The sequence below is a fragment of the Microcaecilia unicolor genome, chromosome 5 (genome assembly GCF_901765095.1).
Source record: "Microcaecilia unicolor chromosome 5, aMicUni1.1, whole genome shotgun sequence".
NCBI lineage: Eukaryota > Metazoa > Chordata > Amphibia > Gymnophiona > Siphonopidae > Microcaecilia > Microcaecilia unicolor.
Window position 1 is genome coordinate 245,749,375 of NC_044035.1, and position 72,089 is coordinate 245,821,463.

At 44.2% G+C, this 72,089-nt stretch overlaps 1 long non-coding RNA gene across 1 annotated transcript; it reads right to left on the minus strand.

The window, feature by feature from the left end:
* Positions 1-15,685: 15,685 nt before the first annotated feature.
* LOC115471394 lies at positions 15,686-38,182 on the minus strand. Its single transcript, XR_003942316.1, has 3 exons — positions 38,169-38,182; positions 24,079-24,083; positions 15,686-15,778 (listed from the first exon to the last, which is right to left on the minus strand). It is a non-coding gene; the product is annotated as an uncharacterized LOC115471394 (long non-coding RNA).
* Positions 38,183-72,089: the final 33,907 nt, after the last annotated feature.

Consider the following 72,089-nt stretch of genomic DNA (forward strand, 5'->3'; position numbering starts at 1 on the left):
TTGAGATTTGATTATTGAAGGAAAAATTGTGGTCAATGGTGACCCCTAGGAATTTTAGGTTGTCCAATATTGGAATGGATGTGCCCATGGCATTGATGTTTGGGAAGTGTTCTGTATTGTGTGATAATGTATCAAGCAGTGTGTTTTTTCCGTGTTTAGTTTGAGCTTGAAAGATGATGTCCGTGATGCCTTTATGTTTATGCCGTCGGCAATCATGATAGCAATTTTGTATAAACCCTTTTTAAAGGGGATGTGAATTGACACATCGTCAACATATATTAGGGGGTTGAAGTCTTGTCTAGATAGTATTCAGGCCGGGGGGGGGGGGGGGGGTTATCATCAAGTTGAATAGTATTGGTGAGAATGGTGAGTCTGGGAGATCCTATATTCCACTTTCCATGGAGGCGATAGAGAGGAAGGTGTCTTTACTTGATAGGATCTTGTAGTCAGGAATCCTAGGAGCCAGTCAAGCACCTTCCCTCCAATGCCAATCTTATCGAGTTTTCTTTTGAGGATTTGATAGTCGACCATGTCAAATGTGCTTAACATGTCAAATTGTAGTAGAAGAATGTTATTTCTTTCTGAAGTTAGCCAGTAGTGTAATCAGCATTGTTTCGGTGCTGTGGTCAGGTCTGAAGCCTCACTGGGATTATGTAGTATTGAGAATTTGTTAATGTAGTCAGTTAGCTGTTTGACCACTATGCCTTCCATTATTTTAGTCATTAAAGGTATGGATGCTACTGTCCTGTAGTTCAAAATGTCATTGATGTGAGTAGCATGTTGCCTTTTTCCTATGGGAAACAGCCTTCCTGAAACATTCTTTGGATGGGATGGGACTTGGTCTATGAATCAGTTTGGGGCAACTGTACGTGATTGGGGCATGTGTCAAGCATGCAATAGGCAGAGAAGAATTTTTTTTATGCTTGTGCTACTGTCTCATATGAGGGCTGTGTGAAGGTAGTCCATGTCCTGTCTGCTGGGGCTTTTTCTGGAGGGTGATTGAGTTCATCTATGAGAGTTTTAAAGTTTGTGTCATATTGTATTAGGTTCTGCCTTAAGTTGAGCATCTTCTCTTTGAAGAAACTGGTGAGATGGTTTGCTGACGGTGGATCTTCAATCGATGTCATCAAAGGTTTGGTGTTTATTAAATTATTTAAGAGTCTATATAATTTCCTTGTATCTTTGTAGTCTGAGCCTACTTGTTCTTTATGAAATTTTATTTTAGCCTATCTGATTTTGATCTTGTACCTATTTCGTGCTTCACTCCATGCGGTTTGTTTGTTTTTTTTTCTTCATTTTTGTTTTTTCCCCGTGCTAGTTTTCTGCAGAGGGTTGTTCCACTTTTAGTTCTTTGTCGAACCAAGAAACTGCTTTGTGCATCTGTCTGGTTTTTGTTTTCATAGGGGCTAATTGATCCAATATGTAAGTACTTCTTTCATCCCATTCTGATAGGAATTTTTCTGTTTAAGTCATTAATGACTATTGATCTTCGTATATGGCTGTCTAAAATTTGGTTGCATCAATCTTTCCTCGTGTTTTATATGGTGTTTGTATTGATTGGGTGTCACGTCTGTGGCCGTGACCACCCTCATACTTACCCTGTTTCTGGGAGTCAGTGGCTGTGCTGGCTTCTGCTTGTCTCTGTGTCTGTCTCTGTCTTAGTTTCTCTCTGGCTCTGTGTGCTGATTGCCCTACTGAATCTCACCTGTGTGGGCTTTGCCTCTTCCAAGATGGCTGCCGCTTCCTCCTCCTTGCCAGTATCCAAGATGGCTCCCGCTGTTCCTTCCTATGGGATGACTGCTTTGTGTGTCAAGCCTCTGTTTGGTTGCAAGGTGATTGCTGCAGCTGTGGCTCTGGTGTTGATGAGCTTTATTAGTGACTTGGAGACTACAGTCCTGGCCTTTGCATTGCCATTTCCTCGGCAGTGCCTTAGGTCCCGAGGTTAGTGTGCTGTTAGCACTGTTTGCTTTCCTTGTCTTGTGCTCTGTGGGTTTTCAGCCCTTCTGTGTTTATTGTTCTGTGGGCTTCCTACCCTTCTGTGTTATTTGCTTTGTGGGTTTCCAGCCCTTCTGTGTTTATTGCTCTGTGGGCTTCCTACTCTTCTGTGTTATTTGCTCTGTGGGTTTTCTGCCCTTCTGTGTTTATTGCTTTGTGGGTTTCCAGCCCTTCTGTGTTTATTGCTCTGTGGGGTTCCAGCCCTTCTGTGTTTATTGCTCTGTGGGTTTTCTGCCCTTCTGTGTTATTTGCTCTGTGGGTTTTCTGCCCTTCTGTGTTTATTGCTTTGTGGGTTTCCAGCCCTTCTGTGTTTATTGCTCTGTGGGGTTCCAGCCCTTCTGTGTTTATTGCTCTGTGGGTTTCCAGCCCTTCTGTATTTATTGCTTTGCGGGTTTCCAGCCCTTCTGTGTTATTGCTCTGTGGGTTTCCAGCCCTTCTGTGACCATTGCTTTGAACCTGCCTACTGGCAGAACCCGGACATTCCCTGCCTGTCTGCCTTGCCATCGCCTAGGGACCAGGGGGCACTCCTGGACCTTCATTCCTGCGGTTCCTGTAAGTCCTACCGGCTGCCAGAACCTGAGGGCTCAACCCGAGGGGGAAGGCAGTCAAGTGTAGGTGAAGCCTAGGTCCAGTGGGTTCCAGTCCAGCGGGTTTCACTCCTGTATGTTCCAGTCCTGTGAGGCCACTCCAGTGTGTCCAGTCCAGCGGGCCCCACTCCAGTGCGCACCCGTCCGGTGCGTTCCAGTTCTGAGTATTCCTGTGTAGAACTCCAGTCCGGGGTTCCAGTCCAGTCTTGTCTCATCTCTACCTTGTAGGTGATCTTGCCTGCCACTGCCGCTCCACGGTAGTGGTCCAAGGACTCACGAAACCAGTGCTCCCGGGGAAGAAGCCTGACAGTGTGCCAAGGTCCTCGGGCACGCGTCAGAATGCAAAGGCCATGAGTCCGGCAAGATCATCCGCCCAGCGGGGACTACCGTCCATGTCCGAGTTCCTCACGAACCATCCGGAGGTAGTCCTTAATTTGTGGTCCGATCCCTATATCAACCCAATTTTTTCTGTGAATCGTTTTTTGACCCTCCGCGACTACCGGAAGAAACTTTTGTCTGATCCAACCCTGAGAGATACTTTGGAAGCGGCAGCTGAGCGAAAGCGTCTCCAGAGGTTTAGGGTCCGCCATAGCCCAGTTTCGGATATTGATCCTTTGACTCAGCTTTATGAATACCGCTACAGACTTCTCGAGGAGCCAGCCCTGCGGGATACTCCAGAAGCGGAGGCTGAACGAATACGCTGTGGAAGGCCCACGCTCGGGGCTTCCCAGCGGGTGGTACAGAACAATCGGGGTGCCCCTCGCAGTTCAGCTCCTGTTCGGGATGTCAAGTCCAGCCAAGCTCCTAAGCCGGTCCGAGGGGTACTTCCTACCAAGCCCCTGACCCCAGTTCAAGTAGCGCTGCCTCCTAAGTCACTGAGTCCAGTCCAGGGGATGCTTCATACTGAACCTCCAATTCAAGTCCAAGTAACGATGCCTCGTAAGGCTCCGAGTTCAGTCCGAGGGAGGCTTTCGATGGAGCCTCGGATTCCTGTTCGAGTGGTGCTCCAGATCGAGCCTCCAGTCCTCGTTCAACTGGCACGCCCTCTGAAACCTCTGAGTCCAGTCCGTGGGGTGCTTCTGACGGAGCCTCAGATTCCTATGCAAGTGGCGCTCCAGGTCGAGCCGCCAGTCCTCGTTCAAGTGGCACGCCCTTTGAAGTCTCCGAGTCCAGTCCGAGGGAAGCCTTCGATGGAGCCTCAGATTCCTGTGCCAGTGGCGCTTCGGGTCAAGTCTCCGGTTCTTGTTCAAGTGACCCGTCCAGTCAAGCCACTGAGTCCAGTTCGAGGGGGGCTTCTAACCAAGCCTCCGATGCCAGTCCACAGGGTGGTTCAGGTGGCACCTCCGTTTCCAGTCCAGAGGGCACCTCCTATCAAGCTCCTAAGGCCAGTTCGAGTGGTGCTTCAGACCGAGCCTCAGTTAAAGTCCAGTTCGCGGGGCGCTCCCAGCCAAGCTCCTGAGTCCAGTTTGAGGGGCCCTGCCAGTCAAGCTTCTGATTCCAGTCCGGGTTCCAGTCCCGGTTCAACTTCTGTTCCAAGTTCCAGTTCCAGCCAAGATGCTGACCCTGCTCCGAGCTCCAGTTCCAGCCAAGATGCTGAGTCCGTTCCTAGTTCCACTTCCAGCCAAGATGCTGAGCCTGCTCTGAGTTCCAGTTCCAGTCAAGCTCCTGACGCACGCCTGGGTTCCAGTCCCGGTTTGCTTCTTGACTCTAGTCCGGGTCCCAGTCCCGGTTTGCTTCCTGAGTTCAGTCTGGGTTCCCTCAGAGAAGGGTTCCTTTTGAACATGGTTCCTCTTGATGCATCCAAGTTCCTGAGTTGGCCCAGCGGGGATTGGAAGGAGCCTCCTGTTGACAAGTTCCGCTCCTGTCTGCCAGTTTTGAACTTCTTTGTGACTTCCAGTCCAGTGATCCATGTCTGGGGGTTGACACCGATCAGAAGGTTTCACCACAGTTACCCCTGGACACCTGACCTCCTCAGGGAGACCGAGAGGGGGGTCTTGAGGAGGGGGTACTGTCACGTCTGTGGCCGTGACCACCCTCATACTTACCCTGTTTCTGGGAGTCAGTGGCTGTGCTGGCTTCTGCTTGTCTCTGTGTCTGTCTCTGTCTTAGTTTCTCTCTGGCTCTGTGTGCTGATTGTCCTACTGAATCTCACCTGTGTGGGCTTTGCCTCTTCCAAGATGGCTGCCGCTTCCTCCTCCTTGCCAGTATCCAAGATGGCTCCCGCTGTTCCTTCCTATGGGATGACTGCTTTGTGTGTCAAGCCTCTGTTTGGTTGCAAGGTGATTGCTGCAGCTGTGGCTCTGGTGTTGATGAGCTTTATTAGTGACTTGGAGACTACAGTCCTGGCCTTTGCATTGCCATTTCCTCGGCAGTGCCTTAGGTCCCGAGGTTAGTGTGCTGTTAGCACTGTTTGCTTTCCTTGTCTTGTGCTCTGTGGGTTTTCAGCCCTTCTGTGTTTATTGTTCTGTGGGCTTCCTACCCTTCTGTGTTATTTGCTTTGTGGGTTTCCAGCCCTTCTGTGTTTATTGCTCTGTGGGCTTCCTACCCTTCTGTGTTATTTGCTCTGTGGGTTTTCTGCCCTTCTGTGTTTATTGCTTTGTGGGTTTCCAGCCCTTCTGTGTTTATTGCTCTGTGGGGTTCCAGCCCTTCTGTGTTTATTGCTCTGTGGGTTTTCTGCCCTTCTGTGTTATTTGCTCTGTAGGTTTTCTGCCCTTCTGTGTTTATTGCTTTGTGGGTTTCCAGCCCTTCTGTGTTTATTGCTCTGTGGGGTTCCAGCCCTTCTGTGTTTATTGCTCTGTGGGTTTTCTGCCCTTCTGTATTTATTGCTTTGCGGGTTTCCAGCCCTTCTGTGTTATTGCTCTGTGGGTTTCCAGCCCTTCTGTGACCATTGCTTTGAACCTGCCTACTGGCAGAACCCGGACATTCCCTGCCTGTCTGCCTTGCCATCGCCTAGGGACCAGGGGGCACTCCTGGACCTTCATTCCTGCGGTTCCTGTAAGTCCTACCGGCTGCCAGAACCTGAGGGCTCAACCCGAGGGGGAAGGCAGTCAAGTGTAGGTGAAGCCTAGGTCCAGTGGGTTCCAGTCCAGCGGGTTTCACTCCTGTATGTTCCAGTCCTGTGAGGCCACTCCAGTGTGTCCAGTCCAGCGGGCCCCACTCCAGTGCGCACCCGTCCGGTGCGTTCCAGTTCTGAGTATTCCTGTGTAGAACTCCAGTCCGGGGTTCCAGTCCAGTCTTGTCTCATCTCTACCTTGTAGGTGATCTTGCCTGCCACTGCCGCTCCACGGTAGTGGTCCAAGGACTCACGAAACCAGTGCTCCCGGGGAAGAAGCCTGACAGTGTGCCAAGGTCCTCGGGCACGCGACATTGGGTTCTGAGTTCTTTCCAGTAGAGGGTCATGTTTAGCTTAAAGTGGTCAGACCAGGGGGGTTCTGTAATTTGAAGTTGTTGTCCTGGGTGAATTTAAAGGCTAGTAGGCCTATGGCATGATCTTTATCTTGGGTTGTGGTCGTTGGAAGTACCATAGTTAAAGGAATTAATCACATTCTTGGAGCTTTCTATTTTCTGGTCATCAAGATGTAGATTAATATCTCCTATTAACATTGTATTGGAGTTGGCAGTACATGTGTTTGAGATAAATTCCATGAAGTTAGCTGGGGGTCTGTAGAATAGGATGCAGCACAAGTGGTTGTAGAGAGTCTGGTCCTTGATTTTGAATAAGGCCATTTTGAGTTGTGTTGTTGTTTTTTTGTTGTTGTTGTTGTTGTTGTTTTCTATAAGGGAGAATGTGTGTGTGTGTATGTGTGTAAATGAGGTTGATAGATCTGTGGTTATTTCTGTACGTTGGTGGATCATCACTTAAGCAGATCGATTGGAGAAGGAGTAGTTGAAGGGGAAGGATCTCACCGATCTGTCGAGATCGCAGTCCTGTGGATCTTGCTGAGTTGCGGGGAGGTACGCAGACTTGTGGTGCTATCCTATGGTGGGCGCACCTGCTTGTTCTCTGTGGCATAGGTGAGGTTTGGTGGAGTGTGGGGCACTGCTGGGACACTGGCTGTGCTCCAGCTTCAGCTCCTCACCATCCCTGTTTGCAGAGTCTGCAATATCTCCTGTGGGTCCAGTGCTCAAACACCACAAGGTCTTTTTGGCACTGGATGCATTCCGTTACATGGAGCCAGTCTCTGTGGAAAGTTCCTTCAGGGGGTGTTGGTGACTGAACGGGATCATTTCATTATAGGCACTGAGCATAACATCTTACTAAAATCTCCTGCTGGTCCTGAACTTGTCCTCCACACGGTCTAGACAATCTAGGGTGGTGTTCTGTCCTCTGACAGCCTTTCCCTGATTGTAATGTGGCTCTGGGGTAGGTGTGACACTTTTTCTGTCATTCTCACTGCAGAGTCACATGAGTGTTGCATTGTGGGGGATGTAGTTATCATGCAACGTGACTTCACTAGCCTGTCTGCATAGAACTGTTATATGATTGGTTATGCTGTTGCTAGTTGGCAGGCTCTGTTCCCATTGGTGGTTTCCCCCCTGCTCACTGGGTCAGAGTTTGCCCTTTTTCTGTTCCCTTTAGTCTAAGATAGACTCCATTTGTTAGACAGTACAGAACCCTTTCCTGTGTTACCCTCTGTTAGAGTACTTAGTTTTTATCTTGAATATATCTTACTAAAAAATATATTGTATTCCATTCAACCAGCTCTGAGCTAATGGTGTTTTCAGAATCATTGAGACTCTTTGTCATTGGGGCAGAACCTCTGATCTACAGTTGACTGTGAGTAAACATTGTGTTATTCAAATAAAGGACTTTCAGAGAGACAGAGTCTTCAGGTGTGAACTGGTGTACCGAGGTTATACGTCAGGATATAAGACTTAGAAGCTACAAGTCTTAGAGGTCTGAACAGGTGGTTGTGAGGAAACCTAAATCTCTAGCGGTATTAAAAGCCCTCATGGAAGAAGTAGGTCTCCTAGATCCTTGGTGTAATTTGAATCCCACTGCCAAAGAATACACTTTTTATACTTTGCCACATAACACATACATTAGAATCATTATTTCTTAATGTCTTCCATGTCCTGACCATGCTCTGGTATCCTTGCAATTAACATGCTATATGACAGTCACCAGTCTGGTTCCTCAACCCTGAATTACTGACTGACCAAAGATTCTGTGATCATGTTAGTCTCTCAATTCAGTAATATTTTGCCACCAACAATACAAAAGATATTCCCCTCATAACAAGATGGGATGCTTTTAATATATAGCAGATAAAGACCTGCATAATCCATCTGGTCTGCTCAACAAGATGAACAAAATACGCATATTTGAACATGATCTGTCTTTGCCATTTTCAGGATACAGACCTAGAAGTCTGCCCGGCACTGACCTTACTTCCCAACTACTGGAGTTGCCATTGAAGCCTTCTCTAGCCCATCTTAATCTATCTTTACCATTTTCAGGACATAGACTGTAGAGGTTTACCTAGAAATGTCCTTACCTCCTCACTGTTAAGTTGTTTTCTAAGCACCACTCCTGCCTATCATAACACATCAGTTGCATGAGATCATTTAAGCTTTGTTTTGTATCCATCCTCCTTCTAATATATGCCTTTAAGGCATACATTAGAGGTGTAACTATAAATTATTCTGCAAGAATGAACAAATAAAAAATTAAAACTGCAGAAATGGAAGATCAGCATGTAGATTGTATTCTCTATTTGAAATTGCAAAAATGTAAATACCAATATAATACTATATTTAGCTCTCTAGTTAACTCATAAGTATTTATGTATAAAGATCAATATTACACAGAATCTGACAAAAGTGGGGACACTTTGGTGTAATATTTCCAGAACCGAGTAGCAAGAACATGAATCCCTATTGTGAGGAATGACACAGGGTAATTTGTATGGAGGTTAACAATTTTAGCAATATTACTCATACCTGTATTTCTCACAAAATCCACTGGAGAGAGAGATATAAAATATTTTTTAGGATCTATTAAGTCAGAAGCTACAAGACCAAAACAGGTAAGCTCTAGACCAGAGATCAGCCTCTTACGTTGAAAGAGATTAAAGAGGCTATATTAAGCCTGTTGTTAAGAGCCATCAAGACTCATGGTGACCCTCTGGATAGTTGTTCTGATCTCTGTTCTGTCTCCAATAAGCAGCTAATTGTTTATAGAGTGGCATACATAGCAGTTATTATTGTATCAGTCCTATGGAGCCCAGCAACTTGTAAATCTTCAGGTTCAGATGAAATAACCACACTCAGGATATGTAAATGGTTTCACTCCTGTGTGTATTCTCTGGTGCATTGTGAGGTTTACCTTCTGACCAAAGCTTTTACCAGACTCTATACATGCAAATGGTTTCTCTCCCGTGTGGACTTTCTGATGTGCTTTGAGATTTACATTACAACCAAAGCTTTTACCACACTTAGAACATGTGAATGGTTTCAACTCTATTGTAGATTTTCTTGTGTATTTTGTATGTTTTACATTTGGATGTTTTTTGTTTGAAAATGGACCAAACAATAAAACATCCAAATCACAAAATGTTTTTCCAAACAGCATTTTCAAAAGGAAAAGAGAGACTTTTTTTTGTAGAAAATGACCTTTCCTGTTCTTATTTTGGACGTTTTACAAACAATGTCCAAATTCAGACTTAGATGTCATATCCAAAAATGCCCCTTGTGCATTTGACTTGCCCAAAGTCACAAGGAGCAGCAGTGGGAACTGATCCCAAGTTGCCAGGATCAAAACTCACTGCACTAACCTTTAAGCCACTCCTCCTCTGTTTTGGACATTTTGCATTTGGACGTTTTTTGTTCGAAAATAGACCAAAAAAAAAAACCCCTTTCAAATCACAAGACATCCAAATCACAAGACGTCCATAGTATTTTCGAACAGAAAAGATAGACATCTATCTTTTTCGAAAATGACCTTCTTTCCTGTTCAGAATTTGGACATTTTTGTAAAACGTCCAAATTCTGATTTAGACGTTCTATCGAAAATGCCCCACTTCGTGTAGTACTTGCACAGTTAACTAAGCAAACTAAAACATAATAGTTTTCCCTGGCTATGTAGTCCTAAGCTCACTAAAAAAAAAAAAAATTCTAGAAGGGCACTGTTCAGCTTCCCCAGCTACTTTCATCAGACACTTATTCACATGGCCCCACTTACTTCACAGCCCAAGCCCCCTTTTCCCCTTCAGTGAATTTACTTGACATTAAAAAATCCCAAATTTGGCAATTTAAACAGTCATTATACTATTTACTTTACATTTTTTCCCACGTCAATAGATATTAAAGTAATTAAGGTTGCATGTTAATCATGGTTAACACCACGATTAATACACTACTTATTAATTGCAATTAAACATTTTAATCACAGTTAATAAAATTAATCAACCCCCGGTGCCTTATCTTTTCCTCTTCTCACATAGGGTTGCAATTACCTTCTTCTTCTCCTTCCTTTCAATCCCTTCCCTTGATTGGTGTTTGGCGGAATCTCCAGATTGGCTGTCTCTCAGGGAGCCAATGAGGAGTGCCACTGTTGGGTGCTGGGTGAATTTCAGCGTCCTCCCTTTGAGACATACCTTCTGCTGCTGCATGCCCACCCGGCCTGTCATCGTTGAAGCTGCCCACCCATTGCTGCTATTGCTGCCTGACTGCCCACACCACAAGCTCCTTATCCCTTTCTCATCTCCCTCACCGGAGGTCCAGCTGTCGGTCTTGAGCCCCTTCCCCTCCTGCCTTCCACATGGTCCAGCCATCTATTGGTCCCGGTCCCAGTCCCAGTCCCCTTCTCCTTCCTCCGTCTCCCAAGGTCCAGCCATCCAACTGTCCTGATCCTGGTCCCTTTCTCCTTACCCCCTCTCCAATGGTCCAGCCATCCAGCAATCTTGGTTCCCCCTCCCAAGTGGTCCTTCCCAGTCCCCTCCCCCCCTGCATGGAGAAAGGGGGAGGCCCTGGCTGGAAAGATGGAGAGAGAAAGAGGAGAGATGATGGATGGAAGGAGGGAAAGAGAAAGAGGGAAGATGCTGGAAGGATGGGGACAAAAAGAAGGGAGAAGCTGGATGGGAGATTGCAGATGGAAGACACTGGAAGGATGGAGAGAGAAAGAGGGGAGACGCTGGATAGAAGAGTAGGGAGAGAAAGAGGAGAGAGAAGGAAGGGTAGGGGAGAAAGAAGAGATGCTGGAGGGAATGATGCAGAAAGAAAGAGAGGGAGACACTGGAAGGATGGGGAGAGAAAGAGGGAAGGCACTGGATAAAAGGGTAGGGAGAGAGGGAAAACACTTGATGGAAGAGTACTGAGAGAAAAAGAGGAGACAATGGATAGAAGGATGCAGAGAGAAAAAGAGGGAGACACTGGAAGGATGGGGAGAAAGAGGGAAAATGCTGGATGGAAGTGTAGGGAAAGAGAGGAGAGGGGGAGAGGATAGAGTAGTGAAAGACTGGAGAATAAGAGGAAGGGCATAGGGGAGAACAACGGTGAGGGAAAGATGAAAAGCCATAGGTAGATGAAGTAAAAAGAAGGAAATTAAAGACTAGATAGTAAAAATGAATTAAACCTGGACAGAGAGGAAGAGAAATAAATTGAAGAAAACTGAAAGAAAATGGAGAGAAAAAATGAAAATGGATAGGAAACCCTGACAAGAGAGTTAAGAGAAGATGAAAGAAAGCAGAAACAAGAGACTGGGACTAACACAATTAGAAAATGTAAACAGCCAGACAACAAACATAAAGAAAATACGTTTATTTTTAATTTAGAATAAAGTAATGTGGTAGCTGTGTTAATAAAGGTTTATAAATATAAATAAAACATATAATAGAAAATAAGATGACATCTTTATATTGGACTAATTTTGATACATTTTTGACTAGCCTTCAGAGACCAACACTTCCTTCCTCAGGTCAGGAGAAGATACCATAACACTCTTCAGCTAGCAGGGCTTGGGAATCTCCACCAGCAATTCAACCAGTGCCATAATTTTGGAGTGGGCTTAAGATAAAAGTTGGAGGGGGTTAGTCCCCCTCGCGGTTATGCTCCTGTGGGAAATATATGCTGGATAGGGCTGTAATAGAGTGAACTGAAGCACTCCCTCTTACCAATCCCTGCTCTCACTGGTGTAAATAAAATATGTTCTGGAATGGCTGTGGGATTGAGGTGTGCCAGGGGGTGGAGCCATGAGGTAGAGTGGGCGGGGCCAAGGCAGAGTGGGAAGTGGCTGGGGGTGTGTACTAAAATCTCCCTCTGAAAAATCAGGACCCCTTGGTAGCTCTGTTGAATAGCTACCTACTTACATAAACTTGAATCTTGGAAAGCACTTTGAATTACTTAAGTATTTTCCCTATTGAACTGTCTCTGTTTTGTTATTTGGGGGATTTTACCAAGTAAAAGTAATCTTGTAAACTGATTTTTCCTTAATATTAGCGAAAGCAGGAAGCTCGGTTGGCCTATGCTCTGTTGGGCATCAGCCTCCTCGTCTTTATGAGGAACTGTGTTCCCATTTCATATGTTTCTTTGTGGGATGGGTATGCCACTTGTTTCTTGTTTTGTTTCTTTTGTCTGATTGGCTGTGCCCTGCTTCAATGGCAGACCAGCACTGGGTCATTATCTGTGTTTCCGATGCATTCTCATCCATGTGACAGAATTCCAACTGGCTGTATTCCCTCCTACATATGGTTATGATTTCATGTTCCTGGTCCGTATGCAGCAGGGTTTTAGCAAGCAGTCCATTTTAGGGGGTGGGACCAGAGATGGACTGGAGGCACCATGCATATCCTCTCTGCTTTCCAACCCCTCTCCCCCTGCCACCACAAAGTTAAAAATCATACCTTTGCTGGTGGGGATGCACAAGGCCCACCAACCAAAGAGATCTGCTGCTGCTCTTCACCACATACAGGTCCAGCATCTTTCTGCTGCTTCTCCCCCCTACTCCCCTGTGTGGGGTCCACCGTCTATCTCTACCCATCATGGTCCTTCAGAATCCTGGTGGGTGGTCAGGAGCAGTGAAACAGATTTCCTACAACCAGTCCTACCAAGGCCTTTCCTCTGTTGTGTCCCATCTCCAGTGATGTAACTTCCTGTGGACGGATGCGACAGAGGAAATGTCTCTGCAGGACCAGCCACAGGAAGTCTGTGTCACTGCCTCTGCTGGTCACCCACTGGGATTTTGGAGGACCACGGGGGGGGGGGGGGGGAGGGCAGAGACAGACATCAAATTCACGTTGGGGGTGGGAGGAAGGAAGGAAGGAAGTGACACCAGACACTGGAGACCAGATAGCAGCGGTGGTCTCTGCAACGGGTGCTGCAATTGTGGAGCGGGCCTTAGGCCAAAGTGGGCTACGAAGAAAAACAAAAGAAGGATATATCTCCAGAGGTAGGAAACAGATGCAAAACACAGTAGAGATAACCGAGGACCAGTGCGGCGCCAAAGGACTCTTGTCAAACTTTAATTGATAAAAATAAGTGATGTCCTGATTCCAGCTAGCTATTTGTTTCTATGAATCCTGGATTCTTTGTCTGAGCTTTTGTTATCTCTAGATTCCTTGTCTAGTGCTCAAGTTAATACTCTACCAAAGGGTGAGTGAAACAAACTTGCCCAGTATGTCAAAGATCCACATATAATAACCAGAGTGCTGTTGAGGCTTAAGTATGACCCCCCCCCCCCCCCCACACACACACACACCACCTCCAAGACCACCTGTCCTACTGTTACTTTTATACATCACAATGGCAAATGTACCTCAATCAGGTTTTCTGTCTAGAGAGGAGGTGGATGTTCAATGAAATAAACTAACCTCATCCTAAATCCTCAAAAGATATTGAATTCTAAGTTAAATACTGGTTTCAAAGAGCAGATGTTACTACAAAAATGATAAAGACGATAAAAGTATCTTTAAAAAATACATATTTTTATTTTAACAGATGGAATTCAAGTTTTTAACTTTAAATTGAACATGTGTTAATTAAATTATGGATTAGGGAAAATTCAACTGAATTTTTACAAAAACAAAATGGGATCTCAAATAGTTTTCAACATAAACCACTACTACTACTACTACTTAACATTTCTAAAGCGCTACTAGGGTTACGCAGCGCTGTACAATTTTAACATGGAAGGACAGTCCCTGCTCAAGGAGCTTAAAATCTAAAAGACAGGTGTACAATTTAAAGACAAGTGTACAATCTAAAAGACAGGTGTAAATCTAGAGACAAGTATACAATCTAAAAGCCAAGTGTAGAGTCGATCTGATAGGGCATACTATATTTCTCGAAAGGTTAGGTGCTGAAAGCAGCATTGAAGAGGTGAGTTTTAAGCAGAGATTTGAAGATGGGTAAGGAGGGGGCTTGGCGTAGGGGTTGAGGAAGATTGTTCCAGGCATAGGGTGAGGCAAGGCAGAATGAGCGGAGCCTGGAGTTGGCAGTGGTGGAGAAGGGTACTGAAAGGAGGGATTTGTCCTGTGAGTGGAGGTTACGGGCGGGAACATAGGGGGAGATGAGGGTAGAGAGGTAGTGAGGAGCCGCAGACCGGGTGCATTTGTAGGTAAGGAGGAGAAGCTTGAATTGTATGTGGTAACTGATCGGAAGCCAGTGAAGTGACTTGAGGAGAGGGGTGATATGAGTATATCGGTTCTGGCGGAATATAAGACGTGCGGCAGCGTTCTGAATGGATTGAAGGGGGGATAGGTGGCTAAGTGGGAGGCCGGTGAGGAGTAAGTTGCAGTAGTCAAGGCGAGAGGTAATGAGAGCGTGGACGAGAGTTCGTGTGGTGTGCTCAGAAAGGAAAGGGCAAAGTTTGCTGATGTTGAAGAGGAAGAAGCGACAGGTTTTGGCAGTCTGTTGGATATGCGCAGAGAAGGAGAGGGAGGAGTCGAAGATGACTCCGAGGTTGCGGGCAGATGGGATGGGGAGGATGAGGGTGTTATCAACTGAGATAGAGACTGGAGGAAGAGGAGAAGTGGGTTTAGGTGGAAAGACGAGGAGCTCGGTTTTGGACATGTTCAGCTTCAGGTGGCGGTTGGACATCCAGGCAGCAGTGTCGGATAACCAGGCTGATACCTTGGCCTGGGTCTCCGTGGTGATGTCTGGTGTGGAGAGATATAGCTGGGTGTAAACCAAGTTACATAAGAATAGCCATACTGGGTCAGATCAATGGTCCATCTAGCCCAGTATCCTATGGCCAATCCAGGTCACAAGTACCTGGCAGAAACCCAAATAGTAGCAACATTCAACTCTCTCTTTCCACAGGAATATATTATAAGGAGTAAACTATAAACTCCTTCAGATCAGCAATATAGTAACTAAAACATCATGTAAGTATCTTATGGGTCATTTTACTAACTTTACAGAACACAGTGGCCTGATTTTTATGTAATGCAAACCGATTTGATCATGTCACTTCATTATTATTTTGCCTTAGTTGGCTACCTGTTGAAGTTAGGAATCATTTTAAAATTCTTTGCTTGGCTCATAATGTTTACTATCATGGAACCTCTTCCTATCTATCATCAAGCAGTGACCTGCAAGACTTCTGTGGAAGTCTCGCGAGGCCGCCGCTTGAATTCTCAGCAGCCATTTCCTGCCCCAAAGAGGTCACTAGACCACCAGGGCACCACACTATGTTAGAGGAGAGTGAGGAGAGGAGAGGACACCCTGAGGCCTGACTGCCTGCCCGCCCATGCTTGTCCATTCGTCTGCAAATACAGACAAATGGGCAGGATGGCAAAACCCGCCTGGATGCCCGGCCATGTCCTCAAAACCAGACATATGGTGTGGTCCAGCACTGAGTACCCAGGGTTAATTCTGCTCACAGCAGTCAGTGTTTAAAAGCACACTGACCACCACAGGCTGAATATTAATCAGTATTTGCTTAATCACGTTAATACAGCAACCATGCAGTTGAGAAGTTTTTTGCCTCAAGTAAAGAATTATGCATTACAAGAGCAGACCTGCCAAGTCTGCAAGAGACTCCCGTTTTTGCAAGTCATCTCCCACATTCCTGCTGAGCAGTCTCCTCCTCCTTTGGCAGCAGGAGATTGCTTAATAAAATGTCATCTCCTGCTGTCATGGAACCACTCTCGCAATAACAGCTACAAAATCTCACAGCTCTTATTGCGAGACTGGTCCCACGGCAGCAGGAGATAATGTTTTACTAAGCCATCCCCTGCTGCCCGAGATGGAAGCTGCTCGTTGCTGCCAACTGCGGTCTATCGGGGAAGGAGCTGAGGTAAAGTGGGTGCGCATTAGGGATGTGACTGGGTAGAGTTAGAGGCATGGCCAGGAGGAGTGGGGTGGAGCTAGGGGCGTGACTAGGAGGAGTGTGGTAGAGCTATGGGCGTGGCTAAAATGCTTTCGATGATCCAATCCCCTTGGCAGCTCTGCAAGGAACTACCTAGGAAGCTAACATCTTCAACCAATCCCAGTGGGCCCTGAAGAATGTTTTACTTGTTTTCTGGGGTTTTTTTTTCTTCTTTCAGTCCCTTTCGGTTACGAGCTCTTCCAGCTGGTTCTTTGGTCTAGGACCGCAGTACAGCTGTTTTTCAGTGATGCAAGGCTAAGGTTCATTAATGTTTGAAACTAATTTGAATGCTTTATATTAATGTCTTCTTAATGATCAACCTGATTTCTTATATTCTTGTAAATACCTTTGTATGCTACAGTGTACAGTACAGTTCAGTATATGCAAGTAAAATTGTTTGTCGTTAAATATTATCCATTCTCTGGTAAATTCTGAGATACAAAGGTGTCTGTCACAGAGCTCATGCCAACAATCCACACTTCAGCAGTCACAAGCCCCAGAGCTATGATTCCAGGTACTGGAATGCTCAGCCCAACAAAACAAATTCCAGAAGCCTGAAGGTGTACTAGGATCCGCATCTTGCATTACAAGGCCATTAACCAATAAGAAGCTACAGGGCCAATAGGGTGAGCTCTGGGGTTAGAGTTGAAATCCTCAGCGTAGTATGTAGCAACACCAGCCAGAAAAGCAAATACAATATGAGGAATTATTCAGTAAAAAAGAATGCCAAAGTGACTGCATAAATACATGGTCTGATCACACCTTGAGTGTCCATGAGCCATTCTAGTGATCCAATCTCAAACATAATATTGCAGAATTTCAAGAGGTACAGATATAGTGATATTAAAGGAGCTGGACCAGCTCCCTTATAAAGAAAAGCTTGAAGATGAGGTTCTTCACCTTGGAGAAGAGACAAGGAGAGGGTAATTTTCAAACTTTTTTACACAGGTAAACAGGTGTTTGCCTATGGAAAAAGCTTGTCTGAAAACCACCATCTCTTTTTCCCCCTCCTGAGCATGTGTACTTTTACTTGCAAGGAAAAAGAGGTGGAGTTAAGGTCGTGGAAGGAAAGTATGTGCAGGACTTTCATTTTGAAATCCTCAGGTCTACTTTCACATGCCTGCTTTCCTTTGTTCACTGCCCATGCACAGATCCCACGTTCTTCTATTGGCCAAACTTTTCAATAGGAATCTCCAAAAGTGAGTTTCATTTGGAGAATTAGTTTGCAGGGCTATAGGTAGTCTATAACTGCTTCATTATAGGAGATATTGTAGAGATTTATGCAATCATGAGTGCTATGGAACAAGTCAATAAGGAACAGTTTGTTCACCTAGGACTAGGGGATACTCTATGAAATGTAACTGGTAGCAGATTTATAACAGCAATTAGTGCAGGCATTTGTAGTATTTTTATATTCTTGTCACATGTAAATGTTCCCATTAGTGTTCTGCACCTGCTCACAGTTAACACAGGAGCACTTGGCGTCTCCTATTTAACCACGTGTTAGTCAGCATGCGATAGGTATAACTTGGCGTGTCCTATTTAACTATGTGTTAGTCAGTTAGCATGTGATAAGTATAATGCACTCACTGGATAGCATTTCCACAGCAGACTTGAGTCTGCTGAAACCTGGTGTACATTTTGGCATGCAAGATAGCCACACAACCCTTGTATTCTATAATACTGAGCCCAAATGTTTGGAATGCCCCTGACTTACCCATGTCTCTTCTATGGTCGCATGACTTTCAGGGTTGTACACGAGACACTTCGGTCATCCAGCGTTATAGAATATCACTTAGGCAGATGTGCAAATAAATACAAATTAGTACCAATTAACACTGATAATTAATTATTAACAGCTTGTTAGCTACTTACTATACACCTCCTTTAGTAAATTCTTTCAAAAAGGTGGAAAATAAATCATATTAAATAAATAAATAATTTATGGGCATATCTGCCCTGCACACCCACATTTGGGTGACCAATATAGAATCCAGAGGTAATTTTCTAACACTGTTAGGTAAAGGGGCCCGTTAGCTATTTGAGGAATTTGAAACAAACCCCCAAAACAAAACAAATGTAAATCCCCTAGTGGTTGAGTAGAGAATTACTATACATAAATAGTTTGATAGAGATGTCACGGTTTCTGGTAGGGTTCCCAAATAAACTCCACGCAATCAATGGATTTGACAAGAAAAGGTTTAGATATTTTATTAAGTGGTAATAAATGGAAACACTTGGATATGTTTCTGAAAGTTGGTACTAATTGTTAAAGTTTGACGGTATTAAGGAAAATGGTGGGCAATCTCAAGCATGAGTAAGAAGTCATCAAAAGGCGCATGTGCTCCTAAGATAAAAGGGAAAACTTAGTAAAGCTGACAGGTTAAGACTAAAAAAAGAACAGGAACAAAGACTGAGAGAAAAAGATATTTTTTTGGATATCCTCAATCAAGTAATTTGGAAGTCAAATTCTTTACTTGTTTCTTGAAATCCGTGTTATGTGTACATATTCGGTGATACCAAAGGTACTGGGAAAAAGAGGAAGCTCATTTAAAAGCTGAACAAATACTCTTGAAAAGGAATGACTTGAAAAAGAGGAATGACTTGAGGCAAAAGAACTAGAACATAGAGAAGAAAAACTCGAAGAGCTTGGTTTACTGTTGAAAGATACATTTGCAGTTGCTGAGAAATGGATAAATGAGGTGAGAGCACTGTGAATGTTATATGAAATGCGATGGGAGTCCTGATCCAACTGTACTTCATGAAATAAAGTGGAAAATGAGCAAGCAGATCAGTATATTATCCAAAATATTTTATTGAAGATACCGTATTTAAGACAGTTGCCCGCAAATGTCTTAAATACGGTATCTTCAATAAAATATTTTGGATAATATACTGATCTGCTTGCTCATTTTCCACGTTGGATTTCGCAGATCGTTTGCCTTGCTGTTTTCTGGGACCTTCATGAAATAAATACTTTTATCAATTTGTGGAGAGAAGCTCAGAATGAAGACATTCAATCTGTGCTGTGCAAAAGTAACTTAGTAGTAAATGTCAAGGTGTTAAATGCTATGGGCCCCTTTTACAACGCTGTGACAAAAGGGGGCCTGCGCTGGCATTGGCGTGTGTTTTTGACGTGCGCTGAGACCCCGTTTTACCACAGCAGGTGAAAGGTTGATCAATACTAAAGCACTTGCCGCGCCGCCATTTTAGGGGGGAGCACTTACCACCATCCATTGGCGCGGCACTGCCTGATTACCACCAGGTACACACCAGTGCTACAAAAATGAAAATATTTTTGTAGCGCCGAATATGACGTGTGCTGGGGGTGGGAACTACTGCCGGGCTGCTGCAGTAGCCCAGCGGTACTTCCCTTTTAGTGAGCGGTAATCCTGTATTCAGCTTACTGCCACTTTGTAAAAGGACCTCTATGTAATAAATTACAAAGGCAATAAGATGTTCAAGTTTGCAATTAAAGTTGCCACAATTTCAATTTCTGTAATAACACAAAATATCCCAAACGTTTGCACAAAACTTAGTTGTTGCTTTGTTCCCTCTGTATCTTGGCTACTGGAACTCAGTAACTCTGCAGCCAGCAGCTTTCAAGGACCTCAGCATCAGATAAGTGCGCTGAGCTACTTTTTCACCTTAACAGTTCTGCCCACGAGATACCTGATTCTTTGTTCTGAAATCTTAATTCTCTTTTACAGGTTTCAGTGGATTCACCCCCCCCCCCCCCCCCCCCCCCCCCCGACTTCCCTCAGGTAAGTATTTTACGATGGGCATGTACTGGTAGTTAGTATACTCAGATCTGAGATTTTCTTATTGAAATAAATGAATGTGCATACAATGATATTACTGTTATATTAAATCTTCGCTAGCATTGCAGCTGTCTTATGGTGGGAACCTAACATCTCCACACCCACGACTCCTCAGGTATCAGTGTCAATTCAAAAGCTCAGGAACTCCATAGTACCTATTATCCTGACTCTAAAAAACTCAAAAGGGAAAATCCTGACTCCCTGTCCTCAGTGTATGCGCCCTAATGTCAGTCAGTATCTTCTATGGCAACAGAGCCTTGTGGACTAACTGAATTTAAATAAAAGAATATGCGAGGGGAATTCTTATCTCCTAGAATGTGCCCTCTTTCTTGTTTTCTTTTTCCACCGTTCTATACCCACTACTTGAACTGACAAACAGTTAAACTAAACTTCCTAGAGGTAGGCGGCCCCTAGTTGGAGGCACTCACAGTGGCAGGCACTCCAATGCAGGTTTTCTTCAGGTGTGGGCACTCGGTTCAGACTAGGCTCTTTTCTCAGTAAGGCTTCTCCATCTTCAGGACAGGCTTCTTCTTCACAGGGCAGGCACTCATGCTGGCAGACAATCAGACTGGGCTTCTCTCAGTGGTTTGGGGCTCCAATCATACAGCTTCCCCGCAGCTTCACTTCCAGGCCTTGCTATCTTAGGTGCCACACAGGACTGCTGCTCTTGATGGTCTCAGAGCTGCTCCCAGCATAGCCCTACACTTCTTCCAACACAGATCTGCACTAGGCCCAGCACAGTGCAGCTTCCCAACATAGTCCTGCTCTCTGCCCTGCACACACCAGCCCTCTTTTCTCTTTTCCTGTCCACACTGTCCAGGCTGGCCTCAGCTGTTGTTGCATTCCCAGCCTGGGACCTACCTGAAGCCTTCCTTGTAGCTTTCTTTTCTTAGCCACACCCTCTTCCTGCATAGGATTATCTGTTGCTAGCCTCCCTCTTCTGCCCCTGGTTTACTTCTGTCTCTCCTGCTTGCTGTCTGCTCTCAGCCCCTCCAGCACTGTCCAGAGTTTCTCTGCACTCCATCACTTCCCTTGGGCTCACCTTGGCTCAAAAGGGCTTTCTCACTCTCTTGCCAGGGAATCTAGCCTGCAGCTCCTTCTCTCCTCTCTCCCGGGCTTGCCTCTGAGCTTACCTGCTCCTGTTGCTCTCTGGGAACCTGCCTGCAGCTCTTCTGTGCCAGGTTTGCTTGCCTTCCTCTTAGGCTTGCCTGCAGCTCTGCCTTTCTTCTGTTCTCTGCTCCTTTCTGTTCAGTCTAGCCCCTCTCCAGCACTGTCCAGGGTTCAGCAGCTCTAAGTCCTGCCATGCCCCATTTCCCCCGGGTTCACCTTAGCTCTCTGAGGTCTTTCTCTCTCTCTCTCTCTCTCTCTCTCTCTCTCTCTCTCTCTCTCTCTCTCTCTCTCTCTCCAGGGAGTCAAGCCTGAAGCTGTCTCTCTCTCTCTAACCTCCTCTTCTGGGCTTGACCGGGCTTGTCTCTGCTGCTGCTGGGTCTGTCTCCTCCTCTGCCTTCTCTGCAGCCCAGCTCTCTTTCTCTCTACAGTAGCCTCTGCTCCTATCCCAGCTCTCTCCTACCTTGGCCTGCCTGCTTCACTGCTGCCAGCAGTTCTCTCCCTGAGCCAGGCTTGCTTCCTTTGCCCTCCTACCTGGAACACCCAGGCTTCAGGGATTGCTCCACCCCTCCCCTCTTCTGATTTGCAAGACTTTCTCACCATTATGGGGTTCCCGCGTTCTTCCCCGCCTGATTGACTCCTCGCTGCCCCTCCAGCTGTCATTTGCCCAGTACCCACGGTCCTTCTTTGGGTGTCGTGGCTGTACTCTGGGCCTGCTTTGTGCCTTCTCCGCAGCACCGGAGAGTGCAGCAGCTCATCCTGCCTCCAGCCTGCCTGTCTGTTCCCTTCCCCGTGACCTGGATTGCAGCTACGAGTTGCAACCTGCAGCACTTCCGGGTTCGTGAGGGTTGCTGGCCTGCCTCCTTCTTTTCACTGCCGGCTCCTCCCAGAGCTGACAGCCTGAATAATGAGGCTACACATCCCCATTTCTGACTCCTCAAGCCCCCTCCCCCGGGACTTCCCTAATGCTGGCAACTACCCCCTTCTCCTGCCAGAGAGAGTGGGACACAAGGAGGCATATTTTCAAAGCATTTACAGGCAGATGATCAAAAGCCCTGCGTTGTTCCAAACAGCACTCTAAAATAGCACTGGAACAGCGCAGGGCGCTATTAGACCTATGATCAGAGATAATGCATGCAAATTTAAGCAGCGCAATTCTCTCTGATCATGGAGTAGAAGTAACCTATGGAACTTTGTAAGATTAAGTGCTTTGAAAATGAGCCCCCTAAGGTGTACTTTTTTCTGTATTTACACAAACACTCTTCTATCAGCCACCTTGACTCTCAGGACTCTTGCATGGAAGTCCAGGTGTTGTTCTTCTTCTAAGTACTGGCATGTCTAAGGACAGTTTTAAGAGGTAGAAAAACTTTCTCAAAGCCTTCAGCCAAACTTCAGCCTTCCTGGGGCAGGACCATATTCCAGCAGTCCAGCAACTCTCACTACAAGCCTTGGCTGCTCACATGCATAGGTGGAAGGGGGGGGGGAGGACTTATTTTCCTTTGTTCACAGACTCATTTCCCCAGAATCCAGGAAATAATAATTAAGCCCCAGCCACTCCGCAAGAAGAGAAGAAGGAATGCCAAAAAGAAAGAGAGATAAAAATACTTTCCACCTAGGAATCTTGATGCTTCAAACTCCATCACATTAGAACATATCCTGCCCTGATACCCTAAAAGGGAATATTATTCATATATACATTCCCACTTCATATTCAGTACGTACTAGAAGGGATAAGGGTACCTCCAAAGCTATGTTAATTAATGCCAGCAAATTTCTGAGGCCATGAATATTAAAGGGGTCATTTTCCTTACATAGTCCTATAAGGGCCCAATATTCAAAGAAGTTATGCACCTAACTTTGGGAGTTATGCACATAAATTGGCCTCTTTGAAAGCTTACTAGGGCCGTGCTTAATTTTATACTCAAAGGAGGTCTTTTAAAAGATTAGCTCATCTTATCTGCCATTGGACCCATTTTATTCCTAGGGGTCCTGCTGCAGATAACATGTGCTAATCTTTAGTTAAAGACCCAGTAAATTTCAACGAACCTAGGAGCATAGCCACCATTAAACTAATTCAATAAAGATTTACATTGAAAAAAAAATCTTAGGAGCATAAAAAGTGGGTGACAAAAGGAGCAGATTTAGGGCAGGGAAAAATAAGTTAGCAGCTTAGCACTGATTTTCAGCACCAGGCTCATAAATCTAGGCAAATAAATGACAAGTCTAAATTTGTAAGCATATCTTTTGAGCTCCTGTTTTCAGTGGAAAACTTATGATTCTAAGCTTAATTTAAAATAGGACACAAATTTAGGAGACTAACTTAGGGAGCTTTTTACTAAAGTGTGTTAGGCTGTTATTGTGCAGTTTATGTACGGTAACAGTTAATGCATAAACACAGTAACCACTTGTGTAATATTTTTAACATTACTGTACTTTAATAATATTTTTTGCTAAAGGGTGTAACTAGGTGGGACATAGGCGGTGAATGGGCATGGAACAGTTGCAGCACTAAGGAGCCCTTTTACTAAGCTATACTAAGCCCTAACGCAGGCATAGGGCTGGAGGACTGCTAATTTCAGAGCTGCCAAGGGGTCCCAATTTTTGAGAGGGAAATTTTAGTATATGCCCCCAGCCCCACCCACTTTGCATTGGCTCCACCCACTCTACATGGCTCTGCCCCCTGACTCACCTCAAACCCACTGCCACTTCAGAAAATATTTTGGTAACAAATTTACCATAACGAATGGACAATAAAAACAGATACAATCCATTTCCTCTTAGAATGAGATGACAGATGCAGATCTATACTAGACAACATTGCTCCAACCCAAACAAGAATCTCACACAGAAAGAACTCAACACCATGGTTCGATGAAGAGTTGAAAAAACTCAAAACACAAGTCAGAAGGTTAGAACGAGCTTGGAATAAAAAGAAAGATGATACCACACTTAATGCCTGGAAATAACTTCAAAGAAAATACAAATACACCATAAGACAAACCAAAAGACTACATTACAAAACCATAATCGGACCAAATTACAAGGACGCACATAAACCTTTCCAACTCGTGAATAAACTATTAGATATCACACCAATCACAACCAACAGCAAAGACACGCCTGATGCAGACAATCTCGCTAGATACTTCAATGAAAAAATAGTACAACTGCGACTTAAAATACCTACCAGTACCATTGATTACGCTGAACTCCTCAACTGCCTAGACCCAGTCCCTGGTATTCACCCAGCGGATAGAACCTGGACTAACTTCGAGATATTATCGGAGAACATCATCTCCCAAATGCTCAAAAGATTTGCCAAATCACATTGCAAACTAGATATATGCCCAAACAGCCTGATGACATCAGCGCCTCAACAATTCATAAACGACATAATGAAACACTTGAACTACATGCTACAAAATGGACTCTTCCCAAAGGAAAAAGGAAACATCTTACTCACCCCCATACCCAAAGACGCAAAGAAAAATGCTAGTGAACTAACTAATTACAGACCAGTGGCATCTATTCCCTTAATAACCAAACTAATGGAAGGGTTGGTGACCAAGCAACTTACAAACTATCTAGATAAATTTTCAATACTTCACGATTCCCAATCAGGATTTCGGTCTAACCACAGTACCGAAACAGTATTAGTAACCCTCATGGCTAAATTCAAACAAACGATAGCATCTGGTAAGAACATATTACTTCTACAATTCGACATGTCAAGCGCTTTCGACATGGTTGACCACGGAATTTTATTACACATCCTTGAATACTTCAGAATCGGAGGCAACATCCTCAATTAGTTCAAGGGATTCTTAACCACAAGATCATACCAAGTAACATCTAACTCGACTATTTCAGCCGCATAGGTACCTGAATGCGGAGTACCACAAGGATCCCCCCTCTCGCCGACCCTATTCAATTTAATGATGATACCCCTGGCAAAATTACTATCAAATCAAAACCTTAATCCATACATTTAGGCGGATGACGTAACGATATACATCCCATTCAAACAAAACCTAAAAGAAATTTCTAATGACATCAACCAAAGTCTCAATATCATGCATTCCTGGGCGGACGCATTTCTGCTATAACTCAACGCAGAAAAAACCCAATGCCTAATACTCACCTCCCAACACAACAAGAAAGAATTCACTGCCATTAATACACCAACCCTAAACCTTCCTGTCTCAGAAACCCTAAAAATTCTTGGAGTGACCATTGATCGACACCTAACACTAGAGAACCACGCGAAAAACACAACCAAGAAGATGTTCCACTCAATGTGGAAACTAAAAAGAATACGACCTTTCTTCCCCAGGAGTGTTTTCCGCAACCTGGTACAATCAATGGTGCTCAGTCATCTAGACTATTGCAATGCACTATATGCCGGCTGCAAAGAACAAATAATCAAAAAACTCCAAACAGCCCAGAACACTGCAGCTAGACTTATATTCGGCAAACCAAAATTTGAAAGTGCCAAGCCCTTATGAGAAAAACTACACTGGCTCCCACTTAAGTAACGTATCGCTTTCAAGGTATGCTCATTAGTTCATAAAATTATCCATGGAGATGCACCAGCTTACACGTCAGGCCTGATTGACTTACCACCTAGGAATACCAAAAGATCATCCCGCACATTCCTTGATCTGCACTTCCCCAGCTGCAAAGGAATGAAATACAAACTAATGCATGCGTCAAACTTCACCTACCTGAGCACGCAGTTATGGAATGCACTACCACGAAGCTTGAAATCGGTTTACGAGAGAACGAACTTCCGCTCATTACTGAAGACCCACCTCTTTAATAAAGCATACCACAAAGATCAACCAATGTGAATATGTGCAAATCGCCCATCTATATTTAGAATTGTCTCTTAATATCTGCTTGTACACTATTACTCTGTCTTATTATCATCATGCTGACCAAAACCCTGCAATACTAAATGTTTATTAACTAACACTCTTCCACTATTCATGATGTATTGTAAGCCACTTTGAGCCTGCAAAGAGGTGGGATAAGGTGGGATACAAATGCAATAAATAAATAAAAATTTTATTTAATAGCCCAATACCCTTTTCAATTAGCTTTCAGAGGCCAAAACCTCCTGCCTCAGGTCAGTATAATGCTGTTATGGTATCCTCTCCCGACCTGAGGAAGGAAGTGTTGGTCTCTGAAAGCTAATCAAAAATGTTTTAAAATCAGTGAAGCTATCACCTTATTTTTCATTTTCTGTTTTATTTGTATTTATTAAACTTTATTAACACAGCTACCACATTACTTTATCCTAAATTAAAAATAAAATTATTTTCTTTACCTTTGTTGTCTGGCCATTTACTTTTTCTAATTGTGTTACTCCCAGTCTCTTGATTCTGCTTTCCTTTGTCTTCTCTTAACTCTTTTGCCAGGGTTTTCTGTCCATTTGTCATTTTTCTCTCCTTTTTCTTTGTTTTCTTCAATATTTTTCTGCCTCTCTTACTATCCATTCTTTAATTTCCTTTTTTTTACTTCATCTACCTATGGCTTTTCATCTTTCCCTTGCCCTTGTTCTCCCCATGCCCCTTCCTCTTATTGTCCAGTCTTTCACTACTCTGTCCTCTCCCCTTTTCCATCCAGCAGCTCTCCTCTTTCTCTCCCCATCCTTCTAGTGTTTCTCCTCTTTCTTTCTGCATCCATCTATCTAGCATCTCCTCTTTTCTCCTTACCCTTCCATCCAGTGTCTTCCCTCTTTCTCTCCCCATCCTTCCACTCATCTACCCTCTCTCCTGATCCATCCAGTGTCTCTCTCTCCCCCTCCTTCTATCACTCTACCCTTTTCTGTTCAGTGTCCCCACTCTCTCCACATTCTTCCAGTCTCTCCCCTTTCTCTCTGAATCCTTTCATCCATCTCCCCTCTTTCTCTCCCTATCCTTCCATCCAGCGTCTTTCTCTCCCCATCCTTCCATCCATTTCCCTCTTTCTCTCCCCATCCTTCCATCCGTCTACCCCCTCTCCCGATCCTTCTATCGAGTCTCTCTCTCTATCCCCTTCTTTCCATCCAGTGTCTCTCTCTCTACCCTTTTACATTCATCATGCCCCCCACTCTTTCTCCCCATCCTTCAATGTCTCTTCTGTTTCTCTCCCTGCCCTTCCTTCCAGCGTCTTCCCTCTTTCTGCTCTTAGCCAGGATCCTCCCTTTCTCCCCATCCTTATCTCCAGCAGCTTCTCTCTTTCTCCAGCCCTTCTCCATCTCCCATCCTTCTCTTCCCATCTTCCCACTCTCTCTACTTTACCTCCTGCATCCTGCTCCTCCTTCCACCCGATATTTGTTTCCGGCCACTGCTGCTTCTCCTGTTGAGCCGCAGCGGCTGTGACAAAAACAAAAGAAAGAGCTAACAAATAAAAAAAGCAAACACGGTGCCGCAGGCAGCCTTCAAGCATTGGCTGTCAGCTCTACAGCTGCTCCTCTCTCCTCTCTCTGTCCCCAGAGGAGCGTAGCAGGAAGTCGATCTCAACTTCCTACTCCAGGGCGCTTGCTTTTTTAATTTTTTTTGTTTGGTCGCGGCCGCTGCTGCTCAACAGGAAATGAATACTGGATAGAAGAGGGAGCTACCGCCACATGTATCAATGGGAGACTTTCCCACTTTGGCGGGAGTGCCGGGAGATGACCCGCCAAAGCGGGAGTGTCCCGCTGAATGCGGGAGACTTGGCAGGTCTGTAATTTTCATGATAGTGTGCATTATTTATTTATTTGAGGGAGTATGTCATGGGTAGAGAGTGGACATCCCTGCACTAACCATGGACATTCACACTAACTTGTCACTAGTTAGTGCACAGTTAACACAGGAGCATTTACTGCCTCCTAAATAAGATTTTTTGCTGGTCTCACACACTAATGGAGAAATTAGTACAGAGGAAATGGACAGAAGAAGGGTTATTGATGGGTATTCCAACTATAAACAATTAAGCTTAGGTGAGTTGCATCAGAAGTATTTATTAGTCAAAATCACCACTGAGATTTGACACAGAGCTGTGTTTTGGCTTGACTGCCTACTTTAGGAGTCAGTGTGTATTGACAAAACTACTTCCGCTGGAATAAAAACCAATATAACAAACCAATGCAGCCCATCTGCATATCCTCCCAGCCTGCTCCAGAGTGACTCCCAGATCCACACTGATCCACCCAGGGCCTCCGCTCCAGGTGCCCAGTGATCCTGCCAACTGCCTGCCAGGTGCTGTAGAGGACTTGCAGCCAATCTGCATATCCTCCCAGTAGTTGGAGAGAGACCCTGACCATGCAGGAATAGACAACACTAAGAACCTCACCCAGAAAAGTGTGATGAATTTAAGTAAGAATCACCAAGGCGCAGAGATAATCAGAGACTGGATTGAAGGAAAAAAACTAGGCCTGGTCTTGGCTCCATTCCAAGGATAATCTAATCCTCAATGAAATATGCCTTCTGGGATATAAAATATCCCATTGGACCAGGGCACAGAAAAAAAGAGGAGGAATAGGAGTCATATACAGATCATTCTTCCATACGAAACTGTTGCAGAACTCATAACCCCACAATTGGAAATATCTGACATCAAAATAACAGACGACTCACTCTCAGGTCACCTTTCTGCCATTTTGATATTTAGACCACTGGGAAGATGAAAAAAGTCTCAATCAGACTTCATGGACTTTATCTCAAATGTCAGCATGTCCTACTCAAACATCCTAGTCGTAGGAGACATCAACCTTCATCTAGAAAACATAGCGGACAAAAACAACAAAGACTACAGAGAACTCCTAACAATGTGGGACTTCCATACCCCCCCACTCTCAAAACACACATTAAAGGTCTCACACTGGACCTCCTTATCTACAGGTTCACCACCAATCAAGACATTTATGTGGGAGACTACAAGTGGGAAGAAGTAACTTGGTCAGAGTACCTAACATTAAAATGGAAGCAAACACTGACTTATCCCAAGAAAACACCAAGACAATATATATCCCGAGGCAAAATCACTAGTGATAAATTCTGGGATAGAATCTACAATGACACCAAACATATCCCAACAGAGGCCACTGAATTCCTCACAAGCTGTGACAAAAAATGCAAATATATAGTAGACGAAATTGCCCCTCTAAAGAAGAAACAGCAACACAGAGTAAAACCATCCCCCTGGTTCCACGAGGTGCTGAAAAATCTAAAAAGCCAATGCAAGAAGCTAGAGCCACCCTTCCCCTTGTCCTTCATATTTCCTTCTGCCTCACTTCTCCCCCTATCCCTCTTCAAGTCACTTCGATTCTATGTAATTCAGATCCCCTATCTTAGTGTATTTCTTAGATCCATGTAAGCCACATTGAAACAACGATAGTTGGAAAGTGTGGGATAGAAATGCTGTAAATAAATAAATAAAATTTGTCAACTCATCTATGCTTAACTGTTTATTGTTAGAAGACCCATCAATAACCCTACTTCCCTCTGATTCCCTTGGATATCTCCGTAGTGGTTTCTTTGTTCCTCCATATTGGTGTTTTTTCTCTCTGAAATTAGTACAGAACCAGCAAAAATAAAAAAGGAAAAAAGTCTCTTACAGGCTCGATAAAAATGGTCTTACCTTGCAGGAAAGTACCATGTTAGGACACAATAAGGCCATTTCTTTCTGCATCTTATTAAGAGGGATCCTTACATAAGTACATAAGTATTGTCATACTGGGAAAGACCAAAAGTCCATCAAGCCCAGCAGCCTGTTTCCAACAGTGGCTAATCCAGGTCACAATATATCTGGCAAGATCCCCAAAAAGTACAAAACATTTTATACTGCTTATCCCAGAAATAGTGGATTTTCCCTAGGTCCATTCAATAACGGTCAATGGACTTTTCCTTTAGGAAGCCGTCCAAACCTTTTTTAAATTCCGCTAAGCTTACTGCCTTTACTACATTCTCTGGCAACGAATTCCAGAGTTTAATTACACGATGAGTGAAGAAATATTTTCTCCGATTCGTTTTAAATTTACTACATTGTAGCTTCATCGCATGCCCCCTAGGCCTAGTATTTTTGGAAAGCGTAAACAGCTACCCATTCCACTCCACTCATTATTTTATAGACCTCTATCATATCTCCCCTCAGTCGCCTTTTCTCCAAGCTGAAGAGCCCTAGCTGCTTTAACCTTTCCTCATAGGGAAGTCGTCCCATTCCCTTTATCATTTTTGTCGCCCTTCTCTGCACCTTTTCTGATTCCACTATATCTTTTTTGAGATGCAGCGAACAGAATTAAACATAATATTCGAGGTACGGTCGCACCATGGAGCAATACAAAGGCATTATAATATTCTCATTTTTGTTTTCCATTCCTTTCCTAATAATACCTAACATTCTATTTGCTTTCTTAGCAGCAGCAGCACACTGAGCAGAAGGTTTCAACGTATCATCAACGATGACCCCTAGATCCCTTTCTTGGTCCGTGACTCCTAATGTGGAACCTTGCATGACCTCCTTAATGGTAAAAGAGGCCCTGAGTAGCATGCAGTTAGCACAAACCCACTTACCACCTCCTAAATAGAAGACACTGAGTGGTTCTGCATTAACTGCTACCTCAGTACTTGCATGCTAAGGGAACTTTTAACGCTGGACCTGTATTGAAAAATGCAGGGAACGCTAGCATTAGTTTTGCAGTTATTGCACATTAATTTCCATGTTAAGCCACAGTAACTGCAAAATCTGACACACTTTAGTAAAAGGGCCCCTTAGGAGCACAAATTTAGTTGCTCAGCCTTTTTTATCTTTGAATATTGGGTCTTAAGTTTATTAAGAAATCTTTTGTTATGCTCAGAGTCTGACTCCCTCCCAGCCACGAATCATAGCTTTATTTGCTCATTTCCATAAGCAACAATCTTTCACATACAGGGCTCAAAAATACTGAATCTTAAGTGGAAAACCACTCACCTTAAATAAAATCAGAAATGTATTCTACAGTATAATAATCAGCCTGACATTCAGTCTCCAAATTATTTTCCATCTTTCTGTATTTACAACAGTTTATACTTTTGTCCATTTCTGGTTCCTTTATAGGCAGTGTTTCTGTTTCCTATTATTTTTAAATGATGATGATTGCCTTGGCCTTTTTAGAAGCAAGTTAAAGGTCTGTTTAACATTTCCGACAATTTGCTAGCATATAATTCTTATTCAGAGCAAATCTATGTACATACTTTACAATATGACGTGAAGGTGCTCAAAACAAGAACAGAGGATTGGGGGGGGTTAATAAATCATTGCTTCTCAAATAGAAAGCAATTTACAATTTACACAGACGTTTTATTTAAAAGCACCAGAGCCTTTGGTATTTCAGAGGCTTCTTATCAGTGACCTTTAAATGGACAACTTTCATGGGAAAAAATGACCCAAAAACAACAAAAATGATATGCTTTATTACATGCTGCTTTAATCTAAAAGCTCTAAAATGCAAGTGTATTTCCAGTAGCTAGGACTTTATTCATGGGAAAGAAGATGGTGAATAAGGATTTGAATTTCTGGGTTTATTAAGACCTACTTGGAAAGGCAGACTTGAATAATGCTAGAAAAAAATCATTGGAAAGGTCATGAGAGATATTTGTATGTACATACCTTCAGCTCCTTGAAGAAATGTGCAGATAAAAGAAATGGCACACATACTCCCTTATCTATATAGTTCAACACAAGTAAGGGACCATTTAGGTATTCAAATGGAAGTTAAGTGCCCAAGTGGGGGTAACAGCATTAGGTGCCTAACTGCACTTAGGGGCCTTTTATTAAACAGCGGTAAGCCCACTGCGGGCTTACTGTGCGGCAATCCGGAACTACCACTGGCGCAATGTGGGCGCCGGCAGTATTTCCACCCTTAGCACTTGGCATTTCTGGTGCTAGGGAAAATAGGTCCCTATTTTTTACTGCAGTAGTTACCCAACAGTAATCGGGCAGTGCCACATGCTGCCCGGTTACCTCCGGGTTAGCGTGGGAGCCCTTAATGCTACCTCAATGGGTGGCGGTAAGTGCTCCCTCCCGCATGACCAGTAGCGCAGAGTCCCTTTTACCGCAGCTTAGTAAAAGGGCTTCTTAGGCACTATTCTACAAGTTAGCACCTAAGTTCTTTAGTGGGCAACTGCAAAGGGGACGTGCATGTAAATGGGGGCATGAGTGGGTCACACAGGCACCAAATTTAGGGGTCTTTTTACATATTATTATTACATTTGTATCCCACATTTTCCCACCTATTTGCAGGCTCAATGTGGCTTACATAGTACCGTAAAGGTGTTCGCCAAGTCCAGTAGATAGACAGTTACTTAGTGATGTGTGGTCGAAAGAGGTTCGTACGTTTCAGGCACAATGGGGGTCGGATAAAGGGAAGGTTATGTGGAGGAGCATAATCAAACGGCGCCAGCCATCTATATGGCCGGCGCCGCAAAGAGCAGTCCCAAACTGTATTATCGAAAAAGATGGCCGGCCATCTTTTGTTTCGATAATACGGTTGGGGCCAGCCAAATGTCAGAGATGGCCGGGTTTGAGATGGCTGGCATCGGTTTTCGCCGATAATGGAAACTAATGCCGGTGATCTCAAACCCGGCTAAATCCAAGGCATTTGGTCATGGGAGGAGCCAGCATTTGTAGTGCACTGGTCCCTCTGACATTCCAGGACACCAACCAGGCACCCTAGGGGGCACTTCTAAAAATAAAAAAACATAATAATAATAAAAATAGCTCCCAGGTGCATAGAGGCTGGCAAAAAAATATTTTTTTGAGTGGGAGGGGGTTAGTGACCACTGGGGAAGTAAGGGGAGGTCATCCCCGATTCCATCCGGTGGTCAGTTGGGGCACCTTTTTGAAGCTTGGTCCTGAAAAAAAAGGGACCAAGTGAAGCCAGTGAAATGCTTGTCAGGGCCAGCTTTCTTTTTTCCATTATCGGGCGAAGCCGGCCATCTCGTGATGACGCCCCCGTCCCGCCCCCATCTCGCCTTCGCTACCCTACCGACATGCCCTCTTGAACTTTGGCTGGCTCCACAACGGAAAGCAGTTGGCGACAGCCCAAATCGGCTTTCGATTATACCGATTTGGCCAGGTTCAGGAGATCACCGACCATCTCCCAATTTGTGTCAGAAGATGGCCAGCGGTCTCCTTCGAAAATAAGCTGGATAGTGTCCAATACAATCTTTGGTTTTGCTGTGTTGCAGGGTGTAGGCATTTATGTTGGGTCTGTAAGGTATGCCTTTTTGAACAAGTTGGTTTTTAGTGATTTCCTAAAGTTTAGATGGTCATAGATTGTTTTCACAGTTTTTGGCAGTGTGATAAGCCCAATGTGAGTTTACCACATGCTAATCTGGAGATATCACCAGCCCAACACAGGCACCGGTGGTAGTTCCAGGTCCAGTGCATGCCATTTCCATATTAGTGCAGGAGCCCTTATCACCACCTCAATGGTGCAATCTTACCACATGGCTATTTTTAGCCTTTTTTACCTGCTGAAGCAAAAAGGGCCACAGCGCACAACGAAAATGGCTCCTGCTACTAGCACAGCATGGTAAAAGGACCCCTTACAGAATACTGTACGTTGTGCATCTAGTTGCCCGCATTTAGGCACTAACATTTTCACTTAAATTTTGGCACCTAGAGTTAGGTGCTTAACTACTGGCACTTAAATGTTGGTGCCTAAAATGCCAACTTAGGCTCTATTCTATAACAGAATCTGGGCACCCAGATGCCGCTTTAGAATTCTAGCTAAATTTGGTGCCTTTTATAGAATTACCCCCCATAGAGCTAGATTCAAGGTGCCCCAAAAAAATCAGTGCTCAATGCTATTCTATAATAGACGCTCATGATTTCGATGCCCAAATTTAATCACCAGTAGTTATGTCTGCTGAAATCGGGTGTAATTCCTGTCACCCAACTTGGGCACAGATCCCCAGTATTCTATAATTCTGCGCACAAATTTTAAGAATGCCCCTTATCGCCTATGGACCTTCCATGATCATGCCCCTTTTGAGTTGCACACTAAGGGGTCCTTTTACTAAGGTACACTGAAAAATGGCTTGCGGTAGTGTAGGCGCAGGTTTTTGGCACTCACCGATCCATTTTTCAGCGCACTTGTAAAAAAGGCCTTTTTTTTTATTTTTGCCGAAAATGGACATGCGACAAAATTAAAATTGCTGTGCATCCATTTTAGGTCGGCGACCTTACCGCCAGCCATTGCGTAGTGGTAAAGTCTCACGTGGTAACCGGGTGGTAATGACCTACACTTGTCAAATGCCACTTGGTGCACATTCGATATGCTTGTCAGAAAATAAAAATTATTTTTCGGCCATGTGTATCGGACGCGTGCCAATAATGAAATTACTGCAAGAGCCATGCAGTAGTCAGGTGGTAAGTCCATTTTGGCATGCATTGGGCGTGCGTAGATGCTTATGCGGCGGCTTAGTAATAGGGCTCCTAAGGGATTTGGGCGCATATTGTTATTGACCAGCGCCTATCAAGATGTGGCACTGATTGGCTTATTAGTTGATTAAGTTGAGCGCACATCTTGGATCAGTGCTCAGGAACTCTCAACACAGTCCTCAGGACACACCCAGTCAGTCAGGTTTTCAGGATACCCATAATAAATATGCATGAGATAAATTTTAGTCCTGCTGGAATTCTGCACAAAAAAAATTCTGTGCCCAAAATTTGCAAATTCTGCAAGTTGGTTTTCATAATTTGAACAATACTACAGCCTCCCTCCCTGCACTCACACATACCATCCAATATTTTTTTCAAGCCCCCTGCACCCACACATACCTAATCTAATCTAATTCATGTCTTATATACCGCTCTATCCCAACAGGAGGTTCCAGGTGGTTTACATAAAAAGAAACTCAATTTAAAATGAGGAATTTACATAATGATAAAAGTAATAAAAAAACAAAATTTTAACATCACAATTATCAAATAAAAATGTTTTCAGCTTCTTTCGTAAGTATTTATAATTTTGAACTGTTCAAATTGTACCCGGTAAATTATTCCAGATAGCAACTGCTTGAAAAGAGAACATAGAGCTTAGTTGAGGCTTGAATTGAAGAATTTTTAAAGGAATTTCAATAAAAAACTATCACGAATTTGGGTTGACATATAAAATCATTAAGAAAAAAACTGAATTAATAACACTAAAGTATTACCATATGGAATTTGGAAAATTATACAAATAAAAGTAATCCGTGCATGAACACTAAGCCAATGAAGTTCCTTAAAATAATCACTATTTTTCCAGCCCCCTGCATGCACACATATCAACTATTAATTTTTCCAGTCCCCCACACTCACTAGTGAGCTACAATGAAAGAAGCTGCACCGGGAGTACCTCTGTGGGTAGGAAAGAACCTGCTGTGTTGCTACCACCACTTCTTCCAAATGGCCGCCAAAACTTCCTTCTCGAGATTACCATTTTGAAGAAGCGGAGCACCGGCACAGAGAGTGTCAGGAGCGGGCAGTAAAGAGGGGTTCTTTTCATGCCCCCCAAAGAGACCAGTAGACCACCAGAGCGTATTAAGGTTGGCCTGGCTAAGGCCCACCGAGGGAGAGGGCGGGGCGGGGTTGGATGGGCCGGATGGCCAGCCAGCCAGCATCGCTAAAGTTTAGCAGCTAAAATCTAGTCCCCGTTGATGTTCCTGGGTGATCAACAGATTCTATGTGAAAATGCCTAATTCTGTGTAGCTGCAGAATTCTGCGCAAATTCTGTGCTGCACAGTTGCACAGAATTCCAGCAGGAGTAAAATTTGCATGCAATATCTCATGCATATTCATTGTGAATATCCTGAAAAACTAACTGGCTGGGTCTGTCCAAAGGACTGGGCTGAGAACCACAACATGCACACTGAGGGAAATTTTGTAATCTTTCACATTGCGCCTGCATGGGAGCACACACTAGAAGGTATGCGGAGCGATATCAAAATGCAATGGCTCTGCACAATTTCCCTCCACTGTCCTAATCCCCCCACCCCATTTTTTCTCTGTAGACCAGGAGTTCTCGACCCAGTCCTCCAGAACCACCTAGCCAGTCAGGTTTTGAAGATACCCATAATGCATATGTATGAGATATATTTGCATAGAATTGTGGTAGTGCATGCAAATTCAACTCATGAGTATTCATTGTGGCTATTCCAAAAACCCGACTAGCTGGGTGTGTCCCGAGGACTGGATTATGAACCCTGCTGTAGACAAAAGTGTATGCTCTGTAGAATAGAGTACATATTTTATCTGTACAAGGGGGAAGAGATGCAATACTGATGTTCAGATTATGTGTTTCTGCAGGTAAACACACATTTACATATGTAAAAAGTTTTGATTATTGCTCCAAAGGTATGTGTATATATATATGTATATATATATATATATATATATATATATATATATATATATATATATACTGTATATATATATATATATATGCGCAGAATTACTTTTCATGATGTGTTCACAGGCTTGTACTAGCTTTAATATCTAAACGAAAGCTTCAACTTTCTTTTTCTGTCCTGAATTTTATAATAGTATGAGAATAATTTTCAAAACATTTGCATGGGTAAACAGAATTGATCTGCACAAAATGACTGTTTAAAAAATTCCTTCCCTCAGTCTGGTTTAAAATTATGTACAGTATTCCACATGTACTTTTTGTTGCATTTGGGCAGCAGAAGTGGAACACTTTATTGGTTGGAGAGGCTAACAAACTAATCTTCAACCCTGCTCCTCAATCTCCCTATTTGTTGATGCTGTGGGTTATGGCCCTGGTTATCCACCCTATTCCATTCCCAATGCATTTGAGAAGGAGGTGTTCCCAGGGACATGTTTGGATCAAGACTGGTAAATAGCACATGGAGATTGCATTTTCATGTCTACGTACTGTACTCTTCTTGCAAAACATAACACACGAAATGCAGTTGCAGAAGTCCACTCATACTTTCACTTGAATCAAAGTCTGTGCGTATAGAGAATCTGTGTACCTTACTGCAACATGCACAGTCTGAAAATTGCACTTGGTCTTTAGATATGAAAGTTGGCGTCACAGTATACTGCAAGAAATACTGTGTCCCGCCCCCCCCCCCCCCTCAATTAAAAAGGTTGTGCCATCCAGGGACAAACAAGGCAAGTGTATAGGTTATGCAGGATTGTTTAGCTCTAGTTCTCAGTTTACCAAATGTGATTCATGCTGTTTAAATGCCAGAAGAAAGATCCAGCCTACACAGCACCTGAGACTGGGTGCAATCCAAAGTGCAGTCCTAGCTGCCAGAAACATACTGACATTTTTTAGAAAATAAGCAGAGGGTGAAGTTCTTTAAACCAGTTTATTTAACAAGCAGCGTACAGTTCATTATGTGGCCCTTTTACCAAGTAGTGGTAAAAGAGGCCCTGCACTAGCATCGGCACATGGATTTACCGCGCGCCGAGGTCCCTTTAACCGCAGCAGGTAAAAAGTCCAAAAAAAGAACTGGCTGTGCAGTAAGTAAACACTTGCCATGCGACCATTTCCATGGGAGCCCTTACTGCCACCCATTGAGGAGGTGAAAAGGGCTACTGCACTAACCCGGTTGTAACACCCAGTGGTTAAAAAAAGAAAACATTTCCATTCGCGCCAGAAATCAGAAGCAAGTTTAAGCCCGGCTCAGCGATGTCACGGAACCTGGGATGGTTAGCCCTTGGGCTGCAGCCAGACTGCAGCAGACAAGTCCTCTGGGGAGGCGCAGAGCAGAGGCAAACCAGGCACTGAATACAAACAGGATAACAGACATGGCAAATAGACAGCACACTCAAGACAAGTAACTAGCACCACCAGAAAAGGGATATAGACCAGGTGGGCCTCACGGTGGATCTGGAACACACTCGTAAAGAGTCCAAGCGTATGGGCCTCACAGCTGAACTGGAACCGAATCATACCAGAGGGAAGGGAAAAGAAACATAACGTAATCTCTTGAGCAAGTACTACTCAAGTAGTGCACACACACTGCACTAAACAGAGCCACAAGCAAGGGGTCAAAAGACCCTACCCACAGGCACAAAGAAACTGAAGGGGAAAAGGCAACCCTACTTAGACTCACATGGTAGAAACCCCAAGTAAAAGATTAAAAAAAACCACACACAGGAAGGCAGCACAGGACTGGGCTTAGACCCCTAGCTATAAATGAATAGTCCTAACCAAGTCAAACAGACATCACACAGAGAGGTAGAACAGGGCTGGGCTAGTAGTCCCAGCTAAACAGAAGAACCACCCACTCAAGAACAAACAGAACCAAACAGAGAGGACACTCAGGGCTGTGCTAGACCCACAGCTATAAACGAATAATCCTAACCAAGTCAAACAGAAATCACACAGAGAGGCAGCTCAAGGCTGAGCTAGTAGTTACAGCAAACAGAAGAACCACCCACTCAAACAGAATCAAACAGAGAGGATGCACAGGACTGTGCTAGTAGACACAGCTAAACGAAGAACAGCCCACTCGTGCCACACAGAGAGACCGCTCAAGGCTGCGCTAGTAGTAACAGTTAACGAATAAGAATCCACTCAAACACAACCAGAAACCTCACAAAGAGAACTCAAACAGAAAGCACACCAGAAAAACTCAAGACAAGACCACATAGAGGAACACTCACAGGTATGCCATATGGAACTCAAGGATAAGGGAAGCCACTCATGAGGGAACACTCTACGCTGTACCATACAGCACTCAGGGAAAAGGGAAGCCACTCAAAGGAATACTCAAGGGTGTGCCACTAGGCACTCAAGGAAAAAAGGGAAGCCACTCATAGGAATACATTAGGCTGTGCCACACAGCACTCAAGGGAAAAGGGAAGCCACTCATAGGAATACACAAGGCTGGCCACACAGCACTCCCCTCCATCACGTCCTCCGAAACTGTCGACAAAGCGGTCTCCGCTTACAATACCGCTCTCTCCTCTGCTTTGGACACCCTCGCACCATCCATCTCCCGTCCCACAAAGCGCACCAATCCCCAGCCCTGGCTGACTCCTTGCATCCGTTACCTTCGCTCCTGCACCCGATCCGCTGAGCGCCTCTGGAGGAAATCTCGTACCCTTTCAGACTTCCTCCACTACAAATTCATGCTATCCTCCTTCCACTCCTCCCTATTCCGTGCAAAGCAGGACTATTACACCCAATTCACCAATTCTCTCAGCTCCAACCCTCGTCATCTCTTCACCACCCTTAACTCCCTCCTAAAAATGCCCCCCGCTCCTACTCCCCCTTCTCTCTCTCCTCAATCACTGGCCGACTACTTCCGCGACAAAGTGCAAAAGATCAACCTTGAGTTCACGACCAAGCCACCACCTCTTCTTCACCCTTTAACCCTCTCCCTCAACCAACCTACCCAGGCCTCTTTCTCCTCCTTTCCTGAGATCACCGAGGATGAAACTTCCCGCCTTCTTTCCTCCTCGAAATGCACCACCTGTTCCTCTGATCCCATCCCCACCAACCTACTCAACACCATCTCCCATACTGTCACCCCCTTCATCTGTCGCATCCTTAACCTCTCTCTCTCCACTGCAACTGTCCCTGACACTTTCAAGCATGCCGTTGTCACACCTCTCCTCAAAAAACCTTCACTTGACCCTACCTGCCCCTCCAACTACCGCCCCATCTCTCTTTTACCCTTCCTCTCCAAAATACTTGAGCGCGCCGTTCACAGCTGCTGCCTTGATTTTCTCTCCTCTCATGCCATCCTCAATCCACTTCAATCCGGTTTTCGCCCTCTGCACTCGACAGAAACTGCACTCTCTAAAGTTTGCAATGACCTGCTCCTGGCCAAATCCAGAGGTCACTACTCCATCCTCATCCTCCTCGATCATTCCGCCGCATTTGACACTGTCAATCATGATTTACTTCTTGCCACGCTGTCCTCTTTTGGGTTCCAAGGCTCTGTCCTCTCCTGGTTCTCCTCTTATCTCTCCCACCGCACCTTCAGGGTACACTCCCATGGATCTTCCTCCACTCCCATCCCACTATCTGTTGGAGTTCCCCAGGGATCTGTCCTTGGACCCCTTCTTTTCTCAATCTACACCTCTTCCCTGGGCTCACTGATCTCGTCTCATGGTTTTCAGTATCATCTTTATGCTGATGACACCCAGCTATACCTCTCCACACCTGACATCACCGCGGAGACCCAGGACAAGGTATCTGCCTGTTTATCCGACATTGCGGCATGGATGACCAACCGTCACCTTAAACTGAACATGTCCAAGACCGAGCTCCTCGTCTTTCCTCCTAAACCCACTTCTCCTCTTCCTCCACTCTCTATCTCAGTTGATAATACCCTCATCCTCCCCTCCCATCTGCCCGCAACCTCGGAGTCATCTTCGACTCCTCCCTCTCCTTCTCTGCGCATATCCAACAGACTGCCAAGACCTGTCGCTTCTTCCTCTTCAACATCAGCAAAATTCGCCCTTTCCTCTCTGAGCACACAACCAGAACTCTTGTCCACGCTCTCATTACCTCTCGCCTTGATTACTGCAACATACTCCTCACCGGCCTCCCACTCAGCCATCTATCCCCCCTTCAATCCGTTCAGAACGCTGCCGCACGTCTTATATTCTGCCAGAACCGATATACTCATATAACCCCTCTCCTCAAATCACTTCATTGGCTTCCGATCAGATATTGCATACAATTCAAGCTCCTCCTCCTTACCTACAAATGCACTCAGTCTGTGGCTCCTCACTACCTCTCCATCCTCATCTCCCCCTATGTTCCCGCCCGTAACCTCCACTCACAGGACAAAGCCCTTCTCTCAGTACCCTTCTCCACCACAGCCAACTCCAGGCTCCGCTCATTCTGCCTTGCCTCACCCTATGCCTGGAACAATCTTCTTTTACCCATACGCCATGCAACCTCCCTACCCATCTTCAAATCTCTGCTTAAAACTCACCTCTTCAATGCTGCCTTCGGCGCCTAACCGCTTGAGAAATATAGAATGCCCCAATCTATCCACCCTATCAGATTAACTGTTCACTTGTCCTCTAGATTGTACACTTGTCTTTAGATTGTTCTCTTGTCTTTTAGATTGTATGCTCTTTGAGCAGGGACTGTCCTTCTATGTTTAAATTGTACAGCGCTGCGTAACCCTAGTAGCGCTTTAGAAATGTTAATAGTAGTAGTAGTAGTATAAAGAGGAGCCAACTATAGGAATACACTCTAGGTTGTACCATACAGCACTCAAGGGTAAATGGAAGCCAGCTATAGGAATACACAAGGCTGTGCCACTCAGCACTCAAGGGTCAAGGTTTCAATCCTGCACTTATTGGTCAGGCTGAGAATCACCCTGCCTAGGGAATACCTTCCTGGAGCATTCTCTCAGTTTCACCAATATACCAACATCTCTCTCTCTCTCTCTCTCTCTCTCTCTCTCTCTCATCTTTAAAGTTGTATTTGTAGAGATCCTAAGGTTCTGCTTTAAGTATGTTTGCATTTGCAGTGACACCTTGAGACGCTTAATAATATACTTTCACTTCACTACAACATCACTAACTGCTAGAGAGAATGAGTTCCCCTGGTGTCCAGTATTATAATCAGAGGAGGAGTCTAGTTTTGGAGGGAACTTGCCAGGGTTATAAATTCCTCTGAAAGGTCTTGGCATCAAATCCACTCCTCCTTCCATTAAAGCAGGCTTCCAGTTCACTGTGGTTAGTGCAGCAGATTTGATCCTGGGTTCGATTCCCACTGCAGCTCCTTGTGACACCGGGCAAGTCACTTAACCCTCCATTGCCTCGGGTACAAAATAAGTACCTATGTATAATATATAAACCGCTTTGATTGTAGCTGCAAAAACCATAGAAAGGTGATATATCAAGTCCCATTCCCTTTCCCTTTCCCCTCATGAAGTCTCTAAACTTTCGAATAGCATATGATCAATTTCAGGATGGGAAATGCTCCAGTGCATGGACATTCTTGAGGTTTAACTGCTTTCCAAGGTTCCTACCACAAGGTGTAAAATCTCAAACATATTAGCAGGGACAAGCAGACCTATGACAAAAAGTTTCTTGATCTTTCGCAGGCAGCTGCTGGCTATAGAATGCTGTGCTGATGGATACTACAAGGGAAGCCGCAGAAGCAGAAGACTATAGCTCACTATGTATAAAAGTACTCACAGAATGAGTAGTGTAGCCAGCAGGGCTCTTCCAAAAACAACGGGAGGACAAAAGAAGGATTAAAAAAACTTTATTCTTGAGAGGACCTGACACAAAACCATGTTTCAGCTAAATGCCTGCTTCAGGAGTCTAAAATCAAACAATATATAAATCATACACATATAGGAAAGAATAAAATACACAAATTATATTGATATGAACAACTCACAAAAAAATTCCAGACCACCCAAAACACAGCAGCCAGGCTAATATTTGGTAAAACACAATTCGAAAGTGCCAAACCCCTCCGAGAAAAACTGCACTGGCACCCAATCAAAGAAAGGATCATCTTCAAAATCTGCACCCTGATCCACAAAATTATCTACGGCGTAATCCCAGGATACATGATAGACCTCATAGATTTATCAACCAGAAACAATCGGATTATCACAATCATATCTAAACCTACATTACCCAAATTGCAAAGAACTTAAATACAAAACAATTTATGCATCCTGCTTCTCCTACATAAGTGCACAACTATGGAATGGACTCCCAAAAGCTATGAAAACAATCCATGACCATCTAAACTTCAGGAAATCACTAAAAACAAACCTCTTCAAAAGGCTTACTCCACCGATCCACTGTAAATCACCATACCCAGCAACACTGCATAACCAATGATCATACGGGACAATAAACAATTTACATTCCCTTCGACCCTCAAGGTGCCTGACACACACCTACCTCATCAGACCACAATATAACCTTGTATTTATTATCAACCGACTTGGCGAATGCCATTACGGTACTATGTAAGCCACATTGAGCCTGCAAATAGGTGGGAAAATGTGGGGTACAAATGTAACAAATAAAATAAAGATAAAAGTTATGTTTAAATCATTTGGTGTTTGGGTGGTGGGGCTAGTTCTGGGCAAGACTTCTACGGTCTGTGTCCTGAAAATGGGGCTAGTTCTGGGCAAGACTTCTACAGTCTGTGTCCTGAAAATGGCAGATACAAATCAAGGTAAGGTATACACAAGAAGTAGCACATATGAATTTATCTTGTTGGGCAGACTAGATGGACCGTGCAGGTCTTTTTTGCCGTCATCTACTATGTTACTATCCAGCTTATTTTCGAAAGTGATTGCCGGCCATTTCCCAACATAAATCGGGAGATGGCCGGCGATTTCGGAAAAGCGGCGAAATTGGTATAATGGGAAGCGGCATTTTTTACAGCATTGCCGCTTTCCTGTCGCTCCGCCAGCGAAAGTTCAAGGGGGCGTGTCGGTAGATTAGCGAAGGCGGGACATGGGCAGGACATGGGCATGGCTTCCAGATGGCCGGCTTTCGCCGATAATGGAAAAAAAAGCGGCATTAAGCAGTATTTCGCCGGCTTTACTTGGTCCTTTTATTTTCACGACCAAGCCTCAAAAAGGTGCCCCAACTGACCAGATGACCACTGAAGGGAATGGGGTATGACCTCCCCATACTCCCCCAGTGGTCACCAATCCTCTTCCAAACTAAAAAAATAAAACTAAAAACCTTTTTTGCCAGCCTGTATGCCAGCCTCAAATGCCGTACCCACCTCCATGACAGCAGAATGTGTTGTATCCTCCGACAGCCTTTCCCTGGTTGCGATGTGGCTCTTGGGTGAGTGTGACACCTTTTCTGTTAGGTGCCCTGCAGAGTCACATTCACAATGCATTGTGGTGGGTGTAGGGTACTGGGCTCTACTCCCATGGTGCTTTCCCCCCCTGCTAACTGGGTCAGAGTGTGCCCTGTTTTGTTTCCTGTTGTAGTCCATGTGGTCGTGGCCATTTTTGTGAGCCAGTTTTAGTTCCTTTCCTGTGTTACCCACGTTAGAGAACATAGTTCTTACCTTGAATGGTGCTGAAAGAGGGCATTGTACACCATTGTGCCAGCTCTGACCTACTGCTAATCTTAGTACCAGGGGACTCTTTGCCAGTGGGCACAACCTCTGATCTGCAGTTAACTGTGAGTAAACGTGCTTATTTCAAGAAAAGACTTTTTCAGAGAGATTAGTCTTCAGGTGTGAACTGGTGTGCCAAAGTTATACAGCAGCAATAAGACCTATGGAGCAATTTTAGTGGGTGCAGTACATTTGTGGGTAGTGGATTTGGGGGGCTTAGCTCCCAAAATAAGGGAGTTATGCACATGGGAGCTTTTCTGAAGTCCACCGCAGTGACCCCTAGGGTGGCTGGTTGGTGTCCTAGCATGTCAGGGGGGCCAGTGCACTAAAAATGCTGGCTCCTCCCACGGCCAAATGCCTCGAATTTGGCCGGGGTTTGAGATGGCTGACATAACTTTCCATTATCGCTGAAAAACAAACCCGGCCATCTCAAACCCGGCGAACTCCACGGCATTTGGCCAGGCTAAACCGTATTATCGAAAAAAAAGATGGCCGGCCATCTTTTTCGATAATACAGTTCCGGCCAGCTGTAGCGCCGCCGCTAACATAGATCGCCGGCGATCTATTTGGCCGGCGACGTTCGATTATGCCCCTCCACGTTACTATTATAAATTATATGCATATAAGTAAAGAAGGTGAGGTTTGTGCTGAATACTTATAAACAGTCTAACACAAAATAAACACAGTGGGACAAACAAGGCTCATAAAATAACAACCCAGTGTTTAAAATTCACTTCTGAACCTCCTAGAACAGGTGAGTAGCATCCATTCAGAGCCTCAGCAGCAACTCGTTTCGCACAGGAATGTATCCTGTGATTTGCCTGCATCATCATTGGCTCATAATTGCACAATAATGCTTTTTCATTTTTTACTTTCTTACAAAATCTCATACACAAACATTAAAAGCAATCTTTAGAGCTTATCTTTTAAAGGTCGGACCCATGCCAACATGGGCCATGTTTCGTCATGCTGCATCAGTGCAAAAGGTCCTATAAAAGAATATTTTTATTGCTATTAAGTACAACTAATCTAAGAACTACCCACATGAAAAAAAAAACACCGTTACAAGAACGCCATTTCATTTAGGCACTTCCTACAATTACAACGTCATGTAGATTTCTCAATGCACGTCAACACATTTAAATACTCAACACCCCCGGGACCTACCGCACACCAATCAAAAACACCAGCTAATGCAACAGAGACACCCAATCAATCTCTAAATTTAACCCAGTGCGTAAAATTGCACCCAATGAGAAAATCCAATACTGCTCCTTAAAATTAAGCAGTCACTGAATATCCCCTCCCCCTAACTCATGCTTATTATCTGTAACACTCTCCACTTAATATCCATGGGAGTGTGGCATTTTTCTAACCCGTCTGACACCAACGGTGCCTGAGCATTTTTACAGACAATTCTGGATTTATGTTCAGTTAGCCGCGATTTAATCATCCTAGATGTGTGACCACATTTGCTGAATTGCAGTCAATATTGTCTCTTGACATGATGCATCTATTCTGATTAACAGAACACTATTCTAAACCTGTCATTGCTAAATTACACCACTTACAGTCACCACACACCCCATGGCCACGAATGGGATCCAAAAGGAAGGGATAATCAATTATTTTATAAGATAGTATTTCCCCAACCGTATGTCCCTTCTGATATGCAGTTAAAGGTTTTTCAGCAAAACATTCATGTATACTCAGTATTAGCCAATATTTGAATAATAAGGTGGTAATTAAAGATATATGAGTGGTATAAGGGAATATAGCTACTACTTTATCATTCACCCTAGTAGTCTGATACTGTAACACAGTGTGTTTTTTCTAGCAAAAAAGGTGCCAGTACTCAAATGCCAGGCCACCCTTCAGGGGTGGGGTGGGGTGATCACTGAGAGACCCTCCCCACAATAGCCATTCCCTCTGCAACCAGTCACAGAATCTATGTGTGTAGATTCTGAGATCTTTCATTAAAACTTGGGAACCATGGGTCAATTTTAGCAGACAATGGAAAAGGTGCCGGTACTCAGTACCCCCTCAAAAAAAAAGCCCTGCTGTAACAATGCTTCCCTGTCAGCAAACTTTGCTCTGTAATAAGCCCTACTAACAATGGAGTCAGGATTGTTATTATGTGAATACTTAAATATATGCATACACATGCATACTACAAATGTGACATGTTAATGATTAAAGCATGTATGACAAACTAAGAATAAAAAATCTTTGCATACAAAGTCAATATTACTGATAAAAAGACAATATTAAGAATAAAAAGAACAAATAATTAAGGCGCAAAAGAATGCACCTTTATACAGTTTGTCAGTGTCTTTGAACTTATGTAGATAAAAGACACGATGTCTGTTGAAAAGAGAAAAGAGCATAAAGACTTGAGTCCGCTGAAACCTGGTGTACCTGGCCTCCCTCTTAGCCATCTCTCTCCTCTTCAATCAGTCCAAAACTCTGCTGTGCGACTCATTTTCCACCAAAGTCGCTATGCTCACATTAGCCCTCTCCTTAAGTCACTTCACTGGCTCCCTATCCATTTCCACATTCAATTCAAACTTCTCTTGTTAACCTATAAGTGTATTCACTCTGCCGCTCCCCAGTACCTCTCCACTCTTGTCTCTCCCTACGCCCCCCCTCGAGTACTCCGTTCTGTAGATAAATCTCTCTTATCTGTCCCCTTCTCCTCTACTGCTAATTCCAGACTTTGATCCTTTTATCTTGCTGCACCTCAGGCCTGGAATGGACTTCTTGAGCATATACGTCTAGCCCCGTCTTTGGCCATTTTCAAGTCCAAACTTAAAGCCCACCTCTTTACCACTGCTTTTGACTCCTAACCACTACTCACTTGCCCTATCCTTTTATCCTCGCCTCTTTATTCCCTTACCCATAATTGTTCTGTCTGTTTACCTGTCTTATCTAGATTGTAAGCTCTTTGAGCAGGGACTGTCTTTTGTGTATGATGCTGCGCTGCGTTTGCCTTGTAGCGCTATAGAAATGATAAGTAGTGGTAGTACATTTTGGCATGGAAGATGGCCACACAAACCTTGTATTCTATAACACTAAGCCCAAATGTTTGGAATGCCCCTGACTTGCCCATGTCTCTTCTATGATCACATGCCTTTCTGGGTCGCACACGATACACTTTGGTCACCCAGCGTTATAGAATATCACTTAAGCCGATCCACATGTAAATGCAAATTAGTACTAACTCACACCAATAATTAATTATTAACTGCTTGTTAACTACTTATATATACCGCCTTGAGTGAATTCTTTCAAAAAGGCGGAAAATAAATCCTACTAAATAAATTATTTATGGTCGTATCTGCCCTGCACACCCACATTTGGGTGACCTATATAGAATCCAGGGGTACTTTTCTAACACAGTTTAGTAAAGGGGCCCCTTAGCTACTTGAGGATATTGAAACCAACCCCCAAGGCAAAACAAATGTAAACCCCCTAGAGGTGGAGTAGAGAATAAATAGTTGGATAGAGATGTCACAGTTTCTGGTAGGGTTCCCAAATAAATTCCATGCAATCAAGGGATTTGACAAGAAAAGGTTTAGATATTTTATTAAGTAGCAAGAAATAGAAACACTTGGATGTGATCAGAGATAATGCATATCTGTAGCTGAAGTTGTGAAGAATATCATGAGGAAAAGGGTGAGGGTACAGGGGCAAAATAAACTGCAGAAGGTGAAGAATCGCTTCGGCACAAGACGGTATAAGAGTGCACAGAATGAAGATATCAGAGTAATATGGGGGAAGCAAAAGGCTATAGTGAAACGGAGACTTTATACTGCAAAGACCTCAATGAAAGTTATTCAGATTGTATGTGAAAGGAACGGAAAGTAAATGCCAATATAAAGAAGAACCAATTTGTAGATCGCAGTCTATACAATGCTGTGATGATGGCAAAGTAGAAAATCAATGAAAGACCATGAAAGGGAGAAGGAGCGCCAAATGACAAAGAGTGACAGGAGCAGTGAAACAGCGTTGTTAATGTAAGCTCTTTGAGCAGGGACTGTCTTTTTTGTGTATGGTGTACAGTGCTGCGTATGCCTTGTAGCGCTATAGAAATGATAAATAGTAGTAGTAGTAATGTGCTCATAACGCACTAAACAAAAGCCACTTTCTGCTATCAGAAAAAAAAAGATGCCGTAAGAGGTGAGAGTGCACTATACCTTGAAAAAGACGTGAGGTTGAAAGTAGGGTAACATGTCCAAAAGAAGTATATAAACGCAACAAACACCAGAGTCCAACACCTCAAATTTCTCAACCCCCTGGGCTGGTATAGGTTGGGGCTTCATGCCTGGTAAATGACTGTTCATTTCGGGGGTTTTTTTGTTTTTTTTTTAAAGCATCCTCGTGCATATGGAGCACTGCAGCTCTGCCTAGACTATTCTGTAAGTTACTCGCAAAAGTGGGAGCTCTGCCCATATCCCACCCCTGTATAAACCCCTTATATTTATGTGCACCATTACAAAAAAGGACTTTGGTGCCCTGCTAGCACTTACGCAGGGTAAGTGTACATATAACTACTACTACTACTATTTATCATTTCTATAGTGCTACTAGCTGTGTGTAGTCTTGTACACGTTATATGCAGGTACTTTTTCTGTCCCTAGAGGACTCATAATCTAAGGTTTTTTGTGTGCCTGGGGCAATGGAGTGTTAGGTGACTTGCCCAAGGTCACAAGAGCTGCAGTGGGAATTGAACCCTGGTTGCCAGGAGTAAAAGCCCACTGTACTAACCATTAGGCAGCTGCTTCTACACTCCTCCATTATAAATGCATAAGTGCTAGCATTTAGATCTTAACACACAGAAGAGCACATAAATGCATGCAATTCAGTCAGTGGCAGTAACGCTTACCGTCGCTGGCTAGTTTAAGCCCCCAATATTCAGTGCTGGGCCATGTCTAGGCTAAATAAGAGACATGTGAGGGGCTAACTGGGGGCAGGCTGGCTGCCGGAGCTTATGCAGACCCGGCCGATGTTCAGCTACCTCCCAGGGCCTATCTAACCTCCCTGGTGGTCCAGGGAGCATCGAGGGCAGGAGTGACCCCCCCCCCACTCCTGCCTTTAGTGGCAGTTTCCTCAAAATGGCTGTAGCAACTTCTCATGGCAGCCTCATGGTATAGCGAAGGGGTGTTTGCTCCTGCCCCCAATGCTTCACTGGACCACCAGGGAGATCAGGTAGGCCCTGGGGGAGGGTCTTTTCCTTACCAGGAAGTGGAGGTGGGAATGCAAGGGAGTCACTGATGGGGGGCTTTTGATAGGAAGTTGCCACTGCGCATCAGGGATTGCAGAAGGGGAGCCTACAGACCTTGTTGGGGCAGCTTGAAGGAGGAAAATAATTTTTTTTAATGCGATTCCCAGCACAGTATTCAGCAGGGTCCCGCATAAGATAAGCGTGTGAATTTAGAACAGCTTTTGACCTGTCCTAAGTTCAACCACTTTATGCGGGCCTCAGCTGAATATTGCTGGCACCTGCATAACACCCAACTTCTCTCCTGCACCACCCCCTGGCCTGCCCCTGACTGGTCCACTTCTTTTGGGTTGGTCAGAGGTGATATTCAGTGGCACTCCCCATTTTGGTACCCCTGAATATCGGCGGTTGGGCAGCGATAGGTGATTTAAGCAGGCAGGAATTGCTTTGAATAATGGGCCCCTAGATTACAGATTTATCCTTTGTGCGTGTAAATGTTTAGAATAATGGCATATACAAGCATATATACACACATACATACATAACTGCCCAATTTATGCCTGATTGCATATTTAGAAAGGAGATACAAACAAAATCTCTTCTTCAGTTCTATAGATTTGCTTAAATATTGTAGGGTCATTATTTTTGCTACATAACGCAATTTTAGCTCATAGGTGGATGGCCTGCCATTCTCCTCTAGAACTGTCTGATGTAAAGCATAATTCATGGTTCCATCAATGAGAGCAAGCTATTTGAGTCATGATGCAGCAAAACAGTTCCATGTCATGATATTGCACCACCATGCTTGACAATCAAGTTTTTTTTTTGTTACATTTGTACCCCGTGCTTTCCCACTCATAGCAGGTTCAATGCGGCTTACATATTATATACAGGTACTTATTTGTACCTGGGGCAGTGGAGGGTTAAGTGACTTGCCCAGAGTCACAAGGAGCTGCCTGTGCCTGTTGTGGAAATCGAACCCAGTTCCCCAGGACCAAAGTCCACCATGCTAACCATTAGGCCACTCCTCCACTCCATGTTCTTACATTGGAGAACAGTGTTTATTTTGCCAAACATAACATTTCCTATTGAGACTGAAAAGCTCAAATTTTTATTCATCAGTCCAGAAAACATCCTATATAATAATTCTCACCTCCAACGTTCTAATGTGCCTGGTACCGTGGCTCCCTCAGAGGTGGTCTGCTAGGCAGTTTAGAATGCACTGACGTCTGTGATGTCACTGACAGCTGATTCCAAGGCAAGGGGAGGAGTAGGGAAACACGCGGAAGCGTGTTTCCCTACTCCTCCCCCTGCCTGGGAAACAGCTGTCAGTGCCCCCCCCCTCGGTGCAACACCCAAGCCTCTGCCCTGCAAAACCGCGAGCCAGGCAGGGGGAGGAGTACCTACTCCTCCCCCTGCCTACCAATCAGCTCTCAGTGCCCTCCCCTCGGCGGAACACCCAAGCTCCTCCGCCCCGGCGCAGCACCCAAGCCCCTACCCCCTCGACGCATCACCCAAGACCCTCTCCCGGCGCATTACCAAAGCCCCTACCCCCCCTCTCGGGCACATCAACTTCCTCGCCACCCGCAGCCGCCAATACTAACGCTGTCTGGCCACTGCTGCTTCTGTGGAGCAGCAGCGGCCGGTACAAAAAGAAAAAAGCCAAAAAAAGATTTTTAACCTGAAACGCGGCTCCGTAGACAGCCATCTGGCATTGGCTGTCATCACTGCAGCCACTCCTCCTCTCCCCTCCACATCACTACCCCTGCAGGAAGACCCCGGAGGAGCGCAGCGATGTCAGAGGGGAGAGGAGGAGCGGCTGCAGAGATGACAGCCAATGCCAGATGGCTGTCTACGGAGCTGTGTTTCAGGTTTAAAATCTTTTTTTGGCTTTTTTCTTTTTGTACCGGCCACTGCTGCTCAACAGGAGATGCAGCAGTGGCCGGACAGCGTTAGTATTGGCGACTGCGGGTGGCGAGGGGGTTGATGTGCCCGAGGGGGGAGTAGGGGCTTAGGTGATGCGCTGGGGGGGGGGGGTAGGGGTTTGGGTGATGTGCCGATGGGGGAGGGGAGGGTCGCTGGACATGGGTGGCTGGAGGGGGGCAGGGGGAGGGGAGGGTCGCTGGACATGGGTGGCTGCAGGGGGAGAGGAGGGTCGCTGGACATGGATGGCTGCAGGGGGGGCAGAGAAGAGGGAGGTGGGGAGGGGGTCCTGAGACCAGATGGGTGGCTGCAGGGGAGGGCAGGGGAGACAGAAGGGGCGCTGCAGGGGGAGAGGAGGGTCACTGAACATGGGTGGCTGCAGGGGGGCAGGGGAGAGGAGGGTCCCTGGACATGGGTAGCTGCAGGGGGAGAGGAGGGTTGCTGGATATGGGTGGCTGCAGGGGGGGCAGGGGGAGAGAGGAGGGCCGCTGCACATGCGTGGCTGCAGGGGCAGAGGAGGGTTGTGGGGAGGGGGTCCTGAGACCAGATAGGTGGCTGCAGGGGGGGCAGGGGAGACAGGAAGGACGCTGCAGGGGGGGATTACCTTGCTAGCGCCCGTTTCATTGCCTACCGAAACAGGCCTTTTATACTAGTTATCCTATAGTTTTTATGAGTTATTCAGATGTTCGAACTTGAGGCAAGAGGCAGGCAGCATTGTTCTTTGTAAAGTGCAGCTTCTTTCTAACTATCCTTGCATGAGCACTTTTCCCATTCATTTTTTTTTTTTAAATCTGAAAAGCCGTAGCTGAACTGAAGAAATCATTACGGGGCCAGAAACTGGCTACATGGAATTAATGAAGAGCATGGTATTCTTTAAGATTAAATTGAGATATCATGGGGCACGAATGTCATCTGCAGAGACTTTGATGTGCAAGATGGGGACCATCAGGTTGCTAAAATTAAGAATAATCTATCCTTGAATAGGAAACGTGAAACAATAGAAAATATGTGAGTTATCTTTAAAAGGATTTTTCATGCTATAAACCTGAATATGTGCATAAAATGACTCATGGAAATTATCGACATATATAAATACATGCTTTGACAGGTAAGCATATACTTGTACTTTGTTTGGGAAAGACTTTGGGTGGAGTACAGGTGGTATCACAAAATATGCACATAAGTTATAAAATACACAGCTACATGTGTGCTTCAGTCACATATATTTACTCCAGCTCTCAAGCTGATGTAAGTGTACACAGCTGCATTTTAGTCATGATTTTGGCACCTTTGGAACAGTACTTTATAAAGGCACATAGGCATCTATGGTACTTATTTTAGAAGCACTATTTGAGTTTTAGACATTCATAAACTGGCGCTTAGACATCCATATTGCATGGACATCCAAATCCTGACTGTACAAAGCCCCTCCCCCCTCCACATCTCTACCAGGATCTACCCAGGAAGTAGATAAGCTGTATCAGTGTTGCTGGGTTGTAGTAACTCCACCCCCTCCACTGCTGCTAGGTATGGCACTAGGATCTAAGATGGCGCCAGGATCTATGAATCTGCCTTATAGCAGGTATCATCTTGAATCCTTGCACCATCCTTTACAGCAGTAAGGGGGGGAGAGGGACTGCTGCCACCTAGAAATGCTGACATACTCCATCATATGTGTTGCTACAGGGTTGCAAGTGCCATCTTAAAAATTTGACTTACTACCCCAAGCAGAATCAGTGCAGAATCATCTCCCTACCTTCTTCCTTCCTCATCCCTCGGGATGGGTCTCTCTCCCCTCAGATGTGAGTTTAAAAACTCATGGTGGTTTCTGGCAACGATTAGATCAGACCTTCCTCAGGCCAGCCCTGGGGCCCTTCCCTCTGTCTCAATTTCTATGTGGGTGGGATCTGGCAAGGGAGAAGCCTCGGGGCAGCCAAATGAAGGCTTGATCTAATTACTGCTGGCAACCACCACAAATTTGTAAATTCGCAACTGAGGGGAGAGAGAGATCAGACCTGAGGAGTAAAGGGAGGAGGAAGGTAGGAAAGAGATTAGACCCACTGGAGGGAACGAGGGTGAGAAGAGGTGGGAGACATGCTGCACATGAAGGGAAGAGATGGGAAAGCATAGGAAGAGGGGATTGCTGCACGTGAAGGGAAGAGGGGAGAAATGCTGAACATGAAGGGAAAGGGGGAAGACTGCACATGAAGGGAAATGTTGAGAAAAGAGGATTACTGCACATAATGGGAAGTGGGGTACTCTGCACATGAAGGAAGTGGAGTATTCTGCACATGATGGAAGTGGGGTATTCTGCATGTGAAGGGAAGAGAGGAGAAATGTTTCACATGAAGGGAAGGGATGAGAAGGGGGAAAGCTGCACATGAAGGGAAGGGATGAGAAGGGGGAAGGCTGCACATGAAGGGAAGGGATGTGAAGGGGGGAAGGCTGCATGTCAAGGCAAGAGGAGGAGGAGAAATGCTGCACATGAAGGGAATGGGGGAATGTCACCACGTTAATTAACAGCGCTGATTAGCTTGTTATCTAATTAAGTTATGTGCATTGTTATGGAATAAGCTTTGATTTCCATGCAGAAATCTCAGCGTGATATATAGAATCCAGGGGCATGCGCTAACCATGAACGTTCAGCAGAGACAGAACAACTAAGAGGTAAGGGAATTAAAGAGGTGGGGATAAAAGGGTACAGGGTAAGTGAGTAGTGGTTATATAAGGGGGAACGTTTTCAGTGAAATATCGGAATCTTTGGGTCAGACCCAGAAATTTTCCAGATATATTCATATGTATGTACTATACCTCTGTGTGTGTGTGTGTTGATATATACAATTCATCGTACAGTACATACACATTTTTGATTAATACATGGAGCGAGATAAAACTGCAATATAAGTGGTGTGTATCAATTACATACTGTGTATATTTGTCTCTTTCCTGAATTTTAATAAGCAGGTTACTGTGCTGCTGCTCTATGATGTTTTCTGGGCTGCACTAACAAGGCCGTTTACTTCTTCAGGATGAAAAAGATGCAATTTCAGCTGACCATCTCCCCGGTAAGCACTTGATTTTTCCAGTTCTCTTGACAACGCACCTACTATGTATGATGTGCACCAAGGCATGTCAGGCTGTGCACAGCAGATAAACAGATAAATCCAGTGTCTAGCCCACTTTATTTCACTGAATTGAGACAGTTGTTTAAATATAGGGCAGCAGCATGGTGTGGATGGGCAAGATTGAAGAGATAGTGACTTTATTTCTCCAGTATCCATTTGTGTTTTATGCAATTTCAGAATGGAAAGAAGGGTTATGTCCTGATCCTGGATACAGCTCCTCTTTAAAAGGCTCAAAAGTATCTGATTAGGAGGACTCCAAGAAAAAGGTTATCTAGGGTTATATAATAAAGTTTAGCTATACTGTCAGTCTGTCCTATATAAAAAATAGGGAAGGACCAATGGGCATCTAACACACAAAGAAGACCAGAGGACAAATGTCAAAATTTATTAAATATATAAAAAGATAATTGAAGTTAGAGTCATCACAGAGCTGTATTTCGGCAAAACAATGCCTGCTTCTGGAGTCTGTATATCTTTTAAGCAAGTTTGTCTCAAGCTTGTGCAGTCAAAATGTATCTTATAAATCTCATGCAAAGCTTGGATAGAAAGAGTTGCAATTTCCTCTAGTGCTGTTAGAAGACTTAGGTGGGAATGGACTTGGTACGTCCCTTGGAGTGGTGCACTCATGGAAACCAGTACATTCTAGTCAATCTTGACTATGCCACCTGGTATCCATAGACCATATCTTTACAAAATATGGAATCCCTAACAGACATCTTTTCATTAGTCAGGTTGCCCAGAGATGTCTTGCTCAAGGTGAAAACTCTTTGGGCCTGATATTCAGCTGGCGGTGGGCAGTGCATTTGCAGTCCATCAAGATGTTAAACCTGGATATTCAATGCCTGGCCATTTCCGGCAACCGGCATTAAATATCTGGGTTTATTTTAGCTTGTAAAAAGTTAACTGGCTATACTGATATCCAGCGCTAACCAGTTAACTTTTTAGCAGTCAAAGATAGGCCTGCTATTTAAACGGCCTATTTTGACCACTCAACATAGCGAGTTTGGCACTGAATATCCGCACCTAACCGGCTATGTTGCGCATATAACCAGTTAGTGGGATATTCAGCAAGAAATAACCAGTTATCTCCCGCTAAATATCCGCACTGAGGTGCTTAAATGCTAATTAACCAGCCTGAAGCTGTTCCTGGATGGTTAAATAGTTTTGAATATTGTGGAGTTTTTACTTTGGTTTACCACCCACAGACAGACTAGCTGATTGAACATCTCAATAAAACCTTCAAAAGGATCCTGGCAAATTGTATAACTAAGGTTGGCAAGAACTGAGATTCTTTTGCTGTCATATATATTATTTGCTATCCCAGAAGCTTCCCAGAGCTCGACTAATTGGTCTAAGGCGTTGCGTTCAAGTCGCAGTCTCCTTTAAAATGTCACTGCTATTTCTAGGATAAGCAGCATAAAATGTATTGTACTTTTTTGGGATCTCGCCAGGTACTTGTGACCTGGATTCCCCATTGTTGGAAACAAGATGCTGGGCTTGATGGACCTTCAATCTGTCCCAGTATGGCAATGCTTATGTACTTATAAATTCTGAATGTAATCTGAGAAGCCAGGAAAGAGGAAAAGAGCACAGGTCAGAATCAGGATGACTGTAATCTGGATGCAAATCAGGAAAGTTGCCAGGATATGTCTGAAGAAGAAAGCTTAAGATACTCAAGCCATTGAGTATAGTTTCTTCAGGAGATAATGTGCTAGTACTGTTCTCTTCATTGTAGAATAAGCTACTAGGTCATTGGCAAGGCACTTATGAGGTCACAGAAAAGGCACAGCCTGTTGACTAAAAGGTGACCCAACCACACAAAGGCCCAGATCTGCCACATGATCCTAAAGAAAGGGTGGCTCCCCTGAGGAGGAGAATTTTGAACCTGTAGATCCAGTGAACCCTAAACTTCTTCAGCTTCTTTATAAGGACCAACTATTGGCAGTACAGAAGACCAATATAGCTTAAAGGATGAGCCGAAATGAGGATATATTTTCAAATATTCCTGGGAGAATCTATTTGCTTGGTCATGATATTATTATCACAACCCCAAGAATGGTCATCTGGCAGCAACTTTACCACATTCTGAAAGCTATAAAACAAGGTAATAGAGATGCTTCAAATCAGTGATTTAAAACAGTGACTGGTTATTTCCCAATATAATTTGTGTTCATGATGAATCGAGGCCTTTTTTTTCTATACTGCTTCCAGATATAAACTGGGTCAGCCCAGTTTATATCTATGCTGGACCTAATTAATAGGTACTGGCAGGTACCCTTCACTCCAGCAGCTAAAGAGGAGACAGACTTTTCTATCCCCCAAAGGGCCAATTGAACTACATGGACCTCCTGCCATGTGTCAGCAGCTGGTTGAATGCCTTCTGTGCACTTATTTATTTATGGCATTTATACATCAGTGTACCTTAATAACATTGTGATCTATATAGAAAACAGGAAAACCCCTTTTAAAGCAAGTATCAGCTATCCACTGTTTTGGCAGCAAACATGAAGAAGTACTTTCTCAGAAGATAAGAGTTGCAGTACCTAGGACATTCCCAAGGGAGAGGCCATTGCATGAGTGCCAACCCTCTCCAGACATTAAAAAAAAGGCAGGATGGGTTTGCTTGTTTTAGGCCAAAAAGTATGCCATTGGTGGTCAGTAAATGAACATTGTAAATCAGATTCCCATACTGAACGCAGACCGATGTTTTCCTTTAAAGTTAATGGAATTAGAAATGAATAAAGTTGAGATGCCACATGCCCTTTTTGGTAAACTGTGATGATAAATTGATATTATTAACCAAACTAACGGAAGAGTTGGTGACCAAACAATTCGCAAACTAAATAAATTCTCAATATGCCACGACTCCCAGTCAGGATTTCGGTCTGAAACAGTACTAGTTACTCTCATGACCAAATTCAAACAAATGATTGCAACTGGAAAGAGCATACTACTTCTACAATTTGACATGTCAAGTGCTTTCGGCATGGTTGATCATGGAATACTACTACATATCCTTGAGTACTTCAGAATCGGAGGAAACGTTCTTAATTGGTTCAAGGGATTCCTAACCACACGATCATACCAAGTGACATCTAATTCGACTACTTCAGCCACATGGATACCTGAATGCAGAGTCCCACAGGGATCCCCCCTCTCGCCGACACTATTCAACTTAATGATGATACCCTTGGCCAAACTATTATCAAACCAAAACCTCAACCCATACATATACGCAGACGACGTAACGATCTACATCCCATTCAAACAAGATCTAAAGGAAATTTCTAATGACATCAATCAAAGTCTCCATATCATGCATTCATGGGCGGATGCATTTCGGCTGAAACTTAACGCAGAAAAAACCCAATGCCTAATACCTCTCAACATAACAAGAACAAATTCACCACCATCAACACACCAAAGCTGAACCTTCCAATCTTGGACACCCTAAAAATTCTTGGAGTTACCATCGATCGACACCTAACACTCGAGAACCACGTGAAAAACACAACCAAGAAGATGTTCCACTCCATGTGGAAATTATAAAGAGTAAGACCTTTCTTCCCAAGGACTGTTTTCCGTAACCTGGTACAATCAATGGTGCTCAATCATCTAGACTACTGCAATGCACTCTATGCCGGCTGTAAAGAGCAAATAATCAAGAAACTTTAGACAGCCCAGAACACTGCAGCTAGACTCATATTCGGTAAAACAAAATATGAAAGTGCTAAACCCTTACGAGAAAAACTACACTAGCTCTCACTTAAAGAACGCATAATGTTCAAGGTGTGCTCCCTAGTTCACAAAATCATTCATGGAGATGCACCAGCCTACATGTCAGACCTGGTAGACTTACCACCCAGGAATGCCAAAAGATCATCCTGCAAATTTCTGAATCTGCACTTCCCTAACTGCAAAGGTCTGAAATACAAACTAACGCATGAGTCAAACTTTACCTACTTGAGCACACAGCTATAGAACGCATTGCTGCACAACATAAAAATGAGTTATGAATTAATGAACTTCCGCAAACTACTGAAGACCCATCTCTTTAACAAGGCATACCACAAGGATCAACCAATGTGAATATACACAACTCCTCCACATACAGTCAGAACTGTCTTACAATTTCTGCTTGTTATACTACTATCATGTCTTATCATTATCATGTTGCCCAAGATCCTTCTGCAACACTATCCAGCTTATTTTTGAAAGAGAAAGAGGCCCATATTTCGACCCAAATCGGGAGATGGGCGTCTTTCTCCCGTGGGCGAACAAATCGGTATAATCGAAAGCCGATTTTGGTCGTCTTCAACTGCAATCCGTCGCAGGAACAAACAAAGTGGACGGGGCGTGTCGGAGGCATGGTGAAGGCGGGGCTGGGGTGTAGTTATCGGCCGAGGAGAGATGGGCGTCTTTAGCTGATAATCGAAATAAGAAGGGCGTTTTTGACGAGAATTTGGTCCACTTTATTTGGACCCTTTTTTTTCAGGTCCAAGTCCCAAAAAAGTGCCCCAACTGACCAGATGACCACCGAAGGGAATCGGGGATCACCTCCCCTGACTCCCCCAGTGGTCACTAACCCCCTCCCACCAACAAAAACCCACTTTACAAACTTTTTTCCCAGTCTGTATGCCAGCCTCAAATGCCGTACCCACATCCATGACAGCAGAATGTGTTCTATCCTGTGACAGCCTTTCCCTGGTTCGGATGTGGCTCTCGGGTGAGTGTGACACCTCTTCTGTTATGCGCACTGCAGAGTCACATCAACAATGCATTGTGGTGGGTGTAGGGTATTGGGCTCCGTGATTCCACTAGCTTGTGTTAAATGCTCACGATGTTGGTAGTTGGTAGGCTCTACTCCCATGGTGCTTTTCCCTCTGCTTACTGGGTCAGAGTGTGCCCTGTTTTGTTTCCGGTAGTCCATGAGGTAGTGGCCATTTTTGTAAGCCAGTTTTAGATCCCTTTCATGTGTTAGCCACGTTACAGAACTTAGTTCTTCCCTTGAATGTTGCTGAAAGAGGGCATTGTACAGCATTCTGCCAGCTCTGACCTACTGCTAATCTCAGTACCAGGGAGACTCTTTGCCAGTGGGGCACAACCTCTGATCTGCAGTTAACTGTGAGTAAACGTGCTTATTCCAATAATTGACGTTTTTGGAGACATTAGTCTTCAGGTGTCAACTAGTGTGCCAAGGTTCTACAGCAGCAACAAGTCCTAGAGGCCTGCGTGTATGCAGGTCCCTGGAGCACTTTTAGTGTCAGGCAGGCGGACCCAGGCCCATCCCCCCTACCTGTAACACTTGTGCTGGTAAATGGGAGGCCTCCAAAACCCACTGTACCCACATGTAGGTGCCCCCTTCACCCCTAAGAGCTATGGTAGTGTTGTACATTTGTGGGTAGTGGGTTTTGGGGGAGGGGGTTGGGGGCTCAGCACCCGTGGTAAGGGAGCTATGCATATGGGAGCTGTTTCTGAAGTCCACCGCACTGACCTCTAGGGTGCCCAGTCGGTGTCCTGGCATGCCAGGGGGGCCAGTGTACTACGAATCCTGGCCCCTCCCACGACCAAATGGCTCGGATTGGGACGTTTTTGAGCTGGCCGGTTTTAGTTTCCATTATCGCTAAAAAAACAAGACGCCCAGCTCAGAAACGAACAAATCCATGGCATTTGGTCCGTACAAACCGTATTTTCGAAACAAAAAAAAGACGTCCATTTTTTTCGAAAATACGGTCTGTCCCTCCTCTTCACATACCCGTTTTCGGACATAGACACCCATGGAGATAGGCGTTCGCATTCGATTATGCCCCTCTACATGTCTATTTTCTACTATATTTCCATTATTCATGATTATTGTAAGCCACATTGAGCCTGCAAAGAGGTGGGAAAATGTGGGGTACAAATGAAATAAATAAATAAATAAATATGAAAGAAAGCACCAAAGAAGGTTTTGTGTATGAGGTGATAGAAGAAGCCTCTAAAAGGCTGGAAGAGACTTGGTGCTCAGAGCTGGTCTTGATAAACCTCAACTTCAACCAGTAGCACAAGTGGCTTTCCTCAACCAAGTTCTGGTGGCATACACGTCAGCTAGGGAGCTCTTACACTATAGGGTCTTTCCTTCCTTCTGGGTCCTCTGTATCGGTGCCTCCCTGTTCTGACCTGCAGGAGAGCTTTTACCTCTTGCTCACTGTCAAGCCCTGTCCTCCTAGGCAGACAGCCCAACATCCCTATGCTTACTTGACTCTGTAGTTCAGTCTCTGACCTGACAGGTTTAGAGAAGCAGCTGGACTGCAACCTCAGGGCTAGATGCACTAAACTAAATGAGCCAGAATGTGGGTTTTAAACTGGTTCTAGCCAGTTTAACGTGCAAGTAGTAAACCAGGACATGCACAAAAGGGCATTGTCTTGTCATGGTAGCAGCTAACGAAAATGGAATGCAGACGAGCAAATTAGTATTATAATGTGTATAATTCATATTATATTGAGATGCACTACCGTTTTCTGATCCCCTCACCGTGGAAAACCTAATGGGAGGTCTGCACCTCTCATTGGGGCTGCTATGAGGGAATCGGAAGGCGCAGCTCGCGGGATGCTCTAGGGATATGGATTACACGCGTGTCTGTGTGTGAGGGGGGTTGCATGTGTGTGCTGGATTTAACTACAATGGATGGCGTTATTAAAGACGTAAGGATTGGAAATTAATAACAAAAAATGAAACACAACGAGTAACAGCAGTTCCTTCTTTTAAAAAAATCTGTTCAATAGAACCCACGAAGCGATTCGCTCGGCACTTACGCTCCAGCCCCGGGGGTGTCTGTGTGGACGAGTAGGGCAGGCTGCTCGTGTACCTCGATCAGCTCCTGCAGGCCTCGCTCGCACTGCTGCCCGTAGCCACTAAATTTCTGCAGCACTTTCTCCAGCTCCCGCTCCACCGTCATGCACTGATCCGTTACGGCCTCTTCTTCCTCAGCCTCCTCACAGCCGCTGAGCACCGGGCCCTTCACCATGGCCGAACAGAGATCCCCAGCCCCACCGCCGCCACAACTGTTTTTGTTTTTAACGGAGCTAAAGGACGTCCATAAAGGATGTCCTTGGCATGCGCTGAGCAGCCAGCATAATGCTTGGCTGCTCTGCACATGCTCACCTGGCCGACTGGCTTGGAAGGAAATCACATGCAATGAGCTAGCAGTGAGCAGCTCATTTTGCATGCAATTTCCTTGATGCATGCCCGTTTCTTACCGATTCACTAAGGAATCGGTAAGGGAAAGGCTTTAACGTTTTTGTTAGTGTATGTATCTACCCCTCAGTGAGGGAGTGTTTCCAGGGATGCCTGGCCCTATGTCACTCACTTCCTCACATTGCTCACATGGGAAACAGCTCATTGGGTTGTTGAGAAGCAAGCAACTTGCTATACAATGGGCACAGGAGGCATTCTACAATTACCTGTTGGGGCATAGATTCACTCTGGTGACAGACCAGCAGCCACAAGTGGATAGCTCAGAACAAGGAGAGCAATACTAAGGTTATACACTGGTACAACATAGGGCTGGTAAAAAAAAAAAAAACTTCAGACTTCCTTTGTCTGGAACAGTCCCCGCTGGAAGCAGATGCACAACAGAGGAAGGCTGAGCTGAGAGGCAGAATGTGTATTGAGTATACAGGAGAGAACTGTGGTCCATTATAAAGGACACAACAACCCAGGGACAGCAGAGAGCCTTTTTGGTTGAGGGACCCAAGCCCCACATCAAACTTCGTGCCGTAGCTCCCACCCCAATTTCTCAGTTTTATGTTTACAGTTAATTGTGTAAAACATAAAGCATTAAGGTGATAACACATATTTTTTGTCCCTTAATGCACATTGAACAGCAATAACATGCGTTATATTAGCATAATACATGTTAGTTTAGGTTACCATGGGAGACAAAATACAGTACAGTCTCGATTATCTGATGTAAATGGGACCGCCCATTGTCAGATAGGTGAAAAGTCGGATAATGGTAACACTGTAAAAAATGCACGGAAAACATACTTTATAAATGAAGAACAAGCGTAGGGTATCTGTATTTAAAGTATTGTTTATTAACACTAATCAGCAGCAAAAAAACAAAAGAAAAGAAAATTGTATAGGGTATGATTGTGCTTCTTGTACAGCAGGCAATTTGTGCACAAATATACAGAGCAGCAACTGTACCTAGGCAGTGTAAGCAAAAATATAGAACCGAGCAAGGGAGCAATATTTATCTACTGCATGTTCAGCCTCACTAGCATTGTCTTCTACAGCAGGCAATGTGAACAGAAATACAGAACCAAGCAGCGCTCACTGCTTTGTCTTCTCCAGTCAATAACAGTATGAAACAGACACTAAAGACAGCAGAACTGAAATTAGAAACTCTCCACGCTCCAAGTTCCAAGGCAAAATAGATCTAAGAATGAGAATAAAACTAAAGTGTTGCACATGTAAATGAACAAACAGGAATAGGTGTATGTACATTATTTTATATAATTATTGCACTTGTATCCCACATTTTCCCACCTATTTGCAGGCTCAATGTGGCTTACAAATACCTGTCATGGCATTGCCATTTCAGGGTAAAGAAATACAATTGATGTTACAAAGATGTCAAGAATAACAAGGTTAACATATCAATATAGTCAACCCCTCCGAAGGGACACCACCTTGTAAGTGGTGGAGGGGCTTCCGTGTTTCAATGACTCAGAGGGCTATGCTGAAGGGTTACCCATATCAGACAGGCCTCTGAGGAGAAACCAGACAAAGAGTGTCCCAAATTAGGGAGAGAGGAAAGATGGTGACCTGAAGCTCGTACACTCAACGGCCCAGCTGTCCTCTGAAGTTCAGTTTTTGTTCACTTGAAATTTCCTCTCTGCATTGCAGTTGCCTTAACAGAGGAAGGGGACAATGGGGGGTCAGCCGCCGATGACCAGCGTTTTGTCCCCTGTGCAGCAAGTGTGGGACCGCTGTGTGACGAGCTGCCCATAGATGACTGGGTTGATGAGTCCTTTGATTAGCGCCGACGAAGGAGCGTCGATGCTCTTGGACCTAGAAACAACTTCATCGCTCAAAAATCATTTAACCACCATGCCCAAAGGAGTGGAGGAGTGAGTCAGGAGTGTATGCTGAAACGGAAGTCGTTTGCAGCTGAACCCGTGTCGGCGGTGCTACTCCTAAACCCTTAAGAGTTATCAGCTTGGAGTTTTTGGCTCCCGTGGAGGTTGCATTGAATGTCATCTGGAGGGTGCTCCAGGACCTGACGGTGGTAGAGAATGACTTTGCTTCAGATATAGTCTTGTTAATGAGCCACATAGATAATCTAATCGAATCCTTTGAGAATATACAGCAAATGAAGTTCTACTGAAGTAGGAAACGGTTAAGATTTGAAAATGATAAAAGACCAGAAAAATTTGAACAAAATGAATATTGTTATAGATGATTAATATCGAGATTGTTGTTTTCCCAGAGTTCCGGGTATGACTCCTAATGTTTTTTTTTCCTCTGAAATGATTCCTCTTAATATATTAATTCAAAAGGAGTGAAGCCTGTGAAACTGGGATTACTTTAATCAGCGGGAATTGGATTGGAGATTCAAGGGTTTGTATTGTTAAACAATTTCTGGTTTTAAAAGGGAAAAAAAATGAAATCAGGTGTATTACTTTCACTAATATTGGACAATAAGTATGTTTCCAATGAAATTGATGGACTATGCACCGTTGTGGTCTTGAAGAAACCAACCAGATGATCAATGTGGAATAATGATTTAGATAAATAATAACTGGGGATAATCGGGTTAATACCACGTTTTCTTTGTTTGCTGTTGCTTAAATTGATCTCCTTGTCTTGTTTCACTCTCCCTATTTATTTTGTGGTCTAAGAAAGAGAAAGATTGTATAAAATCCATTTATCTTGTTGAGATTGTTTTTTTCTTCTAATATTGTTTTAATGTACAATCATCTCTGTTTTACTGTTTTGCAAGTGATCCTTGTAAAATGAAAAAATTATAAATAAATGATTAAAAAAAAAAACATATCAATATAGTCAAACAGTTATAGAAAGGAAACAGTTATAATCAGGAGTCGTGATGGTATATTGTGGTTAGTTATGGATTCTCATGGTAAGCTTTAGTGAAGAGATAGGTTTTTAATGATTTACGAAAGTTGGTTATTTCATTAATTGTTTTTAAGTATTTTGGTAGTGTATTCCACAATTGCAAACTCCTGTAGGAAAAGCTGGACGCATGTATAAGTTTGTATTTTAATCCTTTGCAACTGGGGAGGTGTAGATGAAGAAAAGTACAGGCAGATCTTTTAGCATTTCTGGGTGGGAGGTCCACTAGGTCATGCATGTATGATGGGGCATTTCCGTAGATGATTTTATGAACTATTGTGCAAATCTTGAATGTGATATGTTCTTTAAGAGGGAGCCAGTGTAATTTCTCTCTTAGGGGTTTTGCACTTTCATATTTTGTTTTTCCAAATATGAGTCTTGCTGCGGTATTTTGGGCGGTTTGAAGTTTCTTGATGATCTGTTCTTTACATCCAGCGTAAAGTGCACTGCAGTAGTCCAGGTGACTTAGTACCATTGACTGTACCAGGTTTCGGAAAATGGCCCTCGGGAAGAAAGGTTTTATTCTTTTGAGTTTCCACATGGAGTGGAACATTTTCTTAGTGTGAGATGTCGATCTATGGTAACTCCAAGGATTTTCAGAGAGTTAGAGACAGGGAGGGAAAAGTTTGGGGTGGATATGGTGGAGAAGTTTTTTGTGTTATATTGTGAGGTAAGTATAAGGTATTGTGTTTTTTTTGCATTGAGTTTTAGCTGTGCATGATTTGGAAGCTTTGGTTGATCTCGTTGCTAATTTCCTTTAGATCGTGTTTGAATGGGATGTAGATCATGACATCATCTGCATATATGTATGGATTCCGTTTTTGATTGTCTAGTAGTTTGGCTAGAGGTATCATCATTAGGTTAAAGAGGGTTGGTGAGAGGGGAGATCCTTGGGAGACTCCACATTCAGGTGTCTATGGGGCTGATGTCGCCATTTTGGCAGTTACTTGGTAAGATCTCATTGTCAGGAATCCTTTAAACCAGTTAAGAACGTTTCCTCCAATCCCGAAGTATTCCAGGATGTGCAGAAGTATTCCGTGGTTGACCATGTCGAAGGCACTGGACATGTCAAATTGCAACAGAAGTATGTTGTTGCCAGTTGCAATTGTTTGTTTAAATTTATTCATTAAAGTTACCAATACCGTTTCTGTGCTGTAGTTTGATCTAAATCCTAATTGAGATTCATGCAGAATTGAGTGCTTGTTTAGGTAGTTAGTGAGCTGTCTCGTCACTGCACCTTCCATGAGTTTGGTTATCAGCGGGATCGATGCTACTGGGCGATAGTTGGTTAGGTCACTTGCAGATTTCTTTGCGTCTTTTGGTAGAAGAGTAAGTAGGATATTTCCTTTATCTTTTGGGAAAAGACCTTTTTGCAGCATGTAATTCAGGTGTTTCATGAGGTCAGTTTTGAATTGTTGAGGAGCAAATCTTATAAGATTGTTAGGGCAAATATCTAATTTGCATTGCGATTTGGCGTAGTTTTTAAGCAATCGAGAAGTATTGTCGGATGATAGAGTGTCAAAGTTATTCCATGATCGGTCTGCTGGGTATTCCCCAGGTAGTGGGTCTAGACATTCAAGGAGGTTTACATAGTTAGTTGTGTTGGTCGGTAATGTGAGTCGTAGCTTTGTAATTTTCTCTTTGAAGTAGTCCGTGAGGTTGTCTGCTGATGGAGGTGATTGGAGTGGTATTCAGTAGTTTATTTACAAGTTGGAATAGTTTATGTGTGTCTTTGTAGCCCAGTCCGATTTTATTTTTGTAATAAGATCTTTTAGTTTGTCTGATGGCATATTTGTATTTTCTTAATAACTGCTTCCAGTCGTTGGGTGCAGATTTGTCTTTTTTCTTTTCCCATGCCCCCTCTGATCTTCTGACTTGTGTTTTTAATTCTTTTAGTTCTTCATTAAACCATGGTATTGAATTTTTCTATGTGAGGTTCTGGTTTGAAGTGGAGCTAAGTGTCTAGTATGGTTCTGCATCTGTTGTCCCAATTCTGTAGAAAGTGGGTTGAGTCTGTTGGTGCTGTCCATTCGTTGCTATAGAGTTGTTGCCAAAATGTTGGTGAGTCTATTTTGCCTCTCGTGGTGTAGGTTGATTGTACTTGTTTCTGTTGTGAATTTTTTTTTGTTCGCCAGTATAGGGAGAGGTTTGTTTTGTAGTGGTCTGACCAGGGTATGGCTGTCCATTTTATGTCTTTTAATGTAATATTGAGTTCTGGTGAGAATTTGTGTGTAATGATGTCTAGTGCGTGTCCTTTAATATGGGTGGGTTGTATGTTTGGCCAATGTAGCTCCCAAAGTTGGAGGAAGTCCTTGCATTCGATTACGTTTGCTAAGTTAGTATCTTCAAGGTGGAGATTGATATCTCCTGCTATAAGAAGGTTTTGTGTAGAGAGACATGTGTTCGATATGAAGTCCATGAAATGTGTTTGGCAGTCTTGCCAGTTGCCTGGTGGTCTGTAGAACAGGATGAGGTTTAGGTGGTCTTGTAGGATTGGGTGATTGACTCTAACTGCAGCGATTTCGAGTTGGGGGAGTAGTGATTCGGCTGTTGTGACGGTGAATTGGGATCTATAGATTATAGCTATGCCTCCTCCTCTTTTTCCATTCCTTGTCCAATGGGTGATTTTGTATCCTGGGGGGCATAGCTCTAGGATTATGGGGTCTTTGAGGTCGTGGATCCATGTTTCGCTAATAAATAGGAAATCGAGATTGTCTGAGGTGATCCAATCTGTTATTGTAGTCGTTTTGTTGACTGCAGATCTGGCGTTTATATAACCTATTTGTATTAGTTCATAAAACTCATTGTGCACCAGTAGCATAGCCAGACCTGATTTTTTTGGGTGGGCCCAGAGCTAATATGGGTGGGCACTATGTATATAGGTATGAGTTGTGTTTCTTGGGATACTACTAAATAATTCCTTAGAATGCTGCCCAACAACTACCGTGCATCAATATAAACCACATACATACTTTTAAAAAAACGATATTTGTAAATATAGTTGCATTATGCCATATCAAATTGATCAGATATAAGTCTACTATAATGGCAAACATCTCAACGCACATGACAGGATCCTGCATTATAATTACAACAATGGCATATAACAATGTATTCAAATTCTGATAGCACCTCGGTAATAGCAACAAAATCCCATCACTGCCAGGTACTTTGTGAAGTAACACTGAATCCTGCAAAGAGGCTTCTTAGAGCCTATACTGCAAAGCATAACACCAGTTCCAATAACAGTACCTTTAAAAAGGCAGCAGTAAATATACACAACAGCAATACGCATCACATTGGAAAAGCCAGACAGTCAGACTCATAGATCCCCATACAAACCACATGCCAGCAGAAACTCTCACCTGCTCGGTCACATGCAGACCACTGACCAACCCTCATCAATTACAGGATAAAGGACCAAAAATTAGAAATGTATTGATTTAATTTCTAAATTTCTATGCCACACTACCGCTGCAATTCTAAGCAGATCACAATTCAGCACACATAATTTTAAAACATATTACAAAAACATAAAACATAAAGACCTTCCCTTCCCTACCCCCACCCATCCATCCCAGCAGCCTGGCATCAGCTTTTTCCTTTCCTTATTCCCTATCCATCCCTGTAGCTCAGCATCAGCCCTTCCCTTCTCTACCTTACCCCCCCCCCCCCATCCATCCCTGTAGCCCAGTATCAATCCTTCCCTTCCTCACAAGCCATCCCATAGCTAAGCATCAGCCCTATCCTACCACCCCACCCCTCCCTCCCTATAGCCTAGCGTCAGCCCTGTCCTACTCCCTACCTACCCCCCATGGCATTAAATATAAAATACTTTTTTATGTCCTGGGCAATGCAGAGCCCACCTCCGCACAGGTCCACCCAGAGAAAACTGCCTACACTTTTTTTTTCATTTTAACCTAGGCACTGCAGAGACCATCCCCACCCAAAAACCCACCAAAATGAAAGAAAGACAACTTTTTTTTTAATTAAGCTGGGCACTATTAAAATTTATTGTTGGTGAATTTCTGGGTGGGGATGGGCTTCCTCATTGCCTAGGGCAAAAGAGATATATTTTATGATTAAATATATCTTTTTTTTTTGCCTTAGGCAGTGAAGAGTCCACCCCCCATTCACACACACCCATCCACCCAGAAGCCCACCACCAGACCAGAGCCATCATTTTGATTACAAGAGTAATCAAAATGCTGGCTGCGCGTGGGCTTCTGGGTGGTGGTGGGTTCTTCATTGCCTAGGGCAAAAAAAGGTATATTTTAATCATTAAACATACCTTTTTTGCCCTAGGCAGTGAAGTGCTTACCCCACCCAGAAGCCCACCACCACCAGCCAGCATTTTGAGTACAAAAATTACATGACGTTAAAAAATTTTTTTGTAATGTACTTAAATTTTATTACCTGCTGGGTAGCTGCTTACAGTTGCATGTGCCAGGTGGTGCAGAGCATCCTGGCTCCTATCCTAGCTAACTCAGACTGTGTTGTGGGGCCGCAGGGGAGTGCTACTGCTGCTGGCTGCTGCTGTAACTGTGACCCAAACATCACTGAATCATCTAGACCCAGACCCGGCTGGCAGGGCACCAGGGAGGCTCAGCAGTGGTCTAAGGAGCCACGCCCATGACACAGCCAGGCCTGCAGCAGCCTTTCCCATGCGGAACTGTGTGTGGCCCGGCACGGTGCCATCGTGCCATGCGCACTGCGGGCTGGGCCCGGGGGAGGGGGGAGCAGGCAGTGCCGTGTGGCCATGGTGTGTGCAGCAGCTGAACTTATGCCGCTTAGTGCTTACTTACTTTTTAGCGCGAGAAGGATGCCGAGGAGGAGGAGCCAGAGGACCAGAAATCAAGAGCTGCCTGCCGAAGGCAAGTGGGTAGGACTGGGTGGTCAGCTGAGGCTTTGCTATGCACTTTTCGCCAGTGGTGGCACTTAAAAACTGGGTAGGCCTGAGCCGAGATTGGCCCACCCGTAGCCCATGTTGTGCACTAGAATCTTACCATGGTTCTGTTTCTGCAAAAGCAAGGTCTCAGATCAAAAATGGTTCCCTGGCAGGAAAAGCAAAGTCTCAGCTCAAAACATCTTTAATGATCACTTTCTTTAGCATTTTATTTACCGTTATCCAATGCTCAAATAAGCAGAGTCTCATATCAAAAACGGTTCCCTCGCTGCAAAAGTGGGTCCTAGGTCCAAAAATTATGGTCCCCTTGCATAGAAGCATGGTCTCAAATCAAAAATGGTTCCCTCACTGAAAAAGTGGTGGTCCCAGATCCAAAAATGAGTACATTGAAGTATGGTCTCAAATCAAAATCAACTCCCTTGCTGCAAAAGTGGGATCCCAGGTCCAAACATTATGGTCCTCTTGCATAGAAGCATGGTCTCAAATCAAAAACAGTTCCCTCGCTGAAAGAGCAGGGTTCCCAGGTTCAAAAAGTACTGCACGTACAGTACAGGAAAACTGAAAGAGAAGCCACATGCTCTTAACGGTGATGAGAGGTGCATGAAGGAGTATCAGCTGCAAAGCATGGTTTCCTTGCAGAGAAGTACAGTCTCAGATCAAACATGGCTTCCTTGCAGCATGTTAAACCGGAAAACAGGAAGAGAAGGCACACATTTCTTAATGGCAACATGGTGGGTCTGTCGGATATGCCAGATGGTTGGATCAGCAAACATCGGATAATCGAGACTGTTTCTAATGAGATGCAGAACACCTATTATGTAAATCAAGTAAAGCAACCTGTAATGAACATCACAAGTTGTGATAATCCAAGAAAAATAATACTAGGTGAAAGCTGGCATTAATTTTTCCTACCTGGGAGCACTGGGCCACAAACACACAGTCCAATGCTCCCAGATGCTATCATAAAGGGTCTAGTGAGTGAAAAAAGAAGCTGCTACCCCCTCCCTTCCCTTCCTCCCAAACCCCAGAAGTTACCCCCCACACTTCCTCAGCCCCCAAAGGCAAATTAATGAATGCTCTCAGCCCCTCCCCCCCACTACCACCACTACCACTGACAAAAAAGCTGCTCTAGCTTCCGTTATATGGTAGCCTGACCACTCTAGCGGTAGTACCACAAGACAATAGGGGTAGTGGATCTGTTTTGAACTTGGAGCCTGCAGGGGCAAGAAGAACTGAAGATCACTCCTGCCCGGCCTACCCTAGGCCACCAGGGATGCATTAAGGTAGGCCGGGGGGGGGAGCCTACAGGGGAAAGGAGGGATATTGGTATTTGCCAGCAGGATTGTAAGTCTTGGTAGCATTCATTAATGTGTCTTTAGGGGCTGGGGGAGGGAAGTAGAGAGCAGCTTTTTTAACTCACCAGCCCCTTTAAGAAATGCTCCCCAGAGCACAGGGTTGTGCGTTAGCTCAGCTTGTGAGGTTTATCACAAATTGCATTAATCCAGTACCACGGGAGTCACTAGCCTGCGGTACTGACATACTGCACATTAGTGACTTCTGTGGTAAACTAGGGTATAGTAAAATGTCAATTTTTACCGCACCTTAGTAGCTACTCCAATTTTTCATTCATATATACATTTTTACGCAAATCATATCAAATAGAATTATTCACTCACATAGATCATCCCCAGATCAATCTACAAACTCCCTCAAGAATGGGTAGAGAGCACAAGTAGAATGTTTCACCTTACATACAGTTCAGCATATATTAAAAAAAAAATTTAAAAACCTGATTCAGGTGCACATCAGTAACTGCAACACAACTCCTTCCACTGTAGACACTCAGCATAAAACCCTTCAAACTGACACTGAGGGGTCCTTTTACTAAGGTGTGCTGAAAAATGGCCTGCGGTAGTGTAGGCGCGTGTTATAGACACGCACAGAATCATTTTTCAGCACACCCGTAAAAATGCCTTTTTTCATTTTGACCAAAAATGGACGTACAGCAAAATGAAAATTGACGCACATTCATTTTGGGTCTGAGACCTTACCGCCAGCCATTAATTTAGTGGTAAGGTCTCATGCGTTAACCGGGCAGTAAGGGTCTAAGTGCATCAAATGCCTTTTACTCCCTGGTAGCACCACGCTCCAGAAAATAAAAATTATTTTCTGACACGCGTAGGGGACGCATGCCAAAAATATAATTTCCACCCAGCACACGCGGTAGCCGGGCAGTAACCCAGAATTGGCGTGTGGTGGGCCCACATAGGCCCTTTCTCAGCTTAGCAAATGGGTCCCTGAGAATTTTATTGGCAAGTTAAAAACACATCATAGCATTTTTTTTTCACATAGTGCATAACTGAGATGTGGAATCTGTTGTGGAAGATGCGGTTAAATTGACCTAACAAAGCAGGGTTTCAAAGCAGTTTGGACAAGTATTTGAAAGAAAAGTCCATAAAAATGATTAGGCAGGTAGATTTGGGCAAACCATTGCTCATCTCTAGAAATAGAATAAGAAAAAAAATAAACAGAAATAAGAAATAGATCTCTTTTTGTGCTCTGTCAGGTACTTGTGACTCGGACTGGCCACTGTCAGAGACAGGACACTGGATTTGATGGACCTTGGTCTCACTCAACTTGGCTTTTCCTATATTCTGATATCCTACCATACGATACCAGCACCAAGTCCAGTCACACAAATTAGACTGCCCCTACCTATGAGAAGTCAGCACTGCAAATATTCTAAAACACCAATGCATGTTCCGCTGAGAAAAGAGAACAGGTCAGACTACTATAGATTCTTACACAGAAACTACATTTTAACAAAATCTCTCACCTCAGTTACACAAGGAAAACACAGATCATCACCTAGAATAGAATGAGAAACTACAAATTAGAAACAAATATGAAGACAAAAATTGAAAT